Source organism: Dermacentor silvarum, chromosome 1 (assembly GCF_013339745.2).
Source record: "Dermacentor silvarum isolate Dsil-2018 chromosome 1, BIME_Dsil_1.4, whole genome shotgun sequence".
Lineage (NCBI taxonomy): Eukaryota > Metazoa > Arthropoda > Arachnida > Ixodida > Ixodidae > Dermacentor > Dermacentor silvarum.
The window spans coordinates 320,083,868-320,155,956 of NC_051154.1; positions in this window are offsets into that span (position 1 = coordinate 320,083,868).

A 72,089-nucleotide genomic window follows, 5' to 3' on the forward strand; every position below is an offset into this window, starting at 1 on the left:
TAAGGTTATTTAAAATGAACAACTTATCAGTTCGTCATTTTTCTGAATGCTTTAACGGCTTTCCGCAACTTTACAAGCTTTCACGGCAACCGATGTACAATAACATCCTTGCGTATGAGGTATTTGGCTGTAATCACGCCAAACAAATAAATTAGAACATTTTTTTGCATTTTTAGTGACATAATAACCTTTATAATAAATATAGCCCGTTATAATTTGACATTGGCCTAGCATTGTGTGATGTCGTCAGTAATACCGTGATTCTGATCACTAACGCGAGGCGAAGCGAAGCTTACTAAAGCTTATTAAAAGCTTGTAGTTGACGTGATAGCGACTAGGTATTGCTTACACCTTTATATTAATATAGTCCATATAGTCACATTGGACTGCCCCGCAGTGTTCGCCCCAGTGAAAAATTTTGGCTTCAAACGTCGCAATGTCCCAAAATCAGGAAGCATTATAGGCAGTACCTGCAGCCGGACTCGAACGTTCAAGTGCCACAGCAAACTCTAGAGTACATGCTGAAAAGACCAAGGTCATCCACTGCTGCAAGTCAGGTACGTGTCATTATTGTAAGTTTCAGTATTTCATACTGCGAATAACAAAAAGCAGCTACGAGTCTTACTGCGTGAGGTGCAAACTATGACGCGTCCAAGCCGCCAGTGTGCTTCCTGAGCCAAGAAACGCGTAGTCTTGAGTGCTGCCTCGCGCATCGATGTGTCACGACGCGGGGAAAGCGGGAATTGTTTCGTCCTAGCACTCGATCGTGACGCGCATGTTTTTTCGGAGTGCAGCTACAACCAACGTTGCTTGCAACCAAGGATCACGAGGGTTGCAATGTGGGCTTTTTGGTAACGCATCTTGGAGGGTTTATGGTAGCGCGATTTATTTTGGAAGGACGTGCCATAAAATTAATTGAATCATTCACGTGTAACAGCAACGATCTTAGCCTGGAATAATGCAACGTACAGGATCTACCATTGTAAGAGGGAACAATCGAGCATGTGACCAATGCTCCATGAGGTGCCATCTGCTGGTGCCTGGCACCCGCTTGGTGCAGAAAGCCACTGGCGCTCTGTGCTCCGTGTGTCGTCTGCTACTACCAAGCACTGGGCGGTGTAATTGCAGACAATGCACGGAGCGTACTGCCTCAGCCGCACTCTGTGCCTGTGCCGAGCGGGTGCCAGCAGATGGCACTTTACAGTGCCATCTGCTGGCACTGTTCCCTCTAATAGTGGTACCTAAGCTGACCTACGTCCTTGTGTCAAGGCTGCTTTTATGTACAAGGCAGGGTATTTGCAAAAGGACACAGCCGGAGGTGGCTAATGGCAGAATAATAGCAGACTCCCTAGGGAGTGCATTTTATCAGGGTCCTGTTCATTACCCGAGACAGAGTTGGTAAACCTGCACCTTCCTGCACCATTGTGAAGTTAGCACGTGGGACATGCACTGTCGCACCCATAATTAAATTCAATATATATAGAGCAACACAGTCCTTTTTGTGCGACATATTAATCAGTGAACTGGCTTTGCGCAAGAGTGGTAATCTCACCGTTGCCTTCCTATGCCCTATGTATGTTTCTTGTGAATGTGACACTTGTTTTGTAGTTGGTATCCCTAGAAGATAAAATTTCTTATTTGTTTGCTCTTTCAGATGAACCTAGAAAACCTGAACAGCCCTTCAACGAATGTTAGTAGTGTTTAATCGAGCGAGAATGAAGCTGATAATCTTAGGCACATCAACTCCAATTTTGCTTCAGAAATGTATGCTTGTGCAACCACGAGTGCACATGTCAGCGACGTAGAAGACACTAACCAAGCTGCAAGTGAAATAGGCACTGCGTATGAATGTACAGTGAACTTCAGTTGCGATGAATTCAGTTCTGATGGTTCGGAAGTGGATGGATGAAGGGCACAAGGGTGATGCAGACAGTGAACCAGAGAATGGTGCTGAAGAAAGTGAGCATGCAGTACATGTACTTCACAAAGCTCTCGGAGGAGTACCTTCCAAACCAGAAAACAACAAGGGCACAGGCTATGCTGCTCATACTGGCATATGTTGTTACTTCAGGTCTTACGTGGGCACAACTACAAGGACTTCTCATTTTAATAAATGCTCTGTTTGGGGAGAAAGTTGTGCCATGCACTACATATGATATGAGGAGGCTGTGGAAAAACAGAAAAGCACTGAGGATCCATCTATACTGCCAGCCCTGTCATCAATATCTGGGAAGATACAATGATGCCAAAGACGAAGACACCATCAATTGTGCTTCTTGCAGCAGTGAGAAGCTGCAACATTTAATTATTACTGCAATTTTTTTTTCTGATATTCAACATTAAGCAGCAGCTTCTGGTACTGCTAAAACAGGTTGGCAGTACCTTGCTTTCCAATTTGCAGAAGATTGCATCTGCTCCTCATGTGTGAAGTGTTTTTGCTGACATCACGAATGGCATTCTCTACCGCAGTGTTAGAAAGCAGAGGAACATAACATGGAGCGACATCACTTTGACCATGAACACAGATGGAGCACCTGTGTTTGATACGAGCAAAAACTCCATATGGCCAATTCAAGTGATGATTAATGAACTTCCAGTTTTAACTCTGTGGCAAAATGTGCGAGCTTCAGGTGTGTTGTATTCAAATGCTCTCCCTGAAGCAATTTGTCGAAGAGATCAAGAGCGTTGGAAAGCTAGTGTGGTCACACACTGGAAGTCAGCAGTGCACGTTGTTGTCTGTTGTGTGTACTCGACAGCAAGAGCAGCTATCCTAAACAGGAAGCAGTATAATGGGTACTTTGGATGCAGCTGGTACTTGGAGCAAGGTATGCTTATAGATGGTAAGTGAGCTCAGTTAAAGAGCATTTTGCCATTAATTGTAATGGCTATTGTCAAGTCTATGAGAGAAGGAATGTGGGCTCTTTGCTTATGCATCCTGGTATTATTTGAATGTGATGTGCACACACTAAAGCACAGGCTGTCAAAAAAGCTTTATGTCTCATGTTTCTCTGATTAGTGTTTTAGTGTATGTGCTGCAGATTTGAATAATACCAAATAACTTGTCAAACCTATTCACTGGATTTTACATACACAGGAAACTTTGTAGTCATTAACAATTAAAGCTATCCACTTACTGCTTTTTGTTTTAATTGTTTGGTGCATCAGAAGTTTTGGTTGACCATGCCTGATGTATTTTTATGTTGACTGCATACTTTCCACACTATTTTATGATGCAATTATGTCATCACTTTCAGTGGCCTGCCATTTAATTGTTTTAACATTTGTTGCAAATCTGACAAAACATGTAATATAGTACCTTAATGATATCGTGTTTGGCATTGGCAGACAGCAGCCTATGATCATAGTTAAGTGGTCTGCCTGGATGTAACGACACAGATTTGTGCAGAAAGTGCCCCTAGCTAGCAGCTGATACTGTATAAGAAGCGCAGAATTAGCTTTTGCACTTTCCAGTTTGGCCAACTGCTGTATTTCCGAATCTAGGAAACAGCAATACAAAGCTGAAAACCAGGAAAACTATTTGAAGCACTATTAATTATGGCAGTTAAAGCTCACGCGCATCACTTTTTAGTGCAATTTTTTGTATCGCTGAAAAACTTGCATGAAAAGTTTCTGCTGTATGGTGGGAAGGGAAAAAAATGGAAACAGTGATTTTAGTGTCACCATGAGGTGAGTGATGTTGATAAAGACGTGTGAATTCAGGATACAGTACACACAGCTGCATTGCACTAACTTGTTTTCGATTCTTCTTGGAATTTGACAGTTTGCATTTCTTTTACCATTCAGATGTGTCGTTTCTAAGTAGCATTTGGCCCAAGGCACAGAAGCTGACCTCTTAGTTGCTCGTGTAACAGAAACTGCATAGTAATGCCGCTATAGACCTTGCGTGCACCATATTGGCTCATATGTGTCGGCATGTGCCGACACATATGAACGACCAAAAGAACGTTGTTCTTTTGGTCTGGTTCCGATAAAGACGTTGACTTCTGCCTGTCTCTGTTGTCTCGCCCGCGACAATATTATAGGACTGTACCCGTCACAAAGCTGAAACAACCTGACTAGGACTGTCCAAGACGTGCGGTATTCGTGAGCCATGCGAAATAGCCTTAACAACACCGCTTGCACTGGAGTGATTGTGTTTGTTGAAAATTGAAATTATTTTAATCAATGCTCACGAGCCACTCGAAACATTACAGTGCACTGATGTTGACATTGTAATACACACCTCAGTTAAGTGTAGTTCAGGATGTCGTGCAACTGTAAGTTTCAAAGAAACTTGTCAGAATCACAAATTGAAAAAAATAGCAAGCGTTCACTTCCTTGCATAAAAATGCATAATGTAGTTAAATAAATCATATTTTACTTCAACAAAAGCTATACTTCTAGAAAATCTGACAAAATAGGCTGTGATAAAATGTTGCTCATGCTGGTTGTTTTGTGGCATATATGCGCAAGAAAAAAAAATATGTGTCCTTCGTTTCTAGCTGGTATCTGAAATTTCTCTTTCGCTGCCCTTTTTGTAGCGGTAAAAGATGAACCCTAGGAATGTTAGGAATACTTTGCATTGCTCATGCAAACTGCAGGTCTTGGACAGTCCTAGGCAGGTTCTTTCTGTTTGCGGTGGGTGCAGTCTTGCAACATGGCGCCTTTTCCCCACTTTTGATGTGCTGTCGAGAGATGTCATCAATTTTGCATGACGGCCATCTGTGAAATGTTTGACTACTGGAAGTGTTTTAAAATCTTGCATATTTTCACTGCAGTGTCCATCTGAACATTCTAAATGCAGATATCATCCTGATGTTTAGTACAATTGATGCTTTGGCTGCAGACACAATGAAGTACCCTTTCAACAGCCAGAATGCACCTGACAGGACACACAGTGGTGGGCTCAAAGGAATGGTTCAAGCAGCTCAGCTTAAGGAACCTGTTCGTGGCATCAAGGGACCATCAACTCTTATCAAGTTGCAAGGCCTTGATCTTGTTTGAGGGCTGCCGCCTGACATTATGCATTGTGTTTGGGAAGGCATGACAAAGAAAGTGATTGAATTGTGGCTATCATGTACTGGTTCTTCGTGGTACATAGGCAGGCACTTGAAGTTTAATTGTGGATGCAAGATTACGTTCAGTAAGGCCACCCATAATTTTGTCAAGGTCGGGACGGCCCTTGTCAGATCGGTCATATTGGAAGGCTGCTGAATGGCGCTCTCGGCTTTTATTTTAGTATTGTCTGTCATGATGCATACTTCCTCGAGCATACGTGGCGCATTTTGTGCTACTTACACAAGCAGTCTTTTTTTTTTGTTGAAAGATATTGTCACAGAAGCTCAAATCTGTGCCGCTGAAAAGTTGCTCTTAGCATTTGTTAGCAGACTGCAAAGCTGTACGGAGAAAGTGCAATGACATTTAACAAGCATTAGTTGTTGCATCTTTCAAAGTGTGCACAGATGTTTTATCCCTCTTTGGGGTACCTCAACATTTCCATTTGAAGATGGCATTGGTAAGGCACTCCAGCTTGTAACAGCTGCCAAGCATGTGCCTGTTCAAATTGCTGAACGGTGCATCATGCACCAGGCCCACCGGACTGCTTCAGCACAAGTGGAACTTTCGCCTTGTCTGTTGTCTGCAAAGAAAGAGCTGGAGCACACGTATAAGAGGTGCTTTCAAACATGTGCTCTTGGACAAGCACGACCAATTCATGATATTCCACAAAATGTGAAAAGGCTTTTCGTATCATGATTTGGTACCCTCCCACAAATGTGCAAGTATTTGAGGTGCCAAGTTGGCCCGATTGTCTTCACAGTTCTGAGTACTCTATTCCAAGAAAAATGTGCTCTTCCTATGTAAAAATGTCCGATGGCATGTACTGTTATATCTCAGCCATTTTTGTTGTTTCGGGTACTATGTATTTTCACTGCCAGCAGCTGCTCACTGCACCCGGTGCATTTGATGTGCCGCTGTCATCCGCCTCCTATCTGAGAACCACGTCTTGTATTGTGTTGGCGATATAACATTGCAGTGTGTTTTCTTAAATGTTGGCAACGTATCCGTATCATATTTTTGTGAGTTAATAAGGTGGAAAAGAACTAATCGGAATTTGAATGTTTATTTCATATTTCAAGATTGCAGGTACAATTGACTCTGGAAAGTGAGTTATAGAGTCAATATTAAGGTTGAGTAGTTGTATTTATTAATTCTGAATTGTGTCATTCGTCGAACTGTAGCAGGCTGCTATAATTTAATCGTATGTACTTTCTTCAAAATATAGGCTTGTAACTGAAAAATTATGATCCATCTTTCTGGGGCAACTGCTTTATTTCTAAGCGAAGTGCATGGCTATCACCAAAAGTGTTGCAGTGGACTGAAGCTCAAGTTAATTCATCAAGTTATGAAGACTAATGCATCAGTTGATCTAATTCTGTTGGTGAGCGCATGAGAGGTGGTCAAGTCAAGCTTGGACTTTTTTTATTTTTTAGGATTATGAAACATGTTTACATGCATGGAAGTGATCTCATTTTTCGAGGTAATCCCTTTTCATTTTGGCAGTACAAGGATGCCAGCAGCGTAGAAAGATTTCTTTTATGTTGCAGCCATGCATGGACAGCCTACTGTATTTCATTATCCTAGTGGCCCAAAGAAATGAGTCTTGGAGTGAAGTTGGGCTTTTATAGCAGATGCGGCAGCACCTCTCATCCAAGATTATTTGTAAAGTGCCCATTGTGTGGTGCACTGTATGTGCACACATATTTTCCTGGATGAAGAGAACCCCCATGGTATTTAAGCAGGGCCATTTCTTCCTAAGTGCACTGTCTACACGTTGGAGAACCTCACAGCTGTACTTGCTCACTACTCGTGTACTTGCTCAGCTAGTCTCACTACTAGGGAGGAAATCAAAATGATGCTACATCTATCCACTCAAAAACCCATGACCATGAGTTCACCTGCCGACTGAGTTGCTCGAAACTTCTTGTGTTGGGAAGCTTCCATATGTGTTCATTGTTTAGGCAAGTGTAACTTTTATAAATGATTCACCCACATCTTGTCATAGGTGATGACCTGGCAAATAAACCTGTCACAAAACCTTTCCTGTCACAACATTCTTCAAGCTTTATGCTAGTTTGCAGTCTACTGTGCCAATCGAAGACTGCCAGTTGTCTTGAAATCCAGTATTCACTGACATTTCGGAACATCAGGTGTTTGTGAATGATAGTATTCAGTGTCCCTTAAGAGAGATACATCTGTTCCACAGTTGAAGCATCAGTTGGTGGTTTTCAAGGATTTGGCACTTCACTTCACAGATCCTCACGGGATTCTTGGAACTTGACTCGGGCTGGGGTCGCTTCCCGTTTCTGCTGCACTGGTGAAGCTTCCTCCAACTGAAGAGCGGTGGTGCATTGCTTGTACACACTTCCCTCCCTTCTCGGATGGAGTCGCCGTAGTGATTTCGAGGGCGTCATTTTCCCACTGTGGTCATGACGCTGCAGTCGTGTTCCGCTCTGTATCCACAATTGCAGGGTAAGGGACAGTACCGATGTCTAGCTCGGTCACTGGTGTTCCAGCTTCCTGAGAGGCTCCAGTGTGCCTGAGCGGCTTCCAATGACGTGGGGTTATCTGTTCGTATCCCAAATGTACATGGGAGTGGCACGCTGCTCATGGTTAGCGTACAGCTGTTATCCTATATCGCTCAATCTTCTATGTTGTGTCTCAAAGTACTGGGCTTGATGTGATCGCAATGTTGCCGTACTAACCTGTTAGGACCTTTAATGAGCCGCAATCTGTGCTCTAGCTTTCTCAAAACTGTTCCCTCCGTCCAGATAGGGTTCTCTCCGAAGTTTCAAAAGAAAACTGCTTGTCCGACGGTGAGTGCTCTCTACACTGTGTCCCTGTGGCAGTTTGTATAGGTTTTGTTCTTGCTTTGGGCTGAATGTGCAGCTGGCGTTTGACCGCGGTGTGAAAGGAACGGTGTGAAAGGGTTAAGTGGCCTTAGCTCTTGCATTGTGTCTACTGGTTGTTCTACTCATTGGTTGCTAACCACGTGCCACTTGTGCTCTCAGCCTTGGCAAAGACAGCATAGCTTTGTTGCATTGGTGGACAAAAGCAGCTGCTTGACAGAAAATTCAAGATGCCTTTTTTCAGTTTTGTTGCTGTTGTGGTATGAAAGGTTAATAGGTCATGACTGGATGCTGTGTAAATGACAGTCAGGGAGAATATTAAAAAATAAATATTAAGAAAATAGTACTGCTTCATTTTTGTAACATGCATTTGTGAGCATCGACTTCCTTAGAACATACATGGCAGAAAACCAAGAGGGTTGACTCCTACTAGAAGCGTTTGTAGTGTTAGAAAGGGGACTGTAGCAGCGATCCAAATTCGCTTCTGTTAGTCAGTTATTTTAATGTTCGCTTCCTGTATACTACACATTCTTTTTTTTTTGGTTTGTTTTTTCATGGTGCCGTCAACCGTATCTTGCACACTAGCACAAAGGGAACTTTTACTGCAAGTATGTATGGTTCTAATACTAAGTCATGCAAGTCTTAGCACTGTGCTTCACTTGGTGGCTATTGTGCACAGTGCTAGGAAGTGACATTGTCATTTTACAAGCACTTTTTTCCTATGCATTTGCTTTTGTGCAATGTGGTCAAACGTTTTCATGTCTGTAATGAACGAGGAACATGCATGGCATAAATCTATGCTGTTCCAGCAGCAAACATTTGGGCAGTGTTGTGTGAGGCTTTCTACAGCTGCTTAATTCTACGTGTTGCAGTCTTGTACATTGAGACCCTGGTGTAATTAACCTATGATACAACAATAAAGTGATTGATTTATTATATGATAAAAAATGAAATTAAATTTGTCTTCATTCTTACAAGAGGGGGAATATCCATACACAAAAAAAGATATGTGTAAAATAGCTTGAATGCGCTGCCACCGTACACGCAGACTGGGCACGAGAGCTACGCACGCAGTCAAAATTAAGCGTAATACAATCTCCCTGCGGTGATCGACTTGCACCGAACGAAACATTGATACGCTTCCGATAACATCGAGCGCGCATACGATCAGCTGTTTTAGCTGAGCGCTTGCTGTCCGCCCCGCTCAGACCGGCATATGCTAGCAAATGCCACACAAGCGCTTAGTGGGGACGATATAATTGCGCTTGCGCACGACGCTCATACCGGCAGCGGAACGAAGACCGCATCCCTCGCTCCGCTACAAAGCCGACTGAGCGGAGCTTAATATCGTGTCTACTTGGCCTATTCGTCGTTTTGCAGCCGAGTTGATAGCGCGTCGCTCGCGTCTCGGCAAGACGCGCTTATCAAATGCGAAATCTACGCAGTTCCCTGCAGTACCTCGGAGCATGAAATCTGAGCAGCGCGGAGCGTAAACAGCGTTCTTCTAAAACTGTGTATATAGTCTCTACCGGTGCTCGCATGTAGTTGCAGCGCGCAGCTTCAGAAATACGCCGGCATGCAGGCCAACTGAGAAGGCAACTTTGGTCATGTGCGCATGCACCCGTAGACTCGCTCTTGCCTTCGCGCAGCTGACACGCGTGGACGACTGTTTTCAGCGTTTACAAATAATGCCGGAGCCATGCAGAAGAGAGGGCTTCCTTAGCAACTCATCGCGACGTCTTTCCTTCTTCATTGATGGCTCACCATACCAATCTACTTGCATCGATCTTTCATGAAGATACACTTTATCGAATACCTGTGGTTTGGTGTCGCCTCGTGCCTTCATAAATGCGTGCATTAGCTAACATGCGTCGACGCCGCGACGCATTTCGCAGTGCCCATCTAATCGCGGGCGCCATATTGGCGCTCCGTCGTTAGTGTCGATCTGCTAGTCAATCGTGCACACAGCATTGCTGTCGGTGTTGTAAGGCAGCAAACAGGCTTGATGTCGTTGCAAACAGCATTGCTGTCGATGTCGGAAGGCAGCAAACAGGAATGCTGTCGTTGCAAACAGCAATGCTGTCGGTGTCGGAAGGCAGCAAACAGGCATGCTGTCGTTCCAAACAGCATTGCTGTCGGTGTCGGAAGGCTGCAAACAGACATGCTGTCGTTGCAAACAGCATTGCTGTCGGTGTCGGAAGGCTGCAAACAGACATGCTGTCGTTGCAAACAGCATTGCTGTCGGTGTCGGAAGGCTGCAAACAGACATGCTGTCGTTGCAAACAGACATGCTGTCGTTGCAAACAGCATTGCTGTCGGTGTCGGAAGGCTGCAAACAGACATGCTGTCGTTGCAAACAGCATTGCTGTCGGTGTCGGAAGGCTGCAAACAGACATGCTGTCGTTGCAAACAGCATTGCTGTCGGTGTCGGAAGGCTGCAAACAGACATGCTGTCGTTGCAAACAGCATTGCTGTCGGTGTCGGAAGGCTGCAAACAGACATGCTGTCGTTGCAAACAGCATTGCTGTCGGTGTCGGAAGGCTGCAAACAGACATGCTGTCGTTGCAAACAGCATTGCTGTCGGTGTCGGAAGGCTGCAAACAGACATGCTGTCGTTGCAAACAGCATTGCTGTCGGTGTCGGAAGGCTGCAAACAGACATGCTGTCGTTGCAAACAGCATTGCTGTCGGTGTCGGAAGGCTGCAAACAGACATGCTGTCGTTGCAAACAGCATTGCTGTCGGTGTCGGAAGGCTGCAAACAGACATGCTGTCGTTGCAAACAGCATTGCTGTCGGTGTCGGAAGGCTGCAAACAGACATGCTGTCGTTGTAAACAGCATTGCTGTCGGTGTCGGAAGGCTGCAAACAGACATGCTGTCGTTGCAAACAGCATTGCTGTCGGTGTCGGAAGGCTTCAAACAGACATGCTGTCGTTGGAAACAGCATTGCTGTCGGTGTCGGAAGGCTGCAAACAGACATGCTGTCGTTGCAAACAGCATTGCAGTCGGTGTCGGAAGGCTGCAAACAGACATGCTGTCGTTGCAAACAGCATTGCTGTCGATGTCGGAAGGCAGCAAACAGGAATGCTGTCGTTGCAAACAGCAATGCTGTCGGTGTCGGAAGGCAGCAAAGAGGCATGCTGTCGTTGCAAACAGCATTGCTGTCGGTGTCGGAAGGCAGCAAACAGACATGCTGTCGTTGCAAACAGCATTGCTGTCGGTGTCGGAAGGCAGCAAACAGGAATTCTGTCGTTGCAAACAAGAATCTTGTCGTTGCCGACAAGAATGCTGTCGTTCCGACAAGAACGCTTTGACGGATTTTTTGACTGGGTGTATTTATTAAAACGTAACCTCATTGCATTCCTGTGCACCTCTTCCATTCTTGCAATGAGTTCTTTTCGGTACGGAAACCAAACAATATTGGCATGCTCCAGCACTGTTCGAACAAGCATGTTGTAGGGCAGCAAATTTTACCTGGGGGCGCTAGACGAAGGTGTCTTCTCAGAAAGAAGAGTCGCTTTAGTGCTCAGCATGTACATTGATTTCAACTTGAGGTTATTTTGTTAACATGGCTTTCCAATCGGAGAGCGTATGTTAAAGTGACACCTAAATACGCTGGAATGCACAAGTGAGAGGTGTGTCAATAATAATGTAAGTAAACTCAGATATCTGTTTCTTTCTTACTGTTAGCTTTACAGATTTTTCGGCATTTAGAGTCATCTTCCACTCCTGACACCAAGAAAAGGCAGAATTTTGTATAAGGTGATTATCACTGTGAATAATTTCGCGGTACGAAATACAATAGTCAGCGAATAGACGGATGTTGCCATGTAATCGGGAACGCAAATCTTTTTTTTATATTAAAAATAAAACATGGTCAAAAAACTACCTACACACAGGTGCTAAATTGGAAGCTTCGTTATGAATATACAGGAATTGTGAGCGGTATAGATCGGCACAGTGACTCATGAGTGCACTCACACTCGCACTCATTTCAAAGGGGTGAGTGCTAGGGAGTGTGAGTGGTGGTGAGTGTGAGTGCAGGTGAGTGCGAGTGTGAGTGAGTGCCAGTGATAGTGAGTGCAGGCGAGTGCGAGTCCGAGTGAGGGCCAGTGAGTGTGAGTGCAGGTGAGTGCGAGTAAGTGCCAGTGAGTGTGAGTGGATGTGAGTGTGGGGCCTGGAAAAAATTAGGAAAAAAAGAGCGGCAGTGTGAGTATTCTCCCACACTGCCGATCTATGCATATATTGCAGTTGTGCCGTGTACGCGCCAGAAGAACTGAAACTGGTCTCTTCAATCACACACGTCGATATAAGGCCCTTATCAGACGAGTTTTTCTCGGTTAGGAACGGCAGGGCCAGCCACACATCAATTTATTAAAGTCGGTATCAAAACAAGTGGCAAGGATGATGTAAAAAATCACCTTTCACAAACAAGGAATAAAATAAAGCGACACTGCATGTTTGGTACAGGCGCTTGCAGTCAGTAATCTAACATACCCAGCCTCCCTTCTCACACACTCAACGAGAGTGAGGAGGAGCTGGTTGATTATATTATCAGGGGGCCTACAAGGTGGCATTGGCTTACCGGTAAGCACCCCGACAGATCAGCTCCTTGGGTTTGGTGTATACAATACATGCGTTGAGCTCAGAGCGGCAACTTTAATTTCCCAAAGAAACCGAATTAGCCAGACGAAATCGGGCAGTGTGATCCTGGTGAGGGTGGGTATTCCACCACACGCCCCAAAATTTTACGAGGTGCTGGTTATGCGAAGCAGGATCTCAGTCGCTCCTGTCCCGAGAAATATGCACATAGACAGAAACAAAAGAGATCAGAAGAGATGGTGAAATCGCTAAGTAAACTAGTCACAAAGAACGAAAATACCATTTATGTTGACGCCGCTAAGTACAACTGGAAACGTCCGGTATTCACTGTCATAGGCAATGACAAGACGAGCATAAACTCCAGCGCCTCCCTGATCACGTCCTTGATTGCCACGGCAGAATGCTCCGCCATCGCCTTGCCAATCAAGGACCGAGAACGGGTGGAGTAGTCGTACAACACCATCATCTCAGACTCTCAGGAGGTCTGCCGCTTTTTTATGAACGGCCGTCCCCCATTTAAGATTAGCAACCTCCTGGGAAAGGAACTCAAGAATTCATATAGACTAGTAGTAGTCTGGTGCCCGGTACACGCAGGCCTGGAGGGAAGTGCGAGGGCTGACGCTCTAGCTCGAGAGGTCACGAACTGAGCGGAGCAACCACCGACCTCCCATTCACAACAACCCGCCACGTCACAGGAAAGCCGCCACGAGGAGGAGGATAACGATCCGGCCCGCATGGCACCACGCGATATTCTTGCTTCCCAGCGAGGCATGCGGCAAGGATACGGCGCCCCCGACAAATTTTGGAAGGGGAAGATGCAACAGATCTCAGGATTGAAACGGGGGTATACCCAAATTTATTAGGATTAAGCAACATTTCCCCTAACGATGTATGGTCATGCCTGTCCGTGGTCACGCGACTCGCCACCGTCTTTGTACCACATCCCATGGGGATGCCAAAATAGACTGCCAAGTTTAAATGCCCTGTTAACTAGGTATAATCTAACGCACTGGGGCAATGGGAGGCACAACTCGCCAGCTCGGACCCGGATGTGCAGAAAGCTCTTCTGGGTCACGTGCGGCTGGCGGCTGAAGCCAGTGGAGCCCAGCAGTTGGGGCCCCACCCATCAAGCTCCTAACCCCCATCCCCCTTTGCCAATTTCAATAAAGCTGTTATTCTTCTTCTTTTGGGCTAGTTGGCTTGACGTTTACCGCACAGCCTTGATTAGAAGAGCATCTATAGCCTTTCCTCAAGCCACTGGGCTAGACGCATGGTTTTAGAGATGCTGAAACGTAGTGGACTTGTGTCTACGTACTTCCTTTTCCAGTCATCATCGTAATCATTATCATCATCTATCTGTACTTTTCCTCCCCGTCCCTTTTCACAGTGTAGAGTAGCAGGCCAGAGCAAGCTATAGCTCAGGTCAACCTCTCTGCCTTTCTGTAAATAAAAATTTTCTCCTCTCCTCACCGAAGTGGTCAAGACGGCGGAGAAGCACACTAAAGTCATCCAACTCACAATGGACACACCGTCCGTAGACTCTCATCCTCCTACATCTTTGGGATGCCAGAGGAGGCCTACTGAGGTGGTGGAAAAAGATGAAACATAATCGCAAACTGCAGAAACGGATCGCTCACATAACAAAGCAAGCAGAAGAATACGGAGATAAACTCAGCAGTCAGAAATGGCATAAGCTGTGAGACCAACTTCAAGGCACACTCAGCACAAAGAAGACCTAGCATATACTGCGAGCCCTTCTAGCTACCACCAAAAGCAAGACCCAACAAAGACATGACCTCAAGAAAATCATTCACTCCCACCCAGGAACTGAGAAACAAATTTTGCAAGAAATCAAGCGTAAACTTGTCGGAGACAATGCCCCAAAGGTCTCCGATCCCCGACCGTACAAAGGCGAACCAAACCTGACCCTCGACAGCCCTTTTACGCTTCCTGAACTCCACGCCGCTCTTGCCAAATTGACCTGTAACACGTCGCCAGAAAAAAAAAGAGGCATCGTCTCGATGCCACTGCACGAAAGAACAGTGAAAGTTAAGCCACGAAAGTGGGTGACGGGTTAAATACCGCAGGGAGAAAATAAAAGAAATGAAAAAGACAACGGACGTGAGCACAGGCACCGCACCACAGTTTGTGAACTGGCGTCAGCGCGAGTGGTAGGGCTTCATCCTGGAGACGTGAACAATGTCGGAGGAGCGTGGTCTACGCGATTGGTGCGATGATTCTGCTGGGACAACTTCGTAGTTGACTTGATTTATGCGATGAAGAACTATGTAGGGCCCAAAGTAATGGCGCAACAATTTTTCTGAGCGGCCTCGTAGACGTATAGGGGTCCAAATCCACACGAGATCTCCTGGCTTGTATGTTACGACTCGGTGGCGTATGTTGTATCGACGAGCGTGTTGACTTTGCCGAGATAGACTTCGTTGCCGTGCAACAGCCGTGCTGCTTCAGCACGCTGAACAAAAGCGTCTGTATCTGGGGCGGTCATATCAGACGAAGTTGGTAGAAGCATCACGCCGAGCATAGTGATGACGTCGCGTCCGTAGACCAGACGAAAAGGAGGAAACCCGGTGGTTTCTTGAAGCGCAGTGTTATACGCAAATGTCTCATACGAGAGCAGTTCGTCCGAGTTCTTGTGATCCGTGGTGACATACATGGAAAGCATATCTGCAATCGTTTTGTTAAGACGCTCAGTTAATCATTTGTCTGTGGGTGATACGCAAATGCCGTACGATGCGTTGTACAACTCAGCTACAGAATATCTCTGACCAACTGCGCGGTGAAGGCCGTACCACGGTCTGTGATGACGACAGCTGGAGCACCATGTCGCAGGACGATATTTTTGCACGGAAGAAGTTGGCCATATCCGAAGCAGTAGCTCGTTGAACGGCTTGGGTTTCGCAATATCTGGTCAAGTAATCGGTGGCGACAACAATTCAGCGGTTATCAGCTGAAGACTTGGTAAACGGGACGAGTAAATCCATCCCGACCTGTTCAAAACGTGAGCAAGGAAGTCGTACAGGCTGAAGCAGACCGGCTGGTTTCATTGGTCGAACTTTGCGACGTTGGCAATCACGACAAATTCGGACGTACTGCTTCACGCTTTTTGTGAGTTTTCGCCAGTAGTACTTCTTCTTGATCCTTGCCAGAGTACGCGTGAAACCAAGATGCCCGGACGTGGGTTCGTCGTGTAATGCACGTAAAATGTCGTCGCGGAGATAAGCGGGAACAACGAGTAGAAAAACGGTTTCCATGGGATGAAAGTTCCGCTTGTAGAGGATGTCGCTGCGTAGGCAGAAAGAGGACACGTGACGCGCGAACTGCCGCGGGGGTTGTTGGCGGCGTCGTTCAAGGTATTCAATCAGGGGTTGCAGCTCCGAATCCTGGCGTTGCTGTTGAGCTAGGTTTGGAGATGGACGACTACAAAGAAAACCGCAGTCCTCGTCAGTATCTGTTGGTGCGGGTTCGACGGGGGCGCGGGAGAGACAATCGGCGTCGGTGTGTTTCTGACCAGACTTATAGACAATTGTCATGTCAAATTCCTGTAGCCGAAGGCTCCATCTTGCGAGACGTCCCGAAGGATCCTTGAGATTCACCAGCCAACAGAGAGAGTGGTGATCGCTGACGACTCGGAAGGCGCGTCCGTATAAGTATGGCTGGAACTTCTGGATAACCCACACGACCGCCAGACATTCTTTTTCAGTTGCTGAGTAGTTTTTTTTCAGCAGCAGACAACGTGCGGCTGGCATAGGCAATAACGCGCTCAACACCAGCTTGAAATTGTACGAGTGTGGCTCCGAGACCAACGTTGCTAGCATCAGTATGCACTTCTATATCGGCCTCTGTGTCAAAGTGACCAAGGATGGGTGGTGTCTGTAGACGTCGCCGAAGGTCGTGGAAAGCGTCTGATTGAGCCGAGCCCCAAATAAATGTCACGTCGTTCTTGATGAGTCGTTGCAAAGGTTCGGCAATCTCAGAAAAATTTGGCACAAAACGGCGGTAATAAGCACAACGCCCTAGAAATCGGCGTACATCGTGCTTTGTCTTCGGTATCGGGAACAAACCAACTGCCGTGGCTTTGTCAGGGTCAGGGCGAATACCGGTGCTGCTGACAATACGACCCAGAAATTTAAGCTCCTCGTATCCGAAGTGACATTTTTCGGGCTTCAGAGACAGGCCGGCGGTGCGGATGGCCTGAAGGACAGCCTCAAGCCTCTCGATGTGCTGCTCAAACGTGGTTGAAAAAACAACTACATCGTCTAAGTAGACTAAACACGAGTGCCACTTGAGGCCAGATAAAACTGTGTCCATCATGTGTTGAAATGTGGCCGGAGCAGAGCACAGTCCAAAAGGGAGGACCTTAAATTCATAGAGGCCGTCCGGTGTTATAAACGCCGTTTTTTCCCGGTCCCGTTCGTCAACTTCAATCTGCGAGTACCCGCTGCGTAGATCCATTCAAGAAAAGTAACGGGCATGCCGCAGACGATCCAAGGAGTCGTCAATCCGAGGAAGTGGATAAACGTCCTTTTTCGTGATCTTGTTCAGTTTACGATAATCTACACAGAATCGTAGTGAACCGTATTTCTGCTTAACTAGTACAACAGGTGATGCCCAAGGACTTGTCGATGGTTCAATGACATCTACATCCAGCATTTGCTTAACTTGATGACGAATAGCATCCTGTTCTCTCTGTGACACGCGGTAAGCGTGTTGGTGAACAGGTTGGACGGTCGGTTCAGTGATGATTCTGTGCTTGGTTAGAGGAGTCTGCTTGACCTGCAAAACAGTGGTTAAATGATGATAGTAGGCTGAGGAGCCTCTCCTGTTGGGGTTGTTTCAGCTGTGGATTGACGTTGATGTGACTGGTCAAGTCCACATCGCTGTTTTCCTGCATCGAGATTGTCGTTACCAAAGTACATGCGTTGGCAATGGTGGTATGCTTCGCAAAAAGCTTGTATTCACCACTGAAGTTAGTAACTAGGATCGTGGTTTGCCTATTTTGGAGCTCTACGAGACCTCGTGCGACGCCGACTTCTCGATACAGCAAAATGGTGAGGTTACCTTCGGCGATGCCCATATCTAGGTGGTCTTGAGGGCACTCAACAAGGACAAAGATGCTACTTCGAGTCGGTAACGTTACGCAGTCACCGACCACGCGTAAAGTCCCGCGATGATGTTCATCCTTAACATCAGAATCCGAAGAAACATTGTTCGAAAAAGTCACGAACAAGTCACGCAGATTAATGATCGCCCCATATTCCTGAAGAAAATCCATGCACATATATACCCAGTCGAGAACACTTGGGCAGCACAAGGAAAGACGCTACGAAGGTCGAAGTATAAATTGTAAGTCCTGGCGGTGCATCATCCAATGGATGACACGAGGTGTCCTCCAGCCTGTGATCAGATGTGGACCGTCCCACGCTGTCAGCACTTTGCGTAACCGATTGGCCAGCGAGGCACACATAACCGAGTAATCAGCTCCCGTATCGACAAGTGCAATCACCCGATAACAGTCGACGGAAACAATAATAACAGCCTAAGCTCTTTTGGCGGTTTCGAAGGAAGGCATCAGCGGTACGTCGCGAGGGGGTGGCGTGGGCGGAGGATATTTGACGGTTCGCACGACAGCGGCCTCACCCCCGGAGGTCGCCGTTTTCAGTGTCCCCGGCGCGGGCTTCCGCCGGCGACTCCAGTGGAATCAAAGGCGGGTCGAGCGCGTTTTGGTGATGTGTGCCGACGAGGTGACGGCAGCCGCGATTGTCTTCGCTGAGGGACAGGCGGAAGACGGTTGCTTTCCAAGTACTCCTCGATTTCGTGTGGGCGTTCGCCATAGCGCGGGCAACGGGCGTCCTGATGGTATCCCCGCAAACCAATCCGTCGGTAATGGCAGTCGCGATAGAAGTGTCCAGCCTCCCCACAGTGATAACACAACGGACTGTTGTCGGGAGCGCGCCATACCGTTGACTTCCGCGGACCATGCAGGACGAAAGTCTGATTTGGAGAGTCGTGCGGTGGCTTGGGCTTGGGAAGCGTCGAGGAGGCCCTGTAGGTGGATGCGGGAAACAGGCCATCGACGGCGTAGAAACCCGAAGAGCATCCGCGTACGAGAGCGTGCGAGGTTCGGTTCGCGTTGGTGGCGGGGGATGAACCACCTGTCTGATTTCCTCCCGAATGACGTCCGTAAGAGCCGCGGCACTCGGAGGTGCCTGATCCATAATACTTCTGGAGTTCTCGAATAACCTGCCGTATTAGTTCGGTAAGGGACTCCCTGTCATCCCTTGCAGGTAGAAGCGAGCATGGCGCAGTCATGGTGGTCTGGCGTTCATACTGCGATAGCCGCTGCCGAAGCATGCGCTCCATGACTGTTGCCTCACGGACGAACTGAGACACCGTTGTAGGAGGATTGCGCACGACGCCCGCGAAAAGCTGTTCTTTTACGCCTCGCATTAACATGCGCACCTTCTTGTCTTCTGGCATTAGTGGGTCGGCCCGACAGAACAATCGTGTCATGTCTTCCACGAACATGGCGACCGTTTCTTTTGACATTTAGAACCTGGAAGATAGAGCCTGTTCGGCTCTTTCTTTCCTTTCGGGAGTACTGAAGGCGTCACGAAGCAGGCGGTAGAACTCCTGCCAGCTGGTAAACGAAGCTTCGTGGTTCTCGTACCATACCCAGATGACAGTTACTCTTAGGAATATGTAACCATGATAGCTAATCTTCCGTGAATTTCTTGTTGCCATTGACTAGTCTCAAAATAACTGGTTTCAAAATAACTGGTCGATTTTACGCGAGCCCTCACATTTAGCTCGAATGCCATATTCCTGTAGCGTAGGCGTCAGGGTTCTTTCGCATAATGCGCCAAACTCATCATCACGATGAATAACGCTCATTAGATGTAATAAAGGAGCACAAAACAACAAGCAAGGAGGAATAAAACAGTTGTTCCTAGCTCACAAATACGGATATGACAATATCCTGCTAAACCAGGCAAAACCGTTCAAGAGGGATACCATAAAAATAAGTGGAAGTATGCCCAAAATGATATACTGAAGTAGAAATCTTAACATCACGAATGCTAAAGTGTATTCAAAAAGTCAAAAGGATCTGCAGAAAACTTCATACGTGCCAGTGCGCAGCAGCGAGTTGTTTCCGACAATAATGAGGACAGTTGCGCTTTTTCGGAACCTTCAACTTACGTTTTAGTGGGTGGCAAATTTGCCTTGCAAGTATAAAATGGAACAAGTTATACTTCACAACTGAAAGAGAAATATCCTAATTGTTGCTTTTCCACCTTCTCCTAGTCACGCTTAAATCGATGATACTGCAGATGCCGCTGAAAAATGTACTTTAATCCATAAGTTCGCGACCTATGCAAATGAATGGCCAAGATATGTAATTTATTAAAGAGGCCAGGACATGGTCGTCCGACTATTCCTAGTTTGTTATTGCGACTGAGAGTAGACAGCCCAATATGGTTATATATTAAAAAAGCTGGGCTCTCAGGGTATAAGTAATTCTAAATTTCAATTTCAGATCACGGCGTCCAGCGCCTCCCACCGACAGCAACTGCCATTTTAGCATGGACTGTGTGACGTCAGAAAATGCGGAGCCACCAATGTGTCGTCGGCTCCGAAACAGTTTGAGACCATATCCCATGTTTTGCTCCGCACGCTTTGGCGCCCAACGTCACTGCAACGTTGTCGCCATTGATTTCTGGTCGCAATTCCTTCACTCAAGCGGCGAAAAGCAGTCGCACATGGCCGCGACGCACATTCAAAAACAGAACGAACCATTACAGTCATGACGCATTGCCAGCTCCTGCAACTGCTTCCGTTGCTTGCAACGCACAAAATGTTGGCCTTGAAGATAAGCTTTCATTAGTGCGAGGGAATCGTTTCCGGGCGTAGATTCATCTTGTCCCCATTCAATGTAGTCAGATACAAAGTTCCTACACCACAGAATCCGCTCAAATTTTGCTAGCTCGCTGTGTGACGCGCAAGGTTTAGCATGCAATGCACAATGTAAGCTCGAAAATTTGGTGTCATGCATCTTGAAAGGTGCTTTTTGGCATTGTTGGTGAGATAATGGTACAAATTACGTACCACGTCAAGGACAAATGACGACAGAATGATACAAATTATACATCCATGGCACTAACCTAAGAACGTAAGCTATCGCGCAAGCGTCGTCTCAAGAAATTTCCGATGATACTTGCACGCAGCTTACACAACCAGCTGTTGCATTGTAGTATTGATAAGATTTCTTAAAGTTTCATGAGTAAGGTAAGCTGGGATTGCTTCCTACACAGTACGGCTAGAAGTGATCTTGTTCCCGCGCTTGAAAGTCATGCACAGAGCACATAGCCAATGCATGAGAATGTGTTCGCCTCCCTAATACTGCTGTCACCTCACCATGTGAAAATCATGTTATCTCTTCAATCATCCACGGCCATTAGCGTGGTCTCTGTTGTAGGTCGGCAGATGTACAGGTGGCGTCCCTAATTGCTGATCCGACTCACCACTCATCTTTCGTATACTAGAATATACGGGTGGTCGCTCGGCAGTTACCCGGACTAGACGTCTGGCCTGTGGCCGACGCCAGCGCTTGACAACAGTGGCACACAACGCCGCAGATAATAATGCCCGCCGGCAATTTTCACCTGATTTTGCACAGTCCGGCTTTGGCTAAATTACTTCCTACAGACAATTTGGCGGTCGCGAAATTATGCCGCACTCTCAATGCTACCAGCACACGTCTTTATTCCGGTAAACTTGGTTATTTTCCGCAATTTCCAGTCGTTGTAATACTCCCATATGTCCTTAGCACTGTAGGCCTTTCACTATTTTTTCGGATATTTGTGAAATATTTTGCAGCTATAGCATGGCCCATGCGCATTCCCACTCGCAGTGAAAGTATTTCGTTAATGAGCGTGGTTCTTCGTCATTTGGATTAAAAGTATAAAAAGTTTTTATTCATTTCTTCGACGAGTAGCTACATGTCGTCGACGATGATTGCACCCTTTGCTGCCTCTCATCACCATGTCTCTGGCGGCAACCTGGGCCGCTGGGCTTTGCCCCCTTAAATATTATTGTTGCTCTGTGGCCTACAAGTCTGGCTGACTCCAACAGGACGCAAAATGTCTTTGTTGTTGTGATACACATGCACGATACTGGTCTCAGCGACTCTGTAGCTTTGGCTTGAATCAATTGAAGGAGGGGGGGGGGGTTCTTGAAGAAAGAGTACGTGTGGAAAATAAAGAGTTGTCTGTAACTGTACGTACATACATGTCTCTCTCAAATTTTTTTGTCTCAGTGTATCGCGAAATGAAAACACGTGTAAGGCATCGCTCAAATCTCGCATTTTGTCGGTAATTTTTTGTTCTCCAGGATGTGATTATGTACCGTATAGGAACGTCCGCTTGATGACCCTGACCGTCTACTGATTAGCCTCGCGCACCTGTGCTCCCCTGTAATCGCCCAACTACACGATGCACTGGTTGCAGGCTATCCGCGGTGCACCACGCAGGTTGATTATTTTGGCCTGTTGACCACGTTGATTTTTTAGGTTTGGCGCGTACTAGTTTATGCATTGGCACATAGTCACCTCAACCGCTTGAAAAAGCATCCCTTTCACCTGATTCATTGCGTCAATCTTTTGACATTCATTGAGTTGGATTCAATTTACGCTTTAATCTGCAGACAGGCATGGATTGCTGTGTATACGAATACGCCACATACTATGCTATCACACAAGTTTTCCCGGTAACCTGGAGTACTGATGTCGCAGGATTTCTTCACGGGTCAATGTTCACTATGGTGCACCAGGAAAACTTGTTTCGAACAGGACTCACCACTTTCCCTCCAAGGTCATCGCTGAACCGAGCATCAGCGAGTATCATCGCTGATACTCGATTCAGAGACGATCGACCTTGGATGGAAAGCTTTGATCCCGGCGAGAGAAAAGTTCTCAAAGAGAAGCTCTTAAACTGGCCTCAATGAAAATCTCAACCGCACGTTCGCCGACATACTGTCGATGCATAATCTAAAAACAACGCCGACGACACGAATGCCGCGTACAGCACAATGATGATGATGATGATCCTTAAATAAATTATATACCCACAATGAGCCATGCGCCTAGAATCAGACGTTTTGGGGAAAAGAACGTCGAAAGCATCGACGGCATCACTGCTAACCAGAGTTGGCCGGTTAGGATTTTTGCTCCAAATGAGCTACGTTTAAAGGCCCGTGGCAGGAAAAGTTTCGCGTTGGCTACTTTGCTACTTTTTGGGCACTGTTAAAGCTGACACACTCTGACAGAAACTATGAACGAACAATCCAAATATTATATTCAATGGCATAATGCATGCACTGCACTACATCTTTTAATGCACACACAACGTGCAACGACTTTATCACCACCAGGTCGGCAAACTCACTCATAAGTCGACTCACTCTGACTCTATCAGACTGACCTGTGAATCTGTGTCCGAGTGAGGCCCGGCTGAGTAGAATTTTGGTAAGCCTGATTCTGCTGCGACTGTATAACATTAAATTTATTTATTTGACATTCATGTAACAACATCAATTGCTTTCTCCCATGTGCCAGATATCCATTCCTGCCTCCTCCTGACAAAACTTGCTCATGCGGTATGCGGAGAAGTGGACAGTGCTGGGCTACATGTCGCCATGAGACGAGATAAAGTGTACTACGCTGAATTGATTCTCGCACCGTTACATTGATTTTATTTGAAGTAACAGGAACTAAACCGCAAATAAATCAGAGTGCATTGAACTCTAACCAAGCTCGTATTTTTTTGGGGGGGGAGGTGGTCACCTTCGTTTGATTATCACAAAATGCTGGTGAGTGTGAATAGACATCAGTATGAGCCCACACGAGTACATGTGAGTGAGAGAAGAGTGTGCAAGTGAGTGTGTGGCCGTGCATGTTTGTAGACGTCAGTGTCAACTTGACTTTAAAGCGAGCTCTGATCGTGCTGTATATCAGTGAACCTTAAGTGGGCTGGTAATTCATTTGAGTGATAAGCCTGTGAGTTCAAAAGAAATGAATAGGGTGGTGATTCCTTGAGATGAATTGTTCAGTAAGACAGGGGGGGGGGGGGGAGGTCTTTTTTACGAAGAGCTCGGGACCTCCAAAATTCTTCGTTTTTCAGGTCACGTCGTTGTGATCTTCGCTCTACGTACGGATTATAATAAGGCAGGCCCCTGAGAAAGTTCAACAAAATAGAACCTTTATTTAACATGAATTCTAGATGGGCTTAGTAAAATAGTACACATTTTTCGTTGCACACTTTTTCTAACAGAATGTGCGACTTATTAGCCAAACTTATTCCGCCGATGTTCGCAGCATGCTGCTCCGCGAAGAGCAAGAACTACGCAGAGTAAAGCTGCAGGTCGTGGATTGCCGTGATCGAGTCAATTGCGGTAGAAGTTTTACAGGATCTTAATCCCTGTGGCCATCAGTTATTTCATCATCACGTCGTCATCAAATGCGACGTATTCGTCAGCCGTCGTACACGTAGATGCGTTACCACAAGTAGCATAAAAGTTGAGCAGCGTAGAAGGAGTACTTTTGATATCGGCCTACTCGGCATACTTGGTGACATCTGCGGAGAGCAGTGGCGGCGTCGTTACATGGTATTCCTTGTAAAGAAACAAATAAGCCGTCGGGGACGCCTATATTTGTTCGTAGTACAGGAAAGTTGGTTGTAGTGTTCTTTGTTGTACAGGCATACACAATAGATATAAAATATAAGAATTTGGCCAGGGCATAATGAATCCTTCGTTATACAGGTCATTCTGCTGGAGAGGCGCTCGTTGTAGAGGTTCGAGTGTAGTGTGATCTCATGATTTTGTTAGTATGAGTATGTCCATAATTACGTGTATCTGAAAGAGCCTCAGTGAGTGTAAGTCTGTGAGTGTAAGTGCTGCCTACCTGAATCTGATTCTGGTGGCTCTGTATACGAACGAACTTGGCTTAGCCTGGTCTTGGTGAGCCTGAGTCCCAGCGAGCCCGGCTGAGTAAACTATTGGTGAGTCTAAGTAAGAGTGAGCCCAGCGAAGCAGAATTCTGGTCAATCCGAGTGAGGCACCGCTAAGTAGAATTTTTTTTGAGTCTGTGTCCGAGTGATCTCAAATAAAAAAAAACATATTTTGTGAGTGAATCTCAGTAAGCTGCGTTTATTTCGCCGATCTATTAGTATTAACCCTTTGCAAGTGAGTGCTAAAGTAAACTCACGTAATTGTAGTTGAACTATATTACCGTAGTTGGAGTTGTCGCGTCCACAATTCTTGCTCTCTTTCTAGTAATTTGCCAATGCATTCTTGTCAATGTAAATTAAAGTTTGAATGGGAATACTAGCAGCTCGGAACCCTCGGCGATTGGTCACTAATGAGTCCATATCTATATACAGGTTATTTCACTTAATTTGGGCCACTCCCGATACAGCTTTCTGTTGCTGAATACAGGCTGCATAAAAGTGTTTTACCGAGCGTGAAAGATGCCTGCGAATACACGCAAAGTGCCTGGAGCGCCCGTTGGGCGGCAATATTGCGCGTATTCGCGGGCTTCTTTCACGCACGGAAAAACAGTTTTATGCAGCATGTATTCAGCAACAGAAAGCTGTATCGGGAGTTCTTCATGTTGCTCTACAATTTTCGCATTGACTCTTTTCATCTAATCATAATAATTGATAACTTGAATAAATCATTAAGACTAATTATCTAAAAAGGCAGAATGGAAAAAAAATTCGGTGTATCTCGAAGCGGCAGGAAACAACATTACCTTGGTTTTGTCCAGCTACATATCATTTGGATATTTTTAATGTTTGGCTCAAGATAAGTGAAACACCCGGTATATCTGAACTGTTGTAACAACGAGTTCACTGTTTTGCCAGTTGTAGTAGTTTTTTCAGCCATATATTGAGGGCTTCTATTAATCAATTTCATCGGGGGCCGAGGGGAGCGGCAGGTTATGTTTGTCCTGCAATAAACAATAAACGCAGAGGGTTCACGGACTGAACCTGAAGGTCTCCTCTTGAATGCATTATGTGAGTTGGGCGTTGCAGCTAAAGATTACGCGCTGGGTGTCCTAAGAGTCATCTTTAAGCGATTAGACCGCCGTTGAATGGAACCACCCCAGAAGGAGCAGTTTCAGACTCGGCCCAGGAAAGATTTTCTTTACATGATTGCCCATGGCGCAGCATGTTGATATCCTGGCTGCTTTCATTAGCACCTGTAGCAAACTAACCACTTTCTGGCTTGTTTTTGATATTTTTAGTTACTCTTCACTTGTTCAACCTGACAACCCTGCTGCCAAACTCGCAGTGGCAACGCAACATACCTTTTTTAACATAGTAGCTCATACGATTTAGAGCAGCCAAGTTCCCGATATAGCAACACTGCAAATATGCAGGGGGAAAATATTTCAAAGCCATCTGAAAGACCACGGCGCCGATTCTTAGGCGCTTCGACGTCGTCCTCAAGAATGATGAAAAAATAAATTATAAGTATTTGAAAGAAGTTTTAGAAATGGGATACACTGACTAGAAGGCAACCTCAACATGATAATAAAAAAGAAAATAAACATGATGCACTGAAATAGGATGCATACACTTACATCAAACGTGCCTTTTAGACCGGCCGCAGTGGCTATGCGGCTGTGGTGTTGCGCTGCTAAGCCAGAGGTCGCGGGATCAAATCCCGGCCGCGGTGGCCGCATTTCGATGGAGGCGAAATGCAAGAACGACCGTGTCCCGTGCATTGGGGGCACGTCAAGAACCCCACGTGGTCAAAATTAATCTGGAGTCTCCTACTACGGCGGCGTGCCTCATAATCAGATCTAGGTTTTGGCGCGTAAAACCCGAGATATTTTTTAAAGTTTTCGGACATATGTGTAGGTATCCTCTTTCAGTTTTTGTTTGTAGTTTTAATAGAACCAGGGTCCCGTATAGTACCTTTTTCTATAGAAGGACTCTGGCAAAACACAGGTTGTTATAAGGCATTCTTCTTCCCCTGTCCCCATCTCTTTCGAATTCCTGAGAGATTAGTTGAATGTTTGTACTTTCCTAAAAAACCAGACACACAGGATTGACCACACCTACATGTGCCTACATCCGTAAATTATTTCTTGGTTATGGTTGTTTTCTTCACTCCTCCATCGAACTTAAAACCGCTATACCCATCGTTTCGCCATTGCTCTCATAATTCGAAATTTCCCTCTTTGCCCCCCCCCCTCCCATTGTCACTACCAGTCCGTCTACTCCCTCGTTTTTTGTTTTTTACATTAGCTACGCAACACCATTCCCCAGCCTATTCTTTTCCTCCTTCCCCATTCATGGTTGGCGAGAGGAGTTATTTACGTGTACTTAAAAAACGCTGCTAAGGAAAGGAGTTGCAGCCCTGACGAAGACAAGTCCTTGTCGAAACGTGGGCTTAAGGCGACATTGCTTTTTCGACTACTCCGCATTATTGCAACGTTCTATCGTCCTGTCAACTTCACTCTTGTTTGGATAAATCTAGTCGAGTTAGGTATGGGGAAGTTGAAAATGTTAAAGAATGTTAAAGTTTGTGCATGCATACTGAATTCACCAGCATGCATTCCTTTACAATCCAGAAATCTGCGTTCATTTCACAGAAGAAATGTCCCAAAGTACTCACTTAAACAACACTTTTCTTGCTCTAGTATGTCAGAAACTTTATAATTACAATTTAATTGTGAAATTGAATTTCGATTTTATTTCAAACTCTTAATTTCAATTCATACATTTTGTATTCGACCGCCCCCACCCACCTTCTCTGAAAACGAACTCTATGAACTCTGGCATCTTGCCATACGCCTGCGGATAAGCGCAATTGTTTGAGAAAACGAAAAAAAAACAGGCAAGCAAAAACAAGATTGTATTGTTGCTGTCAGAGAATGTCGTAGTTAATAGGCGAAGGTGAGACGGAAGTTTGAGTTCTTTTTTGTCTCCTGTCACTTGCCCAATAATTGAGAAGGCATTTCTTACTGACTGAGGGATGAGGCTGCATTCGCAGTAAATGAGTTCATAGCCGAAGTAATTACTGAACTGTGCTGTTTCTTTTATGTCTTGTCACTTGCGATGAGGCATTGCTAACTCACTGTGGGAGTATGCTTCATTCGCAGAAGATGAGTTTCTTTTTTTGTCTCTTGTCGCTTGCCTATTATCGATAAAGCGTTGCTAACTCTCTGTGGGAGAATGCTGCATTCGCAGTAAATGAGTTCATAGCCGAAGTAATTGCTAAACTCTGCTGTTTATTTTATGTCTTCTCACATGCGCTGAGGCATTGCTAACTCACTGTGGGTGTATGCTTCATTCGCAGAAGATGAGTTTCTTTTATTGTCTCCTGTCGTTTGCCTATTATCGATGAAGCGTTGCTAACTCCCTGTGGGACAATGCTGCGTTCGCAGTAAATAAGTTCATAGCCGAAGTAATTACTGAACTCTGCTATTTATTTTGTGTCATGTCACTTGCGCTGAGGCATTGCTCACTCATTGTGGGAGTATGCTTCATTCGCAGAAGATGAGTTTCTTCTTTGTCTCCTGTCGCTTGCCCAATATCGATAAAGAGTTGCTAACTCTGTGTGGGATAATGCTGCATTCGCAGTAAATGAGTTCATAGCCGAAGTAATTGCTGAACTCTGCTGTTTCTTTTATGTCTTGTCACTTACACTGAGGCATTGCTTATACTCAATGTGAGAGTGCGCTTCATTCGCAGAAGATGAGTTTCTTTTTTTGTCTCCTGTCGCTTGCCTATTATCGATAAAGCATTGCTAACTCTCTGTGGGATAATGCTGCATTCGCAGTAATTGAGTTCATAGCCGAAGTAATTGCTGAACTCTGCTGTCTATTTTATGCCTTCTCACATTTGATGAGGCATTGCTAACTCACTGTGAGTGTATGCTTCATTCGCAGAAGATGAGTTTCTTTTTTTTGTCTCCTGTCGTTTGCCTATTATCGATAAAGCATTGCTAACTCTCTGTGGGAGAATGCTGCATTCGCAGTAAGTGAGTTCATAGCCGAAGTAATTGCTGAACTCTGCTGTCTATTTTATGCCTTCTCACATTTGATGAGGCATTGCTAACTCACTGTGAGTGTATGCTTCATTCGCAGAAGATGAGTTTCTTTTTTTTGTCTCCTGTCGTTTGCCTATTATCGATAAAGCGTTGCTAACTCTCTGTGGGGGAATGCTGCATTCGCAGTAATTGAGTTCATAGCCGAAGTAATTGCTGAACTCTGCTGTCTATTTTATGCCTTCTCACATTTGATGAGGCATTGCTAACTCACTGTGAGTGTATGCTTCATTCGCAGAAGATGAGTTTCTTTTTTTGTCTCCTGTCGTTTGCCTATTATCGATAAAGCATTGCTAACTCTCTGTGGGATAATGCTGCATTCGCAGTAAATGAGTTCATAGCCGAAGTAATTGCTGAACTCTGCTGTTTCTTTTATGTCTTGTCACTTACACTGAGGCATTGCTTATACTCAATGTGAGAGTGCGCTTCATTCGCAGAAGATGAGTTTCTTTTTTTGTCTCCTGTCGTTTGCCTATTATCGATAAAGCATTGCTAACTCTCTGTGGGATAATGCTGCATTCGCAGTAATTGAGTTCATAGCCGAAGTAATTGCTGAACTCTGCTGTCTATTTTATGCCTTCTCACATTTGATGAGGCATTGCTAACTCACTGTGAGTGTATGCTTCATTCGCAGAAGATGAGTTTCTTTTTTTTGTCTCCTGTCGTTTGCCTATTATCGATAAAGCATTGCTAACTCTCTGGGGGAGAATGCTGCATTCGCAGTAAGTGAGTTCATAGCCGAAGTAATTGCTGAACTCTGCTGTTTCTTTTATGACTTGTCACTTACACTGAGGCATTGCTTATACTCAATGTGAGAGTGCGCTTCATTCGCAGAAGATGAGTTTCTTTTTTTGTCTCCTGTCGCTTGCCTATTATCGATAAAGCGTTGCTAACTCTCTGTTAGAGAGTGCTGTATTCGCAGTAAATATAGTTCATAGCCGAAGTAATTGCTGAACTCTGCTGTTCTTTTATGTCTTGTCACTTGCGCTGAGGCATTGCTAACTCACTGTGGGAGTATGCTTCAATCGCAGAAGATGAGTTTCTTTTTTTGTCTCCTGTCGTTTGCCTATTATCGATAAAGCGTTGCTAACTCTCTGTGGAGAGTGCTGCATTCGCAGTAAATATAAGTTCATAGCCAAGTAATTGCTGATCTCTGCTGTTTATTTTATGTGTTGTCACTTGCGCTGAGGCATTGCTAACTCACTGTGAGAGTGTGCTTCATTCGCAGAAGATGAGTTTCTTCTTTGTCTCCTGTCGCTTGCCTAATATCGATAAAGAGTTGCTAACTCTGTGTGGGAGAATGCTGCATTCGCAGTAAATGAGTTCATAGCCGAAGTAATTGCTGAACTCTGCTGTTTCTTTTATGCCTTGTCACTTACACTGAGGCATTGCTTATACTCAATGTGAGAGTGTGCTTCATTCGCAGAAGATGAGTTTCTTTTTTTGTCTCCTGTCGCTTGCCTATTATCGATAAAGCGTTGCTAACTCTCTGTGTGAGAATGCTGCATTCGCAGTAAATGAGTTCATAGCCGAAGTAATTGCTGAACTGTGCTGTTTATTTTATGTCTTCTCACATGCGCTGAGGCATTGCTAACTCTCTGTGGGTGTATGCTTCATTCGCAGAAGATGAGTTTCTTTTTTTGTCTCCTGTCGTTTGCCTATTATCGATAAAGCATTGCTAACTCTCTGTGGGATAATGCTGCGTTCGCAGTAAATGAGTTCATAGCCGAAGTAATTGCTGAACTCTGCTGTTTATATTATGTCTTGTAACTTGCGCTCAGGCATTGCTAACTCAGCTGTGGGAGTATGCTTCATTCGCAGGAAGATGAGTTTCTTTTTTTGTCTCCTGTCGCTTGCCTAATATCGATAAAGAGTTGCTAACTCTCTGTGGGGGAATGCTGCATTCGCAGTAAATGAGTTCATAGCCGAAGTAATTGCTGAACTCTGCTGTTTATATTATGTCTTGTAACTTGCGCTCAGGCATTGCTAACTCGCTGTGAGTGTATGCTTCATTCGCAGAAGATGAGTTTCTTTTTTTGTCTCCTGTCGTTTGCCTATTATCGATAAAGCATTGCTAACTCTCTGTGGGATAATGCTGCATTCGCAGTAAATGAGTTCATAGCCGAAGTAATTGCTGAACTCTGCTGTTTATATTATGTCTTGTAACTTTCGCTCAGGCATTGCTAACTCACTGTGGGAGTATGCTTCATTCGCAGAAGATGAGTTTCTTTTTTTGTCTCTTGTCGTTTGCCTATTATCGATAAAGCGTTGCTAACTCTCTGTGGGAGAATGCTGCATTCGCAGTAAATGAGTTCATAGCCGAAGTAATTGCTGAACTCTGCTGTTTCTTTTATGTCTTGTCACTTGCGCTGAGGCATTGCTCACTCACTGTGGGAGTATGCTTCATTCGCAGAAGATGAGTTTCTTCTTTGTCTCCTGTCGCTTGCCTAATATCGATAAAGAGTTGCTAACTCTCTGTGGGGGAATGCTGCATTCGCAGTAAATGAGTTCATAGCCGAAGTAATTGCTGAACTCTGCTGTCTATTTTATGCCTTCTCACATTTGATGAGGCATTGCTAACTCACTGTGAGTGTATGCTTCATTCGCAGAAGATGAGTTTCTTTTTTTGTCTCCTGTCGTTTGCCTATTATCGATAAAGCATTGCTAACTCTGTGTGGGAGAATGCTGCATTCGCAGTAAATGAGTTCATAGCCGAAGTAATTGCTGAACTCTGCTGTTTCTTTTATGCCTTGTCACTTACACTGAGGCATTGCTTATACTCAATGTGAGAGTGTGCTTCATTCGCAGAAGATGAGTTTCTTTTTTTGTCTCCTGTCGCTTGCCTATTATCGATAAAGCGTTGCTAACTCTCTGTGTGAGAATGCTGCATTCGCAGTAAATGAGTTCATAGCCGAAGTAATTGCTGAACTGTGCTGTTTATTTTATGTCTTCTCACATGCGCTGAGGCATTGCTAACTCTCTGTGGGTGTATGCTTCATTCGCAGAAGATGAGTTTCTTTTTTTGTCTCCTGTCGTTTGCCTATTATCGATAAAGCATTGCTAACTCTCTGTGGGATAATGCTGCATTCGCAGTAAATGAGTTCATAGCCGAAGTAATTGCTGAACTCTGCTGTTTATATTATGTCTTGTAACTTTCGCTCAGGCATTGCTAACTCACTGTGGGAGTATGCTTCATTCGCAGAAGATGAGTTTCTTTTTTTGTCTCTTGTCGTTTGCCTATTATCGATAAAGCGTTGCTAACTCTCTGTGGGAGAATGCTGCATTCGCAGTAAATGAGTTCATAGCCGAAGTAATTGCTGAACTCTGCTGTTTCTTTTATGTCTTGTCACTTGCGCTGAGGCATTGCTCACTCACTGTGGGAGTATGCTTCATTCGCAGAAGATGAGTTTCTTCTTTGTCTCCTGTCGCTTGCCTAATATCGATAAAGAGTTGCTAACTCTCTGTGGGGGAATGCTGCATTCGCAGCAAATGAGTTCATAGCCGAAGTAATTGCTGAACTCTGCTGTCTATTTTATGCCTTCACACATTTGATGAGGCATTGCTAACTCACTGTGAGTGTATGCTTCATTCGCAGAAGATGAGTTTCTTTTTTTGTCTCCTGTCGTTTGCCTATTATCGATAAAGCATTGCTAACTCTGTGTGGGAGAATGCTGCATTCGCAGTAAATGAGTTCATAGCCGAAGTAATTGCTGAACTCTGCTGTTTCTTTTATGCCTTGTCACTTACACTGAGGCATTGCTTATACTCAATGTGAGAGTGTGCTTCATTCGCAGAAGATGAGTTTCTTTTTTTGTCTCCTGTCGCTTGCCTATTATCGATAAAGCGTTGCTAACTCTCTGTGTGAGAATGCTGCATTCGCAGTAAATGAGTTCATAGCCGAAGTAATTGCTGAACTGTGCTGTTTATTTTATGTCTTCTCACATGCGCTGAGGCATTGCTAACTCTCTGTGGGTGTATGCTTCATTCGCAGAAGATGAGTTTCTTTTTTTGTCTCCTGTCGTTTGCCTATTATCGATAAAGCATTGCTAACTCTCTGTGGGATAATGCTGCATTCGCAGTAAATGAGTTCATAGCCGAAGTAATTGCTGAGCTCTGCTGTTTATATTATGTCTTGTAACTTGCGCTCAGGCATTGCTAACTCGCTGTGGGAGTATGCTTCATTCGTGGAAGATGAGTTTCTTTTTTTGTCTCTTGTCGTTTGCCTATTATCGATAAAGCGTTGCTAACTCTCTGTGGGAGAATGCTGCATTCGCAGTAAATGAGTTCATAGCCGAAGTAATTGCTGAACTCTGCTGTTTCTTTTATGTCTTGTCACTTGCGCTGAGGCATTGCTCACTCACTGTGGGAGTATGCTTCATTCGCAGAAGATGAGTTTCTTCTTTGTCTCCTGTCGCTTGCCTAATATCGATAAAGAGTTGCTAACTCTCTGTGGGGGAATGCTGCATTCGCAGTAAATGAGTTCATAGCCGAAGTAATTGCTGAACTGTGCTGTTTATTTTATGTGTTGTCACTTGCGCTGAGGCATTGCTAACTCACTGTGGGAGTATGCTTCAATCACAGAAGATGAGTTTCTTTTTTTGTCTCCTGTCGTTTGCCTATTATCGATAAAGCGTTTGCTAACTCTCTGTTAGAGAATGCTGTATTCGCAGTAAATATATAAGTTCATAGCCAAAGTAATTGCTGATCTCTGCTGTTTATTTTATGTGTTGTCACTTGCGCTGAGGCATTGCTAACTCATTGTGGGAGTATGCTTCAATCACAGAAGATGAGTTTCTTTTTTTGTCTCCTGTCGTTTGCCTATTATCGATAAAGCGTTTGCTAACTCTCTGTGGGAGAATGCTGCATTCGCAGTAAATGAGTTCATAGCCGAAGTAATTACTGATCTCTGCTGTTTATTTTATGTGTTGTCACTTGCGCTGAGGCATTGCTAACTCATTGTGGGAGTATGCTTCAATCGCAGAAGATGAGTTTCTTTTTTTGTCTCCTGTCGTTTGCCTATTATCGATAAAGCGTTTGCTAACTCTCTGTTAGAGAGTGCTGTATTCGCAGTAAATATATAAGTTCATAGCCAAAGTAATTGCTGATCTCTGCTGTTTATTTTATGTGTTGTCACTTGCACTGAGGCATTGCTAACTCACTGTGGGAGTATGCTTCATTCGCAGAAGATGAGTTTCTTTTTTTGTCTCCTGTCGTTTGCCTATTATCGATAAAGCGTTGCTAACTCTCTGTGGGAGAATGCTGCATTCGCAGTAAATGAGTTCATAGCCGAAGTAATTACTGAACTCTGCTGTTTCTTTTATGTCTTGTCACTTACACTGAGGCATTGCTTATACTCAATGTGAGAGTATGCTTCATTCGCAGAAGATGAGTTTCTTTTTTTGTCTCCTGTCGTTTGCCTATTATCGATAAAGCATTGCTAACTCTCTGTGGGATAATGCTGCATTCGCAGTAAATGAGTTCATAGCCGAAGTAATTGCTGAACTCTGCTGTTTCTTTTATGTCTTGTCACTTACACTGAGGCATTGCTTATACTCAATGTGAGAGTGTGCTTCATTCGCAGAAGATGAGTTTCTTTTTTTGTCTCCTGTCGTTTGCCTATTATCGATAAAGCATTGCTAACTCTCTGTGGGATAATGCTGCATTCACAGTAAATGAGTTCATAGCCGAAGTAATTGCTGAACTCTGCTGTTTATATTATGTCTTGTAACTTGCGCTCAGGCATTGCTAACTCGCTGTGGGAGCATGCTTCATTCGTGGAAGATGAGTTTCTTTTTTTGTCTCTTGTCGTTTGCCTATTATCGATAAAGCGTTGCTAACTCTCTGTGGGAGAATGCTGCATTCGCAGTAAATGAGTTCATAGCCGAAGTAATTGCTGAACTCTGCTGTTTCTTTTATGTCTTGTCACTTGCGCTGAGGCATTGCTCACTCACTGTGGGAGTATGCTTCATTCGCAGAAGATGAGTTTCTTCTTTGTCTCCTGTCGCTTGCCTAATATCGATAAAGAGTTGCTAACTCTCTGTGGGGGAATGCTGCATTCGCAGTAAATGAGTTCATAGGCGAAGTAATTGCTGAACTGTGCTGTTTATTTTATGTGTTGTCACTTGCGCTGAGGCATTGCTAACTCACTGTGGGAGTATGCTTCAATCACAGAAGATGAGTTTCTTTTTTGTCTCCTGTCGTTTGCCTATTATCGATAAAGCGTTTGCTAACTCTCTGTTAGAGAATGCTGTATTCGCAGTAATATATAAGTTCATAGCCGAAGTAATTGCTGATCTCTGCTGTTTATTTTATGTGTTGTCACTTGCGCTGAGGCATTGCTAACTCATTGTGGGAGTATGCTTCAATCACAGAAGATGAGTTTCTTTTTTTGTCTCCTGTCGTTTGCCTATTATCGATAAAGCGTTTGCTAACTCTCTGTGGGAGAATGCTGCATTCGCAGTAAATGAGTTCATAGCCGAAGTAATTACTGATCTCTGCTGTTTATTTTATGTGTTGTCACTTGCGCTGAGGCATTGCTAACTCATTGTGGGAGTATGCTTCAATCGCAGAAGATGAGTTTCTTTTTTTGTCTCCTGTCGTTTGCCTATTATCGATAAAGCGTTTGCTAACTCTCTGTTATAGAGTGCTGTATTCGCAGTAAATATATAAGTTCATAGCCAAAGTAATTGCTGATCTCTGCTGTTTATTTTATGTGTTGTCACTTGCGCTGAGGCATTGCTAACTCATTGTGGGAGTATGCTTCAATCACAGAAGATGAGTTTCTTTTTTTGTCTCCTGTCGTTTGCCTATTATCGATAAAGCGTTGCTAACTCTCTGTGGGAGAATGCTGCATTCGCAGTAAATGAGTTCATAGCCGAAGTAATTACTGAACTCTGCTGTTTCTTTTATGTCTTGTCACTTACACTGAGGCATTGCTTATACTCAATGTGAGAGTATGCTTCATTCGCAGAAGATGAGTTTCTTTTTTTGTCTCCTGTCGTTTGCCTATTATCGATAAAGCATTGCTAACTCTCTGTGGGATAATGCTGCATTCGCAGTAAATGAGTTCATAGCCGAAGTAATTGCTGAACTCTGCTGTTTCTTTTATGTCTTGTCACTTACACTGAGGCATTGCTTATACTCAATGTGAGAGTGTGCTTCATTCGCAGAAGATGAGTTTCTTTTTTGTCTCCTGTCGTTTGCCTATTATCGATAAAGCATTGCTAACTCTCTGTGGGATAATGCTGCATTCGCAGTAAATGAGTTCATAGCCGAAGTAATTGCTGAACTCTGCTGTTTATATTATGTCTTGTAACTTTCGCTCAGGCATTGCTAACTCACTGTGAGTGTATGCTTCATTCGCAGAAGATGAGTTTCTTTTTTTGTCTCCTGTCGTTTGCCTATTATCGATAAAGCATTGCTAACTCTCTGTGGGATAATGCTGCATTCGCAGTAAATGAGTTCATAGCCGAAGTAATTGCTGAACTCTGCTGTTTATATTATGTCTTGTAACTTACGCTCAGGCATTGCTAACTCACTGTGGGAGTATGCTTCATTCGCAGAAGATGAGTTTCTTTTTTTGTCTCCTGTCGTTTGCCTATTATCGATAAAACATTGCTAACTCTCTGTGGGATAATGCTGCATTCGCAGTAAATGAGTTCATAGCCGAAGTAATTGCTGAACTCTGCTGTTTATATTATGTCTTGTAACTTTCGCTCAGGCATTGCTAACTTACTGTGAGTGTATGCTTCATTCGCAGAAGATGAGTTTCTTTTTTTGTCTCCTGTCGTTTGCCTATTATCGATAAAGCATTGCTAACTCTCTGTGGGATAATGCTGCATTCGCAGTAAATGAGTTCATAGCCGAAGTAATTGCTGAACTCTGCTGTTTCTTTTATGTCTTGTCACTTACACTGAGGCATTGCTTATACTCAATGTGAGAGTGTGCTTCATTCGCAGAAGATGAGTTTCTTTTTTTGTCTCCTGTCGTTTGCCTATTATCGATAAAGCATTGCTAACTCTCTGTGGGATAATGCTGCATTCGCAGTAAATGAGTTCATAGCCGAAGTAATTGCTGAACTCTGCTGTTTATATTATGTCTTGTAACTTGCGCTCAGGCATTGCTAACTCACTGTGAGTGTATGCTTCATTCGCAGAAGATGAGTTTCTTTTTTTGTCTCCTGTCGTTTGCCTATTATCGATAAAGCATTGCTAACTCTCTGTGGGATAATGCTGCATTCGCAGTAAATGAGTTCATAGCCGAAGTAATTGCTGAACTCTGCTGTTTATATTATGTCTTGTAACTTGCGCTCAGGCATTGCTAACTCACTGTGGGAGTATGCTTCATTCGCAGAAGATGAGTTTCTTTTTTTGTCTCTTGTCGTTTGCCTATTATCGATAAAGCGTTGCTAACTCTCTGTGGGAGAATGCTGCATTCGCAGTAAATGAGTTCATAGCCGAAGTAATTGCTGAACTCTGCTGTTTCTTTTATGTCTTGTCACTTACACTGAGGCATTGCTTATACTCAATGTGAGAGTGTGCTTCATTCGCAGAAGATGAGTTTCTTTTTTTGTCTCCTGTCGTTTGCCTATTATCGATAAAGCATTGCTAACTCTCTGTGGGATAATGCTGCATTCGCAGTAAATGAGTTCATAGCCGAAGTAATTGCTGAACTCTGCTGTTTATATTATGTCTTGTAACTTTCGCTCAGGCATTGCTAACTCACTGTGGGAGTATGCTTCATTCGCAGAAGATGAGTTTCTTTTTTTGTCTCTTGTCGTTTGCCTATTATCGATAAAGCGTTGCTAACTCTCTGTGGGAGAATGCTGCATTCGCAGTAAATGAGTTCATAGCCGAAGTAATTGCTGAACTCTGCTGTTTCTTTTATGTCTTGTCACTTGCGCTGAGGCATTGCTCACTCACTGTGGGAGTATGCTTCATTCGCAGAAGATGAGTTTCTTCTTTGTCTCCTGTCGCTTGCCTAATATCGATAAAGAGTTGCTAACTCTCTGTGGGGGAATGCTGCATTCGCAGTAAATGAGTTCATAGCCGAAGTAATTGCTGAACTCTGCTGTCTATTTTATGCCTTCTCACATTTGATGAGGCATTGCTAACTCACTGTGAGTGTATGCTTGATTCGCAGAAGATGAGTTTCTTTTTTTGTCTCCTGTCGTTTGCCTATTATCGATAAAGCATTGCTAACTCTCTGTGGGATAATGCTGCATTCGCAGTAAATGAGTTCATAGCCGAAGTAATTGCTGAACTCTGCTGTTTATATTATGTCTTGTAACTTGCGCTCAGGCATTGCTAACTCGCTGTGGGAGTATGCTTCATTCGTGGAAGATGAGTTTCTTTTTTTGTCTCCTGTCGCTTGCCTAATATCGATAAAGAGTTGCTAACTCTCTGTGGGGGAATGCTGCATTCGCAGTAAATGAGTTCATAGCCGAAGTAATTGCTGAACTCTGCTGTCTATTTTATGCCTTCTCACATTTGATGAGGCATTGCTAACTCACTGTGAGTGTATGCTTCATTCGCAGAAGATGAGTTTCTTTTTTTGTCTCCTGTCGTTTGCCTATTATCGATAAAGCATTGCTAACTCTCTGTGGGATAATGCTGCATTCGCAGTAAATGAGTTCATAGCCGAAGTAATTGCTGAGCTCTGCTGTTTATATTATGTCTTGTAACTTGCGCTCAGGCATTGCTAACTCACTGTGGGAGTATGCTTCATTCGCAGAAGATGAGTTTCTTTTTTTGTCTCTTGTCGTTTGCCTATTATCGATAAAGCGTTGCTAACTCTCTGTGGGGGAATGCTGCATTCGCAGTAAATGAGTTCATAGCCGAAGTAATTGCTGAACTCTGCTGTCTATTTTATGCCTTCTCACATTTGATGACGCATTGCTAACTCACTGTGAGTTTATGCTTCATTCGCAGAAGATGAGTTTCTTTTTTTGTCTCCTGTCGGTTGCCTATTATCGATAAAGCATTGCTAACTCTCTGTGGGATAATGCTGCATTCGCAGTAAATGAGTTCATAGCCGAAGTAATTGCTGAACTCTTCTGTTTATTTTGTGTCTTGTCACTTGCGCTGAGGCATTGCTCACTGACTGTGGGAGTATGCTTCATTCGCAGAAGATGAGTTTCTTCTTTGTCTCCTGTCGCTTGCCTAATATCGATAAAGAGTTGCTAGCTCTGTGTGGGAGAATGCTGCATTCGCAGTAAGTGAGTTCATAGCCGAAGTAATTGCTGAACTCTGCTGTTTCTTTTATGTCTTGTCACTTACACTGAGGCATTGCTTATACTCAATGTGAGAGTGTGCTTCATTCGCAGAAGATGAGTTTCTTTTTTTGTCTCCTTTCGTTTGCATATTATCGACAAGGCGCCTATTATCGACAAGGCGTTGCTAACTGTGTGTGGGAGAATGCTGCATTCGCAGTAAATGTGTTCATAGCCGAAGTAATTGCTGAACTGTGCTGTTTATTTTATGTGTTGTCACTTGCGCTGAGGCATTGCTAACTCACTGTGGGAGTATGCTTCAATCACAGAAGATGAGTTTCTTTTTTTGTCTCCTGTCGTTTGCCTATTATCGATAAAGCGTTTGCTAACTCTCTGTTAGAGAATGCTGTATTCGCAGTAAATATATAAGTTCATAGCCAAAGTAATTGCTGATCTCTGCTGTTTATTTTATGTGTTGTCACTTGCGCTGAGGCATTGCTAACTCACTGTGGGAGTATGCTTCAATCACAGAAGATGAGTTTCTTTTTTTGTCTCCTGTCGTTTGCCTATTATCGATAAAGCGTTTGCTAACTCTCTGTGGGAGAATGCTGCATTCGCAGTAAATGAGTTCATAGCCGAAGTAATTACTGAACTCTGCTTTTTCTTTTATGTCTTGTCACTTACACTGAGGCGTTGCTAACTCACTGTGAGAGTGTGCTTCATTCGCAGAAGATGAGTTTCTTTTTTGTCTCCTGTCGTTTGCCTATTATCGATAAAGCGTTTGCTAACTCTCTGTGGGAGAATGCTGCATTCGCAGTAAATGAGTTCATAGCCGAAGTAATTGCTGAACTCTGCTCTTTATTTTATGTCTTGTCACTTGCGCTGAGGCATTGCTAACTCACTGTGAGAGTGTGCTTCATTCGCAGAAGATGAGTTTCTTTTTTGTCTCCTGTTGTTTGCCTATTATCGATAAAGCGTTTGCTAACTCTCTGTGGGAGAATGCTGCATTCGCAGTAAATGAGTTCATAGCCGAAGTAATTGCTGAACTCTGCTGTTTATTTTGTGTCTTGTCATTTGCGCTGAGGCATTGCTCACTCACTGTGGGAGTATGCTTCAATCACAGAAGATGAGTTTCTTTTTTTGTCTCCTGTCGGTTGCCTATTATCGATAAAGCATTGCTAACTCTCTGTGGGATAATGCTGCATTCGCAGTAAATGAGTTCATAGCCGAAGTAATTGCTGAACTCTGCTCTTTATTTTATGTCTTGTCACTTGCGCTGAGGCATTGCTAACTCACTGTGAGAGTGTGCTTCATTCGCAGAAGATGAGTTTCTTTTTTGTCTCCTGTCGTTTGCCTATTATCGATAAAGCGTTTGCTAACTCTCTGTGGGAGAATGCTGCATTCGCAGTAAATGAGTTCATAGCCGAAGTAATTGCTGAACTCTGCTGTTTATTTTGTGTCTTGTCATTTGCGCTGAGGCATTGCTCACTCACTGTGGGAGTATGCTTCAATCACAGAAGATGAGTTTCTTTTTTTGTCTCCTGTCGTTTGCCTATTATCGATAAAGCATTGCTAACTCTGTGTGGGAGAATGCTGCATTCGCAGTAAATGAGTTCATAGCCGAAGTAATTGCTGAACTCTGCTGTTTATATTATGTCTTGTAACTTTCGCTCAGGCATTGCTAACTCACTGTGGGAGTATGCTTCATTCGCAGAAGATGAGTTTCTTTTTTTGTCTCCTGTCGGTTGCCTATTATCGATAAAGCATTGCTAACTCTCTGTGGGATAATGCTGCATTCGCAGTAAATGAGTTCATAGCCGAAGTAATTGCTGAACTCTGCTGTTTATTTTGTGTCTTGTCACTTGCGCTGAGGCATTGCTCACTCACTGTGGGAGTATGCTTCATTCGCAGAAGATGAGTTTCTTCTTTGTCTCCTGTCGCTTGCCTAATATCGATAAAGAGTTGCTAACTCTGTGTGGGAGAATGCTGCATTCGCAGTAAATGAGTTCATAGCCGAAGTAATTGCTGAACTCTGCTGTTTCTTTTATGTCTTGTCACTTACACTGAGGCATTGCTTATACTCAATGTGAGAGTGTGCTTCATTCGCCGAAGATGAGTTTCTTTTTTTGTCTCCTTTCGTTTGCATATTATCGACAAGGCGTTGCTAACTGTGTGTGGGAGAATGCTGCATTCGCAGTAAATGAGTTCATAGCCGAAGTAATTGCTGAACTGTGCTGTTTATTTTATGTGTTGTCACTTGCGCTCAGGCATTGCTAACTCACTGTGGGAGTATGCTTCAATCACAGAAGATGAGTTTCTTTTTTTGTCTCCTGTCGTTTGCCTATTATCGATAAAGCGTTTGCTAACTCTCTGTGGGAGAATGCTGCATTCGCAGTAAATGAGTTCATAGCCGAAGTAATTACTGAACTCTGCTGTTTCTTTTATGTCTTGTCACTTACACTGAGGCGTTGCTAACTCACTGTGAGAGTGTGCTTCATTCGCAGAAGATGAGTTTCTTTTTTGTCTCCTGTCGTTTGCCTATTATCGATAAAGCGTTTGCTAACTCTCTGTGGGAGAATGCTGCATTCGCAGTAAATGAGTTCATAGCCGAAGTAATTGCTGAACTCTGCTCTTTATTTTATGTCTTGTCACTTGCGCTGAGGCATTGCTAACTCACTGTGAGAGTGTGCTTCATTCGCAGAAGATGAGTTTCTTTTTTTGTCTCCTGTTGTTTGCCTATTATCGATAAAGCGTTTGCTAACTCTCTGTGGGAGAATGCTGCATTCGCAGTAAATGAGTTCATAGCCGAAGTAATTGCTGAACTCTGCTCTTTATTTTATGTCTTGTCACTTGCGCTGAGGCATTGCTAACTCAATGTTGGAGTATGCTAGATAAACGGGGAGATAAACCTAGATAAACGTACTCCTTTACAGACTCTAGAGGCTGACTGGCGATCCTGAACTCTTGTTCCCTTGCCAGGCTATTGAACATTGTATTCGTCTTCTGCATATTCATCTTCAACCCAATTCTTACACTTTCTCGATTAAGGTCCTCAATCATTTGTTGTAATTCGTCTCCATTGTTGCTAAATAGGACAATGTCATCTGCAAACCGAAGGTTGCTGAGATATTCGCCGTTGATTCTCACTCCTAAGCCTTCCCAGTCTGAGAGCTTGAATACTTCTTTTAAGCATGCAGTGAATAGCATTGGAGAGATTGTATCTCCTTGCCTGAACCCACTTTTGATTGGTATCTTTCTACTTTTCTTGTGGAGAACCAAGGTAGCTGTGGAATCCTTGTAGATGTTTGCTAAGATATTCACGTATGCATCCTGTACTCCTTGATTACGCAATGCCTCTATGACTGCTGGTATCTCTACTGAATCAAATGCCTTTTCATAATCTATGAAAGCCATATAAAGAGGTTGATTGTATTCCGCAGATTTCTCGATTACCTGATTGATCACATGGATATGATCCATCGTAGAATATCCCTTCCTGAAGCCAGCCTGTTCTCTTGCCCTATAAACCATAAACATTGCCTGGATGTCCATTAGATATCTCAGTTGGACATTCAATACCTCTATTAGAGGTTCAAATGGATCTAGTTTACGCAAAATCTACGTAGGTGGTACTGTCAAAAGTCCTCTTTTTTACGTTGAAAAGATGTTATATGGATGTAATTGCTGGACATTCGTTACATTGTTTGGATATTAGTTTTGAGCCGAAATACGTTATAAATACGTGCCCAAGATGTAATTTTATACATTCCCCAGCATGTGCGGCAATTGTGTAGTGTCTTTTTCACCTGATAGAAAAATGATACCAGCCTAGAAACTTTGGTTCCACAGCAACTTTATTTTAGAAGAAACCTTACACATAATAAAGTAACCTTTCAGAGAAAAAATAGAACTAAAATAAACTCACATGTACATCCTCAAAGAGTATTTCAAGCTTTTATTCAGGATATGTTTAACAAAATGAAAGCTATGTTGAACAGCAAAAATGAGACCTATATCATACAGAATCTTAGGATATTGTTGCTTAGAAAATATAGAACTAAACTAGAGCAATAAATTCCTAAATCATGCGCTTGCAAAGTATACCTCAAGCTCTCGCTGAGGAATCCCTATTATGCCATACGCAAAATGCAGCTAAGACAATATTACATAAAAAATACTACGATGAACAGCAAGACCTGAAATCTCGAAGCGATGAATAGCATGAACTTTACCAAGAGTTCTTTTGAACATGCAACTCTTACATCTGGCAGCATAAAGCTCAATATTTTCTCAGATATATTTGTGACCTTGTCAAAATGCAGACAATTCATGTGCAACTAAAACAAAATCAATAGATGTGCAAGTAAAATCTGCGAAATGTGACTAGAAAGTTGGTCGAAGCAAAATCCACAAACCCTGACTAGAAATACACAAACTACAAACTTCCAGGAGTGATGTACACATTTTCTGTGAGTAAAACATTAAACACAATACATGGTGAGAGCATCGCACGTGTAATGCGAATACGTGGGTTCGTTCCCCACCTGCGGACAGTTGTTTTTCATCCATTTTCATTAATTTATCATTTATTTAATTCAATTATTAAGTACAAGTAAGTTTCCCCTATGTTGTCCTTGGCGTTATTGTTTGTTGGCTTATTATGATATGCTTATTAAAAATCGGGCCCCTCGGTTCCCTTTCTTCTCGTTCAATACATAGTCCTTGTGATATCTGCAGAATGTAAGTAGAAATAAACAAGTAAGTACAATATTCTTTATATATTAGAATGAAATGAAAATTTAAAAATAATATTGTGCTGTCCAAATATGCGGTTAATTGTGAAGGCTGTATTGGCAATGATGACATCAATGGCAGCAGCACGCTGGCGTGACAAGTCTCGCCAGTTGCATAGCGAGCTGGACATTTGATATAAGAAACAGCACAAAGGTGCCGAGAATGGTAAAAACATTTGAGCAGAGTAACCAGTTGGGCTTGTTGGTTGAACATCGTAGAAGGCCATGCGCGGAGCTGATAAAGACAGGAGAAGCACACAAAGAACAGACAGAGCACTCACTTTCAGAAAGCTGATTCTTGTTGAAAGTCAGCACTGTGCCTGTGTTCCTTGTCTTTGTTGGTTCCGCACTGTAGCCTTCTACGAAAAAAAAAACACGTTGACCCACATCAACTCTACAGGAACAGTAACACAACTCTACAATATATGTACATACTGACATAGAAGTCTGTATGGATAAGTTATGCAGTAGAGCTATTGGTTGAACTTAAGACATGTATACCAATTACAAAGTATACACTTGGCACAGCAGTGGAGCACATGGCACATGCCACACGTGGTCAAGCATTTGACAATATTGGAGCACTTGGTAAAATGGAGACGCAATGGGGCACTTGGTATACTGCAGAAACGGAGAGAACTCGGCACAGCAGCGGAGCACATAACACAGTACTGGAGCACTTGGTGACTTGGTAATGCACTTCGCAAATGGAGACGCGATGGGACACTTTATATACTGGAGATGTGGAGAGCGCATGGCAGAGTGGCGGAGCACATAACAGTACCAGAGCATTTGGCACATTGGTGACATCATAAAGCATTTGGCAGTATTGGACAACTCGGCACACTGGAGCTAGACATCACGGGTGATGGGTGAAAGTACAGCAGGCCTAGGAGGCCATGTCACACATGTCCAGGCTGTTCAGTGGCACAGCGCTGAAGAAAGCAAGGTCACACTGGTAGCTAGATGCCGCGGGTGATAGGTAAAGGCACAACAGGCCGAGGGAACCAGGTCACACATATCCGGGCTCTTCAGTGGCACAGTCCTGCAGAAAGCATGGTAACGCAAAGTCAAAGAGTTTAACATGAAATGCCGAAAGCTAATAACTTTTAACACAGACTTTGGTGAGAAAAAAAATATACCGTTTTTAGATAATACGTACCTGTTAAAAATATCGATACTTTAGGCTAGGATTTGCACTCAATAAATTTTCTACTATATTCTTTTTAAGTTAACTTGAAGTTTAGGGAAAAATTCAAAGGGGGCTAAGGATCGTGCAGTAAGCTGTGGAATAGAGGAGTTTAGTGTGATGGCATAGAAAGATCGCTTCAGTGTATACGCCAAGGTACATTATATTTCAGTTTGCCAAGATGACTGCAGAAGAATACGTGAAGCGATAAGTTTAAATATTAGCAAGGTGTACGGTGTGGATTCATTTTGAGCAACAATGACACTAAAGATCATTAGCATAAATATTTGTCTAGCAGTGAACTTGGAGGTACGAGATTTCTGGCTTTATATTTTTTGCTTTAAATGAAGATTGTGGACATAACCCTAACAGAAGAACTCGTAAGTATCATAGTGTCCTAAGTAATATACTGCATAGCTTTTGTATCAACCAGCCTCCCAAAAACCACAACTGGTTCTAAATAGCCCGTACAGTGCATTATTCAGCCTTATGCTTTATTTACTGGTCTTATCATCCACCACTCACGGCCGGCTGATCCCGTTGATAACGTGAGAGGACCGTCGCTCTGACCACTGAACAAGCGCGAAAAGCGCGAAGAGGCATTAGCATCGGAAAGGCATTGCTACAAAATACCAGCCCTGAACAATAGCCTGTAGCCGCGCTACTGCTAACAGGCGTTGCGCTTACTGCACTGAAGCTAGGATACTCGCTTTCGGAGTAGCTCGCTTGCGGTTTACTTTTGGACACGCTACTGCTAGCCCGTCGCGAACGCTTACTGAGCTGCCGGTGCGCAAGGCTGTCGCCTGCCTCGACAGGCTCGCCAAGCGCTTCAAACAATTCGGCAACCTCGCGGCCTGCTCTGCTCTTGACATCTCTCAACATAGTGTCCATAATCAATACACATAAGCATGCTGGCTACGCTAACAAAAGTTTACTTACCGTTACGAGACAAAGGGCTGCTGTTCCCACTGGAGCTCACATCGCGCCTTCTGTGCAGCCGCTTTCGATGGTGCGATAAACAGACGTTCAAAGCTTGCGGTTCGTACGACTTTCTGATCAGTGGGCACTCTGGAGGACGCCAGTGACGATCACGTAGCCCCAGCCCCAACAGCACTTCAAAACACTAATGCAAACACGCGACAAGAATGATGCAATCGCAACGTAAATACACCACAGAACACCCATAATACGTCCCCAAAGCAGGCAGAAGGAAAATGCGAGACATCGTGCCAGACTGCTTCTTGCCAATTCTTCTTTAAAATTACTACTATATTTACGTTATTATTTTATAATAATAAATTTAATAATATGTCATAATAATTATACAAAAACGCAGCGTTCACAAGGTTTTATCTTTAAAGTATAAACGAAAGGCTGTTGATTACTGTTGGCGTCATTTTGTTAAGGAGAATTTTCAGGATTTAGGCGCGAAATTTGAAATTTTACATTCATTTCCTACAAAAAGTTATTTCGTAGAAACAAGCAATTTGCGCAATATTAATACCGATTGCTATACCTACACGTGCACCAACCAAAAATTATCGAATTGGGGTAGGCAAGAGATAAAGGCGAACTTTGGACGCAATGATTGATAGCGCGTCGAAACAAAAAGATAGCAATTATGTAATATTGTTTATATTTCAGGGAACTGTCACTTCCTCAGATTATTTAAACTATGCAAAAGCGACAAAATAAACAACACAATCATATTGAAATAGTGCATGAGATATTAAAATAATAAAATAAAATAGCACAGCAATTATATAATAGAGATTTAGACACAATGTCGTGTGCAATATTACGAGGCTGCGCGGGGAATATACTTACATTGCGGAGTAGATTGCACATAAGCCTTGAAGGTCAATCACATAAATTAACACGACAGCGTTAAGGGCCCCGTGTCGCAGAAAATGCGGCGTTGGCGTCGGCGTAAGCGCCGGCATCCGTGGCGGAGAAAATAATCCAGAACCACCCCGACTGCGTAGGCCCTCCGTGTGGCGCAAGGTGTTAGTGAACAAAAATTGAATTTCTAACAGTAAAATCCTTGAAAAAAACCACAACCTACAGCCATGGTGGCATCGGATTGTAATTTGAATGTACCAGAAAACAATTCTGTTACAGGAAACACAAACACAAACCCCTTTTCCAGCATTTCTACCATACCAACAGTGGTGCGCTCGGGTAGTTTACTTGCGAAAATCCTAACCAGATGTCGCTCGCATCCTCGACAAGGCCAAATTGGGACTTAGACTGCCTAATGCGCTTTGGACACGCGCGCGCATCGGGGCAATAGCAAACAATTAATAAAATAATTAAAAAGGTACCAGGCCCTTCACATTTTATTATAAGACGACTTATATTGCCCCTGTAAAAACGTCTTCCCAGCAATCCATTTCTATTTAAAAGTGAAGCCCACTTTAAGGGGATAGGTGTAAGTTTGGTCTTTTAAGCTGGATTTCCCACATTCTGTGCTGCAGTGAAGCCTAGTCATAAAGAAAAATGTGATGCGAACGGGGCCCGATAACTCTATCGCGTTCCACTCTTAACGGCGAAGCTTAAGCGTCTTCCATTTTTCTTTTGCTTCCTGAGATTTCAGTATAGTTCGTAATTACTCAAACATCTCAGGCATTAAAATACATTTTAGCACTTCCTAATGTCGGGGTAAATCTATGGGTAATTTCATATCCCTAACTTCGGGCGATTTATATAATAATAATAATAATAATAATAATAATAATAATAACAGTACACACCACGTAAGTGCATACATACATACATTTATACATACATCCTGCACGCCTTCGAAACGTAGGAAGTATGTTTCAAGTGCTATGTGTACCAATTATTTTTATGGTGCCTGAATGATATCCTATGTACATCCATAGTACGTTATCTGGTAGTCTAACATTCATGTAGATATTACATCTTATAGACATCCATGTATTTCCTTATAAAAAAGGTACGCACTCGATATGTAATATGTACGTCACCTCAAGACGTTGACCCCGCAGGGGCGTCTGCGCAAGCAGGCGTTTGGTGTGTTGCGACACCACGGACCCGAGCACATGGGGGTTGGCCCCTCCCGCGTGTAGCCGTGCGCGGCTTAGCCGTGTCCGGGGAAAAGAGGATCCTGGGGGTTGAGCCGATGCCGGGTGTTCGGACCTTTATGGCCCCTCGGCGGAGGCAACACGCCTCTTTGGCCTCCGCTTCACGTAGACGGCACCCCCGGACTGACCCACCCGGGGGAAATCGGTGGTCGCCTTTTCCTGTCCCCCTCTCCGATCTTTCTCTACTCTATTTTTCTGTCTTCACTGTCCTGTCATCTCTTCTCTTCTGTTACTTCCTCAATTTCCATAGGCGGCTTGGGTTAACCTTGTGTACGTGCCCTCCCTTGGGTTTATATATAAGGTTATAGCGGCAATGTACGGCTGGCGCCTGCAGCCTTACACGTTAAGTGCTGCAGCGTCCCCTTGTTGGACTCCGTGGTGGGTGGCTGCCATTGCTGCCGAAATACACCAGACTGCTATGGGAACACCCGCTTTTCCCCGACTTCTTGATCGTCTCCCTCAGAAGAGGGGACGCACCGATGAGATTCTCAACTTGTTCACCAGACCAAAAGACATTTTCCCCAGATTCCAAGTAGTACATTGTGAAAGAACCGAAAAACTAGCAAGAACCATATCCCCATTTGTAGTTGCAAAAAGCTTGACCAACACGCTAGGCCCTGGCTACAAAGTCACCAAAATGCCAAGCGGGGATCTTCTGCTTGAGCTACGGGATAAGGAGCAATACAACAGACTCGGCAAGCTTGTTACTTTTGGTGATGTCCCAGTTTCCGTTTCACCGCATCGATCCATGAACACAGTACGGGGGGTAGTATCTGAAGCAGACCTCATCGACCTATCTGAAACCGAATTGTTGGAAGGATGGAAGGAACAAAATGTCACGAATGTGCAGCGCATTGTTATGAGACGGGACAATAAAGAAATTCGCACGAAACACCTGATACTTACCTTTGAATTGAGCATTTTGCCACAAAGCATTGAAACAGGCTACACAAAGACATCCGTAAGACCATACATCCCAAATCCTAGGCGGTGCTACCAATGCCAAAGATTCGGCCATGGCTCGCAGAGCTGCCGTGGTCGACTCACCTGTGCTAAGTGTGGAATACAAGGTCATGCCTCAGACAATTGTGAGGCCACACCTCACTGCGTTAATTGCGATGGTGACCATCCAGCATACTCCCGGTCCTGTCCAAGCTGGAAAAAGGAAAAAGAAATTCTAACACTGAAAGTCCGCGAAAACATATCGTTCAGGGAAGCACGCAAAAGGTGCTCACCATTCCACACTACCACTTATGCTGATGCGGCGCGTCGAGGGGCAGCTTCGCAGCAGCTACTGCCACCTGCCCAGCCCGCGCGCAGCGAGCCGTCGCTTGTGGCTCCTGCCCCCAGGGTGGAAGTAGCGAAGTCTACTCCACCCAACCAGCGAACAGGCCCGGTTACCCTAGGGTTGCCGGCACCACAACAGTCCTCGGCGGCAGCCTGCGCTTCGCGTAGCGAACCCGCAGGCCCGCCAGCAGCTCCCACGGTGGGTGCAGCCAAGGCTGCCTCACCCTCACCGGCCCCTGCTGGTGCTGGCAACAGCCGGCGCAGCTCAGGCCCAAAGGCAGCCCTATCGACATCCGGGCTGGTGGGCGCAAATGTCTCGTCCTTCGCGGCGAGACTTTCTCGTGAAACTTCTCGCTCGCAAGAGCGCGTGTCCGGCGCTTCACAAGAGGCAATGGACACCACACCCACCCCGACGGCGCACCAAGCGCCTAAGGAGCGGCGAGGTTCCCTCGACCGCTTCAGAAAAGACAAATCCCGCGTTACAGGGCCTGGAAAGGGCTCTGTAATCTAAGGCAATACTTCCGTTTTTAGTACACACAGCACCAATTTAATTTCATTATGGATACACAAATTATACAATGGAACGTCAGAGGCCTTCTTACGAACCTCGATGATATCCAAGAACTTCTTTATAAACACAATCCAAAAGTGCTGTGTGTACAGGAAACGCACTTAAAATCAACACATACAAACTTTCTCCGACACTATGTTACGTGTCGTAAAGACCGTGACGATGCTATCGCATCATCAGGCGGTGTTGCCATTATAATTCACAAAAGCATAGCATGTCAACATTTGCAGCTACTAACGCCCCTCGAAGCAGTGGCAGTTCGACTTGTTCTTCTGAACAAACTCATCACCATTTGCTCGCTTTACATTCCCCCACATTACCACTTACACAAACATGAATTTCAGTCCCTTATAGACGAATTGCCAGAACCTTATCTTGTTCTTGGCGATTTCAATGCGCACAGTAGTCTGTGGGGCGACTCTCGTATCGATGCGCGAGGTCGTCTTGTTGAAGAATTTCTTTTCTCGTCTGGTGCGTGCCTCCTGAATAAGAAGGAACCTACATTTTACTGTATTGCAAACGGAACCTTTTCTTCTATTGACCTTAGCATTGCTTCCCCGTGTCTATTTCCTGAACTTGAATGGGAAGTTACCAAAAATCCTTACGGGAGCGATCACTTCCCCATATTACTGAGAACAACCACAGAAAATAAGCCTCCACCACAAGCCCCTCGATGGAAGGTTGATACAGCAGATTGGGAGAAATTTCGAACTCTTACTAGCAATATCTCCTGGGCTGACATGTCTTCGTTAGGAATTGACGCTGCTGTAGAGTATTTCACTGCCTTCATAATTGATGCCGCTTCTAAATGCATATCCGAAATAAGTGGTGTGGCATGCAAACGCCGTGTCCCATGGTGGAACGACGAATGTAGGAACGCTCGTAGGAAACAGAACAAAGCGTGGGGGTTGCTACGTGATTCACCTACTGCGGAGAATCTTATCAACTTTAAGAAGGTTAAGTCACAAGGCAGGAGAACGCGCCGACAGGCCAGAAGAGAGAGTTGGCAGAGGTTTTTATCAGGTATACACTCGTATACAGATGAGGCCAAAGTATGGAACAGGGTTAACAAGGTGAGAGGACGACAAACATATTCACTCCCTTTGGTAAACACACAGGGCGACAGCTTGGAAGACCAAGCGAACCACCTGGGTGCACATTTTGAACATGTGTCGAGTTCATCGCACTATTCTCCGGAATTCACAAAATACAAAGCAGCAATAGAAAAACAAAAACTAGACCGAAAGAGCACCGGGAACGAGCCATATAATTTACCTTTCTCTTTAGCAGAGCTTCATTCATCACTCGCCTGTTGCAACCAATCTGCCCCAGGCTCTGACCGCATATTATACGAAATGTTGAAGAACCTACCCTCTGAAACGAAGAAAACCCTTGTCTGTCTGTATAACTCTATATGGACCTCCGGCGAGATCCCCTCTGCCTGGAAAGAGGCCATAGTCATCCCTATCCTGAAGCAGGGGAAGAATCCATCCTCTGTATCGAGTTATCGGCCCATAGCGCTAACAAGCTGTCTCTGCAAAGTCTTCGAAAAAATGATAAACCGTCGCCTATTACATTTCCTAGAATCAAACAGACTGCTTGATCCATACCAGTGTGGTTTTCGCGAGCGTCGATCCACCACTGACCACTTGATACGCATTGAGGCGCAGATACGCGAAGCTTTTGTTCACAAACAGTTCTTCTTGTCTGTATTTTTAGACATAGAAAAGGCCTACGACACCACATGGCGGTTTGGCATACTGAGAGACCTCTCCCACTTCGGTATACGTGGTAATATGTTAAATGTGATTGAGAGTTATCTGCTGAATCGCACATTCCGTGTTCGAGTTGGCAATGTTTTATCACGACCTTTTGTGCAGGAAACTGGTGTACCCCAAGGAGGCGTGCTCAGTTGCACACTCTTTATCGTTAAAATGAACACGCTTCGTGCTTCTTTACCACCAGCTATCTTTTATTCCATCTACGTGGACGACGTACAGATAGGCTTCAAGTCCTGTAACCTCGCAGTGTGCGAGAGACAGGTACAGCAGGGGCTCAACAAAGTGTCTAAGTGGGCAGAGGAAAACGGGTTCAAAGTAAACCCCCACAAAAGTTCTTGTGTTCTTTTCACCAGGAAGAAAGGTCTTGTTGCAGATCCAACTATCGAAATGTATGGGCAACAAATACCTGTGAACAAAGAACACAAATTTTTAGGCATCATACTTGACTCTAAGCTTACTTTCATTAACCACATAAAACATCTAAAGGCGAAATGCCTAAAAACAATGAACTTACTGAAAATTTTGGCTCACACATCCTGGGGCACCGACAGGAAGTGTTTAATGAACCTTCACAAGAGCCTCATTCGGTCACGATTGGACTATGGTGCCGTAGTATATCACTCTGCCACCCCGAGCGCGCTAAAAATGCTAGACCCCGTCCACCATCTAGGTATCCGCCTGGCCACTGGCGCATTCAGAACAAGCCCCGTCGAAAGTTTATACGTAGAATCCAATGAGTGGTCACTCCATTTCCAGAGAACATACATCAGCTTCACCTATTTTCTCAAAGTACACTCCGATCGTGAACATCCTTGTTCTGCAACCCTTAATGATTTGAAGTGTGCAACGCTTTTCTATAATCGACCCTCTATGAGGCGGCCTTTCTCATTGCGTGTAAGAGAACTTAGCGAAGAGATGGATATCCCACTTCTAGAACATCGCCTAATGCCTCCAGCTAAGCTTTCACCGCCCTGGGAGTGGCAGGTGATAGAATGTGATCTATCCTTTGTAGAGGTCACAAAGCACGCTCCCGAGCTCGAAATTGCAATGCATTTCCGCGAACTTCAATCGAAGTACTCGTGCTCGGAATTCTATACCGACGCATCCAAGTCCCATGCTGGCGTATCTTATGCAGCTGTTGGCCCCTCCTTTTCTAAATCTGATGTATTGAACCCCGTAACAAGTATCTTCACAGCAGAAGCATACGCAGTACTGTCTGCGGTGAAACATATCAAGAAATTAAAACTAGAAAAAGCAATAATATTCACAGACTCGTTAAGTCTTGTAAAAGCACTAACATCTTTACAAAAGCATAAAAATCCTGTTTTTATTGAGCTTTACTCACTCTTGTGCAACATTTACCAATCTCATAGACATGTAATAATATGCTGGGTGCCTGGCCATAGAGGCATCGAGGGCAATGTGCTCGCAGACCAGTTGGCCAAATCAACTACATCACAAGCTATTAATCCTGCTGCTGCTATTCCCTCCACAGATCTGAAGCCTTTTTTGCGAAGGAAACTTCGAGGCCACTGGCAGCGTCTGTGGGACGCTGAAACAACTAATAAGCTCCACATGATTAAGCCACAGTTAGGTTTCTGGCCCTGTACAACTAAAACACGACGTACTGATGTCCTATTCTGTCGTCTCAGAATAGGACACACATATGGTACTCACAATTTTCTATTGAATGGAAATGATCCTCCAACATGTGGTAGATGTGGCGACAGGCTCACCGTCCTCCACGTCCTCTTGGAGTGTCGGGAAGCCGAAAGAGAAAGAAAGAAACATTTTCCTCTCGCATATCGCTATTGTGTTCCCCTGCATCCCGCTATGTTTCTCGGTAAAGAACCACTTTTCAGCACCAACGCAGTCCTTGCTTTCTTGAAAGATGTTGTGCTACATGTGATTAGCCCAATAAGTTCGTAGTGCATCCTCTCTCTAGAGGATGTTGCTGTGATAGTTCTTTTTCTCTTTATAGCACATACCTCCAGGCCCTTGTGTTTCAAGGGCTCTCTGTTTAGGCACTTGTGCTTCTGGCCAAGTCTAGCATCTTTATTATTTTGTAAGTCGCATCATTCCTTCGCAATGCATTGTTCATGTCCATAGTACACATTATCAGTCATTGCCATAATCTTATTACGTATATATTTTACGCACTTTACAGCGACTGATTTTAGGCCCCTTTACAGCCATGTCACATCTAGTGTTCATATAGTTCACTATTCATGTACCACTATCAAACCACTACCATCGTCTTGGCGCTCTTTGGCCACATCTGGCCCTTGCGCCAATAAACCACAATAATCATCAAGACGTTGACGTTTGGATCAATTATAGACGTTGAAGAGAGGTTCGTGGTTCACTGGGTGGTTGGATGAAGTCAAGTGTTGCCCTGATTCTATTGGAAATTATCTTGGTGAATATTTTATACAATACTGGAAGCAAGCTAATGGGTCTATAATTCTTTAGTTCTTTAACGTCTCCCTTCTTATGAATTAGTATAATGTTGGCGTTCTTCCAGCTCTCTGGTACACTTGAAGTTGTGAGGCATTGCGTATAAAGGGCCGCAAGCTTTTGAAGCCTGATACCTCCTCCATATTTGATTAAATCTACTGTTATATCATCTTCTGCAGCAGCTTTTCCCCTGGTCATGTCTTTGAAGGCCCTTCTAACTTCATCGCTAGTTATAGAAGGAGCCTCTGTGTCCGGTTCATCAGTATTTCGAATGAAAGTAGCTTGGCTGTTTTGGGCACTCTACAGGTGAGTATAGAATTCTTCGGCTGCTTTTAATATGTCATCGAAATTGCTGATGATATTACCATGCAAATCTTTCAATGCATACATCTTGCCTTGTCCTATGCCAAGCTTTCTTCTTACTGATTTAATGCTGCGTCGATATTTTACGGCTTCCTCAATCTTTCCCACGTTATAATTTCGAATATCCCTTACTTTTTTTGTTGAGTAGTTTTGACAGTTCAGCGAATTCTATCTGATCTCTTGAGTTGGACACTTTCATCTTCTGTCGTTTCTTTATTAGGTCCTTTGTTTCTTGGGAGAGCTTACCTACTGGTTGCCTTGGTGCCCTACCTCCCACTTCAATTGCTGCTTCTGAGATCAACCTAGTTACGGTTTCATTCATTACCTCTATGTTGTATTGATCTTCCTTTTCTAAAGCTGCATATTTGTTTGCAAGCACCAGCCTGAATTGGTCTGCTTTTACCCTTACTGCCTCTAGGTTGGCCTGTTTCCTCTTGACTAATTTCACTCTCTCTCTCTTCAAATTGAGAGAAATCCTAGACCTCACTAACCTATGGTCACTGCACTTAACCTTACCTAACACTTCTACATCCTGCACTATTCTTGGATCGGCAGAGAGTATGAAATTTATTTCATTCCTTATTTTTCTATTAGGGCTTTTCCAGGTCCACTTCCTGTTGCTGCGCTTCCTGAAGAATGTATTCATTATTCGGAGCCTATTCTTTTCCGCGAATTCTACCAACATCTCTCCTCTTGCGTTCCTAGAATCGATGCCGTAGTTGCCAATTGCTTGCTCACCAACCTGCTTTTTCCCCACTTTTGCATTGAAGTCGCCCATGACTAAAGTATACTGAGTTTGCACCTTTCTCATTGCTAGTTCAACATCTTCATAAAACTGTTCTATTTCTTCATCAGCGTGACTAGAGGTTGGGGCATAGCCTTGTACTACCTTCATTTTGTACCTCCTATTCAGCTTTATTACGACGACTGCTACCCTCTCATTAATGCTGTAGAATTCATAAATGTTGCCCGCTATGTTGTTATGCACTAGAAATCCTACCGCGGATTCTTTCTTATCTGGAAGACCTCTGTAGCAGAGGACGTGGCCGTTGGTCAGCACTGTGTAAGCCTCACCAGTTCTTCTAACCTCACTAAGGCCAATAATGTCCCAAGAAATGCCTGATAATTCTTCAAATAGTCCTGCTAAGCTAGCCTCACTCGAGAGGGTGCGCGTGTTGAACGTTTCCAGGTTCAGTTTCCATTGGCGGCCTGTCTTGACCCAGAGATTCTTAGCACCCTCTGCCGCGTAGCAGGTCTGACCGCCGCCTTGGTCAGGTGCTCAGCAGCCACTGGGAACTGAGGGCCATGGGTTAATTTTCGGAGTCATGAGGGAGGTAGTGGCCGAATACTGCACCAGGGAGACCAATTCCTGTTCTGGTGAAGGAGTGACTTTGACGAAGCTTAGTGGGCCTTCCTAGTTTGGTTGCACCTGAACTAGTATAGCCCCACTAGCTCTCGGCGATATATTTTTTTCCTTGCCGGTGTCAGGCACCACTCCATGCCTGAAAGTGTGGTGGACTGGAGTAGGATTCGAACTTACGACCTTCAGATGTGAAGCCGGGTATTCTACCTCTGCTCCACGCCACCACCATTGCATACTGTGACAATATTATATGCTCGAGAATTTTACATGAAATGCTTGTTAGTGAGATAGGCCTTTAATTGCTGGTTAAGTTTGTGTTACCTGATTTGTGTACTGGAATCACCTTTCCCACACACCAGTAGTATTGAAGAACAGACTGCTGCAATGACTGAGTGAAAATGGGCGACAATATAACAGCAGAAAACACATTACTACACTTCAAAATTTTTGAATTCAGTCATTCTGTGCCGGCAGAGGAAGACGTTTTGTCATTGTTAATTAGGCAGCTAACACCAACCCAATGAATAGAAATTGAACCCTTGGGCAAAAAATCGGAATTAGATATAAGCGGTAATCTATGTGGCATCACGGTAACATGGGAAGAAAATACATCATAAAATACATTACAGCCCTCTTCGCGAGACACAGGTTCATCATTGGGGTGTGCTAATTGGATTATTTTATTTGGAGTACCATTAACTATGATCCAGAATTTACGAGGATTGGTTTGCAAGAGGGATAGAAGTGTAACAGAATAAAAATGCTGTTTCGCACTAGCGGTGTCTGCGTTGTAGTCTTTTTCAGTGCGGTAGTAAGCGGACCAAGTAGCGTCGTTGCGTGAAGCTTTTGCGCGACGAAAGAATCGCTTTTTTTGTAACGAAGACGCTTCAAAATGCGTTGAACCAATGGAGCGTGGTTTGCAAACGACTGTTCTTTGCGGCACGAAACGTTGGATAAGCGACAATTTATTTTTGAAAAAAGTTTTCTTCAACACAGCGCTGATGGCAATTAGCGATGTAAGAAGATGCGAAATTTTCCATTTCATCGGTAATGAAAGCCAAATCGGCTTTGCTGAAATCGCGGATGACCTTCGTAGTTTTCTTAACAGGAGCCCATGTGTCGATATGAAAAGTGAGTGCAAAGTGATCACTTAAGCCTTTCACTTAAGTAAAGAATTGGGGAAACTACATCAGGTTTTGTAGTGAGAATCAGGTCTAGTATGTTAGATGAAGAGGCAGACACGCGCGTAGGATTCAGTACAAGCAGGGGGAAGTGGAAGTCCAAACAGGTGTTTATAAACTGGGTATTCAGAGAAGACTGGGACCTTCCCATGTCGTTATGCCAAATGATAAGGGAAAGTTGAAGTCACCTATAAGAAAAGAGGGCGCGTTCTGACAACTAATTTCTTTAATGCGCCATGAAGCCCATCGCAAAATGATATCGAAGCAGTTGGAGGGCAATAGCATATGCAAAAAAATCACAGCATATCCACGAAGTGAATGATGATGAGTGGGCGAAGCACCGGGGGATCATTCGGGTAAACCACAGCTACGGACGAGAAAGAGAGCGCGCGTCGGGAACGAACGCCCTTGTGCACCGCAGCGTCCCTAGCTACCTAGCTACGGACGAGAAAGAAAGAGAGCGCGCGTCGGGAACCAGAGAAAGAGAACGCGCGTCGGGAACGAACGCCCTTGTGCACCGCAGCGCCCCTAGCTACGGACGAGAGAGAAAAACGCCGGAAGCATTCTCCGCAAGCCGGAAGCTGGCTTCCGGAGAAGCGGAACCGGAAGTGCAAACGGAAGCGGAAGTCGGCTTCCGGTTATACTATACTTATACATATATATGTATATATGCGTATACATACATACATAGCGGTCTCCATGCCAACCAGAGCTACATACTTCTAGGGAACACTTCATAAAACTACATGGGGCATCTCTTTCACGTACGGACACACAACGTCATCTATTGAGCAATTCATAAACAAGAGGTGGCTACATACTACTACTACTACTACTACTACAGAGGAGGGAACGACCCACACCCTAAGGAGCTTCGACCCTAAAAAAGTTAAGGGCCTGCGCGGCCCATGCAGCACAGTCACAGCGTAAGCTGGCGGAGCGGAGCGGCTCAAGAGTAGCTCCAATTTGGGCACCACGCACAACAGGTGTTCGTGGCAGTCTGTTCGCCTCGTTTTGACGAGAACGATCTCAACTGTCCGCCCGGCGTCGACGGCGAGCTGCGGCTTGTAATGCTCTCTGCACAGCAGTCTGCTGAGCCCGATCAAGCCTTGCAACTGCAACTTACATGTCCGGCGCGGTGGGTTGGCAGGCACCTTAAATAGGTGGCGCCACCATACTGGCGGAGGCTCGGCAGCTCGGGAGCACATTGATTGCGCGTCTCGTCTGAATCGAATCTCGTCTTCTGCGCCTGCGCACGCTGCGTTTGCAGGCACCTTACCTAGATGGCGCCACAATACTGGCGGACGCTCGGGTCGTCTGCCCCTGCGCGCTTGCCTTATAGGGCATTTTCCGCTGCCCGATAGCAATCGCTTGCGTGGCTCGGTGGTAGATTATCTGGCTCCCACGCAGTGGGCGCGGGTTCGATCCCCGCGGGAAACGGGTACTTTTTTTCCCATTTCCGGCGATAGTGGTTGCGGCGGCCCTACGCCATCAGCGGCGGAATAATCGCGAACCGAAACGGCTATTGGAATGAGCCCTTAACAGCTTACGCTGTAAAATGACATTTCTGTTGTCGAGTACAACGCGCATGCAAACACGTTAAAGTGGTGTTTCTATGGAAACGGAGTTCGAAGTGAGTGTTTCAGCAACTGCAATCAAGACACCTCCACCTGTTCGCACACCACGATCGCAGCGATAACATCAATGCAGTTTCTCCCAATTAAAATTTCACTAGTCCTTATCTTAGCGGAGAGCCATGTTTCGGTGAGACAGATGATGTCAGCAGCGCACGCATCAATCAGTGAGAACATTGTAGTGCGTTAGTTTAGTCGGCTTCGCACGTTAGTGAAAAAAAATGTCGCAGTTTCGCCCGAAAGGCGAAGCATCAATTGCGATAGCAAATTAGTAGAGAGCTATTCGGAGTAGCGATAGCAGTTTTATCGGCTGCATAAACTTGGACACATTCGCCTACTAACTGAATTGACAAGCGTGGTGTCATCGCGCACAAGCAAACATGAATAGATCACACTCAATGACCGCAGACGAATGTCAAAACGCTGGCAGCAAGCGCAGCCGCCGCAGCGAGCGAAGGTTCGTGCGGTCTATCGCTTCAGCGGAAAGTGAGCGGCGAATGCAAAGTGCATACAAAGGTCTTTCTTTCTTGGGTTTTACGTGCCAAAACCAGTTCTGATTATGAGGCACGCCGTAGTGGAGGGCTCCGGGTTAATTTTGACCACCTGGGGTTCTTTAACGTGCACTACAACGCAAGCACACGGGCGTTTTTGCATTTCGCCTCCATCGAAATGCGGCCGCCGGGGCCGGGATTCGATCCCGCAACCTTGTGCTCAGCAGCGCAACGCCTTAACTGACTGAGCCACCCCGGCGGGTGCGCATACAAAGGTCAGAGCCGTGTGGAGATCACTTTTAAGAGACGGTGCGGGCGACCGCCACAGCCGGGCAAAGTACAAACGCAGCTGTTGGCAGAGTAGAAGCTTCCCCACCCTACATCCCGCGCTGCCTTCCCGGTTTCTTGCTTTCGCGTGGAATATGTAGTGCCCAGTTGCCCCTTCGCCCGGTTGCAAGATAAGCATTTCGTGCCGCAGCACAGCGTCGCCCCGCCTCCCTCCCTCCCATACCCCCCCCCCCCCCGGCCTTTCGCGCGACGAAGGTCGCGTTTGCTTTCCGCCGTGCGCTCGCTCTCCGTGTTAGCACGCGTCCCCCGCGCGCGCGCGCTTTCACTCGCGCATACGACGCGCGGCGACGATTTTCTCGCCCTCGGACTTTATACGGAACCTCATGGCGACGGCGACGCAGACAGCAGAAATGCGGTGGAAGTGTCTATATAATTGCTATCGCAATAACAAAACTGATATGCTGTTATTTCATTGCACATGTGCTAGTTTTGTAGAACTATTTCCTTCGACAGCTTGACGCGACCGAACTGTCGACTTCTCATACATTGTCAGTGGTAAAACAGTAAACGTATACTTCTTCAAGAATAGCTTCTTTAGCCGAAATGAGCGTGGTTGGCCCGATGCCTTAGCAAAATCTAGTAGCTTTTTTTCTAGACTATCCGTTGCTCGGCAAAAATCTTCGCCCACAGATACCCCGGTGGATTTCAGATTAAATATTCAGCGCCAGAATTTTTTTCCTTTAGTTTGGAGCAAGGAAATTTAAATAAATCAGGCGAGTCTTATTAGCAGTGTGTTCACATACGAATTTTTCGGACTGCGCCGACGTTTCTGATGGATTGTCGAAAATACCATAAAATCATAAGTTACCGCGGTCAGGAGAGAGGCATTTTCATTTTTAACGGCATGAGCTACAACTGCAGGTATGTCAGCTGTCGACGGGTTAAGCTCAAGTGATTCAACAAGCGATTCAACTGTAGTTAGTCTAGTACTTAAATCAGACACTTGGTTAGTTAATTGAGCTTGCTTTTCTTTTACTTCAGCGAGCCCACTCATTACATCTGTGTGTCGTGAATCGATCTTTGCTGAAAGGACAGAAATGGCTGCAAGAAATTCTTGGTACTGCCTGTTAGTTTCGGGTCCCGGATTAAGTTCGACGTCACCACATAGGATGTGTAGCCTTGCAACAAACGCACATTCACACAGTGAGGCAAAAAATACACTTGTGCACGGGAAAAGCAGCAGGCAGGCATTACTCGTAGTAAAGAGACACGTAGTAAAGAGACGTAGCATTACACGTAGTAAAGAGACGGAGCATCACAAACCTGCATGTCGAAGCAAAAATTGTTTATAAGCGAAGGCATGGTTGCCACTTTCCCGAACCACGCCGACCACGCAGGCCCTCCGCGCGGCGCAGAGACACTGGTGAAATGATTGAATTTCTCAAAGTAAAATACGTCTGAAAATTCGTAAACTACGACTTAACCACAACCTACAGTCGCAGTTTGACTGCTACGTTACAAAATGGTTCGGTTTGACTGCTACGTTACAAAATAGGCGGTCCGAAAAATTTTTGAGAGCGGGAGGGAAAGCACAGTCAATAGACGAGCGAGCGCAGCCACGGAAAACGTGTCACCAATTTGGGCTTCGATTGGGGACGATACATTAAGTGCAGAACGTTTCTAACGCTTTAATAATTACAAATGTAATATGAAAAAAAAAACGTCTTTCTGTTGCAACATATAATCTGCGCCAAAAATGTCTTGTGAGAGAAGAAAACTAATTTGGGTGGCATATATTTTGGTTTAGTCCGCTAGGTGGTATCGCACACGCCAAAACAAATTTGCCAGAGTGCGCGGTTTAGTCAGGCCCCGGAAACTCGCGAGTTCACCAAATGGCCACAGAGGGCGAAAAAATCGCTGCTAACAAAACAAGCATAGTACATCCCCTCGAAAATATGCCTAAGTGAGTTCAGTAGCTCCCGCTAGAGGCGCCGTAATAAGCGTAATTTTAACCTACAAACTTTCTCCCGCACTCATTACTTGAAATAGAGTACAAAATTATTATTCTTGATTAGAGATCGTACTGTTGAGTACCAACTTTGTTTCTTTTTTGCCATTATAAACGCAAAATAACGCTCATCATCACCGATCTCCCACGTGACCTCGGGCCTGGATTTAAAATTTTTACCGGTATTCTTCGCGAACACGGCAAGCACGGATTCATTGGTTCGTACATTTATACTGGTTGTTTATTTTGTGCTAAAACCAGTTTATCGCGCTCCGACACCTCGCGTTATTTAACTTGGGGTGAAGTGACGGGTTTGCGAGAAATGTAAGCCCGAAAGCTAGGTTTCGGTCGTGAGCCATGCGGAACGTGTCTGCATCGAAACGGGAGCCGGATTCTGCTGCGACTGAGGACGGCAATACCGGTAAGTCGTTTAACATCGCTGCTTCTTGAATCGCTATGTAATATTCGTCTCGTTAACTTACAGGCGGAGACTAGTTAACGAACTAGATCCTGCATTACATATGGGCAGTCAGGACCCTCTGTTGCTGTTTCCGAAATAACGTTTAGTTTCGCGGCCGTCGTTATGCAAACTTAATGACGAAAAAAAGACAGCGATATCGGAACGCCGAGCACATTTTTCATTTCGTTGTATCCGTGGCCGTGGACGTCTGAGTGGTCTTATCAATATATATATATATATATATATATATTTCGATTCCGCCGGCAACTTCTTTCGTCCACAAAGCCGGATAACCCTTTGGTAAATTGAAGTGAAAGTACTGAATTTAATGTATTAAAGAGTTGCACGCATGATCATTTACCCATATTTCGTACTTGTTGGTTCCAAGTGTTCTTGCTGTTCCGTTTTATTTACCTTGGGGTATTTATTTTTGCAGTAATGAAGGGGTGCATCACGTTCGTGCAGAAAAAGAATGCAGCAGTTCTAATAGCTTCAGGTTTGTCTTGCATTTGCTTGTGGAACCAGCAGCGTGATAACTTGTGGTGTATAAATGAGCGCACAAATGCTCTCATTTGTGATCCTAATAATACTTCAGCAGTTGACACGCATTGTAGTTAGGCAGGTAGAAATATTCATTTAATTAACATGTTGCTTAAGCACCCTAGAACAAAGTGTACAGTCCCATGCGTTCTGCAGTCTAAAACCATTACAATATATATGTCACACCTTCGTGGATTTCATATTGCAAAATTGTGCTTTTTCAATTTCTGATGCAATCAAAATTTCTGTTCCAGACATGCAGTAAAGAGGATGGCACCAGTGTAAAGCAGCACTCCTTACACCAAAGACAAGCTACTTCCTGCTACAACAAGGCCATTGTGTGGACTTTGGCTGTTACTACAAGGTAAACAACAACAAGTTCAGAAATAAATATGCTTGATATATACTGTATTGGCTCCCTAGTCTTGAGATACATGTCATTTGTTTGTAGCAGATGATATGAATGTCTTTCCACATTTACAGTTCAGCATAATTGGTTCAAACATAAAAGAAAGCCCTACATGAGTTTGGCTAATCTGTGCTGTTTCTCATGTGTTACTGTTCTGCCCCAACAGGATCTGCACCAAGCACAACATGGTCCTCATCACAGGAGCCCCCATCTAGCCTGACAGGAAGGGGCTGGAGCCGAATTGACAAGGATTTTACACCACAAACAAAGAAGCGGATGCAGCGTATTTGGATGAGATATCAAGTCTACGGAGGACTGTCAAAACTGAAAAGAGCCTCAGCCATCATTCCACCAGCACGGATATTAGCCGAGTCATCCAGGTACCGCAACAAAGACTTTCTAGAAATTCATGTTGAGATGCACCTGCAACCATTGAACAAGCATGGACGACGCTGGCCAAAAGAGTTCCATCAGTTTGGCCTTCCTTAGTCAGCTTCCTGGTCATGTCAAATTCTATTTGTGCCGAGTATACATTTTTTTCTATAAATGCAAGCTTTTTCATTCCCCACTCTTGCTAGGGATAATTCTTCTTCCTCATCCAAACATGAAGGTCAACTGATTTTGTGCTCATACTTAATACCATTCACTGTCTAGTAGCATACCATATCTGTAGCAATATTTCTTAGTGTATGCTGCTATGTGCAATTCCTCTCCAGAAATAGCCGATGCAGCAACGGCATGCGTCTTGCATAAACCGTTGCACCGTGTGCTGTGTAGCGTTTGACTTTTCTTAATGTTTTTGGCTTTCAGTGCTTGCAGAGCCGAGTGGCTTCTTTCATGAACGCAAGCTTTCTGATTGCCATATTTAATTCCTAGTCTCATTCAGCATTCCTCTTCTTGCTCAATAGCCTGGGTGTAGCCCTGCTGTTCTAGCCTTGCCTTGGTGTAGCCTTGCCTTGTTCGATAACCTTCAGTGTACCTTGTGCTACACTGAAGTGATTGATTACAGAGTCTGGTTTCGCTGCTGTCCCACTTGGTCGTGGTCGCCGTGTTACGTTTCTCGGATGTGGGGACCTGGTAAGTTGCATTGGGAAGCAGTCTCTCGAGGTAAGCACCTGCTCCTGCAGTCCACACAGCAATATAGACTCCCAATTTACATGCGCCGTGATTGGTGCTCCCCGTTCTGTCCTTTCCTGCTGTAGCCATGTGCAAATTCTGCTTGTGGCCTTCGTCAGCTGCAATTTGGCATGAACATAAACCCGCATACGTGCTTACATGATCTCAGGTGTATGAAGTTGATAGCCACCTAAGTGGAATGGCCTGCAAAAGTGGCTGCCGAAGTTGATGCCCACGAAACCGACTTGTCCATACTGAGACAAATTGGGGCACCAAGTGTGAGCCATACATTAGTGGCCCTCCAAAGAAAAGAAACGTAGAGGTTGGAAAGGAGTTAATGCTAAAATGCTGGGTAGTCCATGTTGCTGTGTTGACTGGGGAAGTAGATGCCTGCATCACCTGATTGCTTCGCAATGGTGACTGTCGGTGCAAATAGGTGGGACACGCCGCCCAATCTGTTTGCGCTGCTTGTTGTCGCTCATTACCAGACCACCCTGTGTGTTTGAGGCAAGCGCTATGCATGTAGTCAGTCAGCTGAATGTGCCGTAAGCGACCCATGTACGTGAATGTTGTCACTGTTGTCATATGGATCTTCACCAATGTACAATGTATTGTGTGGACCTTATGCGGTCATTGATTGCAGTCTCATTTCACTGTTATCTGACTTGGTTATGATTGCCATGTTACGTTTCGCAGACGTGGCGGCCTGGTTAACTGCATTGGGAAGCAGTCTCTCGTGGTAAGCATTTGCTCCTGCAGTCCGCACAATGACACAGACTCCCAATTTACATGCTTCGTGATTGGTGCTCCCCGTTCTGCTGCAGCCATGGGCAAATTATGCATGTGGCCTTCCTCGGCCACGCTTTGGCGTGACCATCACTTAGAAGAGTATAGATGTAGGCCAGTTGGTGATTCATGATTTGGGAAGTTACCGCAAATAACACACGAGACAAAGAAAGAGACAACACGAAGCGGTACTGACTACTGTTTATTTAATGAAGCGAACGCCAAGCTTATATAGATCAAACACACGTGTGCACCCAAAAAGCAACGAGAAAACCAATAATAACACAGAGCGACCTTCAAGAGGGGTGCGATACAAATGCTAAGATACACGCTGATAGACTAGTGAGGCACCTTACACGTGTGTATCACGTGGAAAGAAACAAAAGTTCTTTCTGGGTAACAGCAGATTATCGGCAGAAAAAATGGCCAGCTGAAAAAAGAGGTTGTAGAGGCAATAGCCATGCGACACTTTAAGGATGGCGATTGCGTTAGTTTTCAGTCAGTTGCTGTACCCAGAAGGAACTTGTTTATTTTTCTACGTGATACACACGTGTTAGGTGCCTCGGTAGTCTCCAAGTGTTTATCTTAGCATTTGTATCGCAACCCTGTTGAAAGTCGCTCCGTGTTTTTATTGGATTTCTCGTTGCTTTTCGGATGCACACGTGTGTCTGATCTATATAAGTTCGGCGTTCGCTTCATTAAATAAATAGTTGTCAGCACAGCTTCGTGTTATCTCTTTCTTCGTCGCGTGTGTTTTTTGAGGCAATACTAGGCCAGCATACATGCTTACATTGTCCGATGTGGGTGAAGTTGAAAGGCCCGCAAAAAGGCTGCCGAAGGTGATGCCCGCGAAACCGACCATGTCCATATTGAAAGATAGAGGGGCACCAAGGTGTGACCTACACATTCGCGGCCCCCGAAATAACAAAAAAAAAAAAGAAACTAGCAGGTTCGAACGGAGGTAACGTTAAATTTCCGGGTAGTCCATGTCGTTGTGTTGGCTGCGGCAGCAGATGCCTGCGTCACCCGATTGCTTCGCAATGCAAGCTGCTCATGTTTAACGGCGACTGTCGGTGCAAACAGGTGGGACACTGTCCAATATGCTTGCACTGCTGGTTGTCGCTCGTTACCAGACCGCCATGTGCGACGACGAAAGTGAGCGGTTTACGAGCTCGCGTTAATGATTCCAGCGTATCTCGACATGCAATTTTTATTTCTGCTCTTGTACGAGAAGGTGCACTGCTTGTCTTCTGCCAATAAAGTCGCACGTTCCGTTCACTCACTTGTGGCTTGTTTTTATGGGCGTCAGTAGAGGCTCTTTGGTCTCCTGGCAATTAGAACGCGAAAGCTACGCGGCAGTCAAGGCAATGAGGCGTGCCGCAACGCCATCCGGGCGAGCGCGGCGCGTACCAGCGTACGCGACCGGTAAGAAGCGGCCATATTGAATTTTGCTAAAAAAAAAGTACATTTCCGCTTCCTGTTTGAGCAGCGCCATCTGTCTTATGCCTAAGTAAGTTCCATGCGCTGCCGCTTCTTATTTTCGTACCACTGTGGAAGCTACAGTTTCCCTTCTCTAAAGTTGGTTCTTTATTCTATGGTTTAGTGGGCGTACTTTTTTTGTGATCCACCGTAATGTCGTGCCGCAAGGGCATAAAACTAGGTCCGCACGTTTCAGCACGCCAGCGCGAATTGCTGGTCGCTTTCATGGAGGGAGACCCGTTCCTCGTGAGGGCAGCATGTGCGCTGGGCCGAGAAAATATGGCGGAGCGCAAGCAAACGCTGTGGAGTGAGTTTGCCGCACTGTTGAACGCGGAGGGCCCGGCCATCAAGACTGCGGAGCAATGGCAGTGATACTGGCGAAAGGAAATTTTCCTCTCACGCAAAGATGCCTCCGGAGTTTTCGCAAGCCAAAGGTGAGTGCGAGGAATGGTTCTGTTGCTGGTGACGCTTACAATGCTGTTCGTAATTGCAGCGGCACGGGTGGTGGTCGCCTGCCCGGCCTTCGTGGCCGCATCATTCAGTTGGTGGGCACCTCCACGACGACGGGTGTGTGCTAGCGGTTTTTTCAGCCGCTCGACGATGTAAGCTATCGATAAACGCAGCAATAAACTGGGGGACCCGCCAGCATTTTTTTGACAATCGCATCGTGTATACTCCATCGCGTAGGCATTGTTATGCCACACTCACGCAGGGCGCTTTCAATTGCGATCGAGCCCAATATGGATGGAATTTCTTCACCGATTGGCTCCTTTGTTCAAGGAAACGAGGCAATCACAATCGGGAAATTTTATTCCAAACGGGCTCGATTGCGATCGAAACTGCCTGTTTGACATGGATGTGCTGCTAGCATGCACAAGGTGATTTACTGCTAGATTTTCATGAGATGTCTTTTGTGTTGTCATAACACTGCACTAGTTGCGTATTGGGAGGGACACATTAGGCGAACTTTTCAGAACTGTTCCTTCGTGTTCATACATAAATCAGCCTGCCGTGAAGGTGACGGTCTCCACCGAGTCTGTGGGCACCAAAGCAGGGACGAGTGGCATTTCACGTAACCTTTTGTTCTTACCTGTTGTCCCTCCTTTTGTGGATCTGCTTCATCTATAAGGAGAGCAAACTACTTCTACTGTAACCATTTAGTAAATGTACTCTTTACAACCAATATAGGAACGCTGCGGCAGCCAGAAAGTCCTCCATCGGAGCCACTGCCCCACAGCCCTCCAGCTGCACAGCCACCAGCTGGGCCCAGCTCTGCGAGAACCAGTAAGAGAAAAGGGAAAAATCATGAAATGTCAGAGTCATGAAATGTATGGACGTAACGTAGTTGTGTGTTAAGTCCACTATAAAGTGTTATTTTTTTTCAGGGTGGCCACCGCGAGTTCAGCGTTCGTCTCGCGGTCCCCGCAGGGTGTCAAACCGGGAGTCCCTGCTCCAACGCCTGGCCGACGATTATGCTCGGGGTGTCGCGCAGAGCGCCGAAACAAACGAAGCACGTATGCTCTTGTTTGTTTATATGATGCAGCATAATGGACTGACCGTAGACAGGTGTAATGTTTTTGTAGGAATTTTATGGGCTGTGTAGACGGACACAAACTCGCTTACATGGTTAACACAAGTTTGAACAGCTGAACTGAAAAAAACTACGAAGACAGGCAAGAACATCGCTGTACATTAGGTACATGGTTATAAATACAGAAACTTGCCATCAACCACACATCAACAGCTTAAGACGAGTAAAGCTGTTTCTTTTCAGCAGTTCCACAAATACGGTAAGCTGTCTGTAATTAAATCACATGCTTTAAAAAGCTGTCGCATACGACTTGCTCGTTGAAAAACTTGGTCGCACAAACACTTTCAAGTATTAGCTAAAGAAATTTTTCACATCATTGCGCCACACACATTTGATCGCACGTGCCGATTGCGATAGTTTTCCCCATTATCATAAAAAATTAATTTGGCTAACATTTCTGCCAAGGCAGCAGGGTAAATTGAGTGGTATTTGTAAGACAAACTTACAATGCGCTGGATCTTTTCATTTATTATTAATTGCAAAGGCTGTAACTAACTCTTTAAATTTTGTCTGCACATCACTCATAAATGCTTCGGTATTTTGTCAAAATATTATCAATATGTTTTGCTTAGTTCATTGAGGACACTGAAGAAAACAAACACGAACCCCGTCCAACTATTGAAAACTAGAAAGAGGTTTATTTAATGATTTGCAACGCTTTCAATTAAGGCAGGAACAGGAAAGCTTTGCCACACAATACACTCAAGATCGTACCTATTTCCACCGAATTTTAGGTTCGTACCTTGTTCTAGGACTCTGGGAAACATTACACATAATGGCAGTATGACAGCTTGTAATGCTTGAATGGCAATTTTTCTACATGGTTCACAAAATGCTTTTTACTCGGAACAAAATTAACCTGTGGGCCTAGCATTTTTTGTAGACAGATACATGTCTTCGTCGCTTGCTCATTCACAATCCTAAACTCATTGTTATGACATGCATTGCCTTTCCAGCCGTGTGATAGCTAAAAAATAAAAATGGTTTCATTATGTTTTTGCAAAACTACATGATAAACAACAACAAAAAACGCGTGCCATGCTATAGCTAGTTTAGAATGAAGACAGAGACAAGAACAACAATGCGGAAGGTGCCTGCATCTCTTTAAACTACATTGAAAGTGTTGTCGATGAACATGTGGAAATGTAAATGAGTATACATTCAGTTGAGCGCCTTTATAACCAAGTGCTTGAGACCTACAAAATCATTTGTTATACAGGTCACTCCGTTGTAAAGCTCGTGCACTGCACACCTCACACTACAACCGGAACATAATTATTCCTTAAATATACAGGTCACATTGTTGTAGAGGTGCTTGACTGTACAAAGTACATCTTCAATAGGTGCTTGTCCAATTGTGCGGGAATGCCTGCTGATGTAATGCTTTTTTTCTTGCTTCTTCGTGGCGTTCTGCGCGGCGTAGATCGCCTGGCTGCAGCAACAGAGCGGGTCGTGACTGCGATGGAGCGGCAGTCGCAGCAAGTGGCCAAGGCACTGCAGCCAGTGGGCCAACTTTCTCAGCTGCTGAGCCAGCTAATGCAAGGAGACAGCAATGCTGCAAGGAGACAGCAACAGTAGATTTTATTTTTGCGCGTTTATGTGTTTTTTTCTGTGTACAGTGTTTTTGCAGACATCATTTTGACCCTTTACTTTTTACTAAACTGTACATTTTGAAAGGGGCTATAAGTTTATAATGTGTTCGTAATATGTTTAAGGTATTTCAATAAAACGAGTTAGATGTCAGTCATGCGAGCGTTTGCTCTTTACTTTTTGTTGTGGATTGAGGTCTCATTCATTTTTTCTCGTAAGGTTTCACATCAAGCGTGCACTTCTAGTCACTTGATGGGTGCTTTCCAAGTATGCTATACGTGCAATATAGTGCAACTCACTCTTCAATGGAAATCACTTTTTGGTGCCTGAAGGAGATTCATCAGCTAGCAGCTGATGCCTTGTGCACGAAGAAAAACATGGTCTTGGTCATATTGTTTTCAACTGTGTCATTTTATTTCTCCCATTTATATAGAAGTACAGAGTGCTTGTCAGATTTCTGAGAATTTTGTGTGATTCTATGCTTACCACTTCAGTAATGAGACAGCCATAAGTGTAACACAAAGCCCTTAAGCTAGCCACATAGGAACACCTGCTCCTGTTTTAATATTTTTGCTACTGCTTCCATGTAATTTTATATATGAGAAGCTGCTTTATAAAGTGCTTTACTGTAAGTAATATTCAAGAGTAGTTCAAACTTCTGTGATATGTGGTGTACACAGGTGGTTCAGGCATCCTGCTACAGCAACACATTTATAAGAATTCTTTCAGCATATGCCCACATGCGAAAACAGTCCAGCTCATTGTAGCATATTTCATAACACATTACTACTTCAGGAATATTGCACATGGGATGTATGTGAACGCAGAACGAGTAGTTCCAGACCTTTCAATGACCAAGTTTACATAATTGAACCCATGAAGTTCATTAAAGTAATAACATTTCCTTCAGCTCAGCAATTTCTTTCTTTTGATCCATGCTGGCTGAAAATACTTTATCAACGTGTACCCACTGCAGTATGAACCCCGTTCTTCTGAAGTTTCAACCTAGCTGTCCAGCTGGCTACAGGGATGCACAAGGTGTTCAAATAGTATGACATTTCTTGGTGTAAAACGTATCATTGTCTGTTTTGTTTTCATTATTCCCTGTTGTAACAGTGCTTTTGCATTTTGTGTTTGTGCTAGTTTTAGAATAAAATTACAAGAGAAAAAAAGAACACGGAGATAACAGGTTGTGCTGTTCTTTGTATTCTTCTCGAATTTTAATTCGAATCACAAAGCAACCTGCCCAACAACACTTCTTCTGTGACATGTCTGCCATTGTTTCTAAACTTTTTGTCGGTGTAACATGCCCTTAGAAAACTCCAGTGAGGATTTCAGTAATAATCAATAGAAATATTTCTGAAAATGCGTTGCACATGAACAATGTCAATGCAATCCTGCTAATTAGAGGTTCACCTTTTCAATTCATTTCAACAGCATTATTGGGGTTGTTTTCCCACGCCTATGTCAGACAACTCACCTGTCTATGGTTGTGCTGGACGAGAAACCTGCTGTTGCTGCCTGAGCCGGCGGTGTAGGGCACGTAAATGAGTTGTACGCCAGGTAGGGGCCACAGAGAACAGGCTGATTACCTGGCTCCTTAACTGCTTTGCCCTCAGGCGCAACTGTATGGGTGTTTCCTGGCAGCATGTGTGCAGTCCTTGTGATACAGGCGCGCTGTCGCACTCGTCCTTGCTGCAGCGGCTGGTTCTCCTCGGCCTCCTCATCGTCGCTGTCTTGCAGCTCCGGCTCCCCTGCCTTCAAAGCAATGTTGTGCAGAGCGGCGCAAGCTACCACAATTGTGGCTGCTTCTTTAGGCTTATACAGTAGGGTCTGGTACCTTTGAAGGCACCGGAACCTTGCCTTCAAGACGCCAATACTCCTTTCCACAACATTCCTCATGGAGGCATGGGCCTGGTTGTAGCGCCCCTCGGGCGTGTGGGTGCCTGGATGGCCTGGAACCGGTGTCAGTAGCCACGGCTCAAGGGGTAGCCCGAGTGTCCTGCGTGTTGTAAATATGGTATACTGTGTAATATACTTCACTCACTGCAACATGTATGAAGCACTTACCAAGCACGCATTCGCCACGCCGAGAGTTAGTGGTCACGAAACCTAAGAGTGGTGAGTGCCTCCAGACGTACGAGTCGTGGCAGGATCCGGAAAGCGGGGACCGACATCCCAGATATACGTACATGTTGGCATCGCAAACCAGGAGCGCAAAACAAAAGGGTGAAACGTGGTTTTTAATAATGAATTGGAGCTGGAATCCTGCCGTATTTCACGTTGTCATGCTGACTGTTGAATATTCTCAATAAAATATTTGTGTAGCAATATGATTTAATCTTGGTTTTCCTGGCACAGCTAGTAAAAAGCAACCTCTGAAATAGTTTTTTTAACCCTTGCAAGAAATGTGCAAGAACCAACATGCACGACAGATTTATAATTTCATGCCCATCGTAGCCGCTCTTGTCGTTCAATTCTTATTCTTATGTCGGTGTCACATGGCCACTATTCGTGATCGATTAGATCCGGTTCGAAAATCTCGACTGAGAAATTTTTATCCTGAACGGCCTCGATTGCGATCGATAGTGCGTTGCGTGACATCCGTATTGTACACACTATGAAGACGTTGCATGAAACCGGTAAACTAACACAAAAGAAGAGAGCGTTCAATAAATGGCAGATCGTGAGTACTTACGACCATGGCATTTAGGGCGTAGAAGCCTTTTCTTGACATGAAGCTCGCAGTCTCG